Source organism: Salvelinus namaycush, chromosome 5 (genome assembly GCF_016432855.1).
Source record: "Salvelinus namaycush isolate Seneca chromosome 5, SaNama_1.0, whole genome shotgun sequence".
NCBI lineage: Eukaryota > Metazoa > Chordata > Actinopteri > Salmoniformes > Salmonidae > Salvelinus > Salvelinus namaycush.
The window spans coordinates 43387670-43455438 of NC_052311.1; the positions used below are offsets into that span (position 1 = coordinate 43387670).

General features: G+C 46.5%; 1 protein-coding gene across 1 annotated transcript; it reads right to left on the minus strand.

Moving 5' to 3' along the window:
* Window positions 1-24391: 24391 nt before the first annotated feature.
* On the minus strand, window positions 24392-60264 carry LOC120047548 (forkhead box protein O6-like). The gene is made up of 2 exons (XM_038993079.1): window positions 59764-60264; window positions 24392-26502 (listed from the first exon to the last, which is right to left on the minus strand). Exons 1-2 carry the CDS (start codon window positions 60262-60264, stop codon window positions 24835-24837), a joined length of 2169 nt encoding a protein of 722 aa, XP_038849007.1. The 3' UTR covers window positions 24392-24834.
* Between the last annotated feature and the right edge of the window lie 7505 nt (window positions 60265-67769).

The window sequence follows — 67769 nt, forward strand, 5'->3', positions numbered from 1 at the left end:
AGACAAGGAATTCTCCGGTTGGAACATTATTGAAGATTTATGTTAAAAACATCCTAAAGATTGATTCTATACTTCGTTTGACATGTTTCTACGACCTGTAATATAACTTTTTGGACTTTTCGTCCGTACTTTCCGCTGGACTCGCACGCGCGTCGTGAGTTTGGGTTTGTTTACCAAACGCGCTAACAAAAGGAGGTATTTGGACATAAATGATTAACTTTATGGAACAAATCAAACATTTATTGTGGAACTGGGATTCCAGGGAGTGCATTCTGACGAAGATCATCAAAGGTAAGTGAATATTTATAATGCTATTTCTGACTTATGTTGACTCCAACATGGCGGATATCTTCTTGGGTTGCGTTAGTCTCTGAGCGCCGTACTCAGATTATTGCATAGTTTGCTTTTTCCGTAAAGTTTTTTTGAAATCTGACACAGCGGTTGCATTAAGGAGAAGCATATCTTTAAATCTGTGAATAACACTTGTATCTTTTATCAATGTTTATTATGAGTATTTCTGTGATTTGATGTGGCTCTGTACAAATTCACGGGATGTTTTGGAGGCAAAGCCAAATGTAAACTGAGGTTTTTGGATATAAATATGAACTTGATCGAACAAAACATACATGTATTGTGTAACATGTTGTCCCGGGAGTGTCATCTGATGAAGAATATCAAAGGTTAGTGATTCATTTTATCAATATTTCAGCTTTTTGTGACTCCTCTCTTTGGTTGGAAAATCGCTGTATGCTTTCTGTGACTAGTTGCTGACCTAACATAATGATATGTTCTGCTTTCGCCGAAAAGTTTTTTTGAAATCGGACACTGTGGTTGGATTAACGAGAATTTTATCGTTAAAATGGTGTCTAATACTTGTATGTTTGAGAAAATTGAATTATGAGATTTCTGTTGATTGAATTTGGCGCCCTGCAATTTCATTGGCTGTTGGCAAGGGGTTCCGCTAGCGGAATGAGGTTAATAGGCACTATAGTCTTTCTCTTGAGATGGGAAGTTGAACATGTGCACTTTATGACAATGTTAAAATTAGGTGAAATCAGAAGTTTTTTTGACCAAGTTAGACTTCTCAAAAGGCATGGAATTGGTGGAACGACCCAAAGTATTCCTTGTGCATTATGGTAATGGGATTCCTTGTTTATGGTCTGTTGCAGAGAGAGAGTGAGGGAGGGAGAGAGAGAGAGAGAGAGAGAAAGAGAGAGAAAGAAAGAAAGAAAGAAAGAAAGAAAGAAAGAAAGAAAGAAAGAAAGAAAGAAAGAAAGAGAGAGAAAGGAGAAAGGGAGAGAAATGGAGAGACTGTGTGTGTGTGTGTGTGTGTGTGTGTGTGTGTGTGTGTGAGAGAGAGAGAGAGAGAGAGCTGGCTGATGGGCAAAGGCATGCTCAGCCTGCAGGTTAAATCTGCCCGTGAGCCATGCATCAAACTTTCACATCCCTGCCTTCAATTATTCACTGGGCTATGCTGTCAGGAGTTAGCACGACACAGTGGCAGACGACAACCAGGAGGGAGGGAGGGTGAGAGGGGGGAGTGTGTGTGCGACAGAGAGAGAAAAAGACAGAGAGACAGGGGAGAGGGAGGAGAAGGAGGTGAGGGGGGTAGGGGAGCAATAACAGATAACGGCTACTCAGACTGTACATTCACAGTACATGCAGGTCAGTGGCGGTCGGTGCCGTTATAGATTAGGGAGGACGATATTTTTTATGAGCATGGCGTTAATGAGCATGACTTATTTCTATTACACCATATTGGATGACTATCATTCATTTTCCATTCACTCAATGTAACATCATTTGTAAATCGGGAGGTGCCGGAACAAAAAGTGAGTGCGAGAGGAGGGTGACCTGGGGAGCTCTGAGGTACCGGAAGGCATGAGGGAAAAAAGTCACTGTTAAAATAAAGCATTGCATATTACTGTGTTTGCCTGGTGGCACAGAGCAGTAGAGCAGAGGCACTTACAGAAGTTGCACACATGGAGAACATTTTTAGTAGCCTTAGGGTCTGGGGAAAATGTGTCCTTTTATTTACGCATTTCATGCAACTCTACGTCAGGAGAATTAACAAAAAAACTACTTGAATGAACTTTGATCTCTTTTATTAAAATGTATGTGTAGAATCAATATATTAGCTGCATTAACTAAGTAAGTGAAAGGTAAACAAACAAAAAGGAGGACAGATTTAAAAAATAAAATGTTTCACAATTGTTATTTTTATGAAATTCACTGAGTAGGATGGTCCTCCCCTTCCTCGGAGGAGGAGCCTCCACTGATGTAGCTCTACACAATGCATACAGGCATACAAAAATACTATTTTCTATGACTAGTAAGGGGGAGAGACAGAGAGAGTGCGAGAGAGAAGGACATGTGAGTGTAACACCAGCCACTTAGACTTGTACGTTCACACTACATGCACATATACACAAATGCTTGGGCGCACAAATAACTCCTTTTCTCCTCTGACTCCCTTATCTTTCTCTCGTTCTCTGCATAGCCTCACTAGTCATCTCAAGAAAAGTACAAAAGAGTTGAGTGGAGAAGTACACTCCTGGATTTTTGTCCATGTGACATTTGCGAGACAGTGTATTGCGGAGACAGTTGATACAGCTACTACGATTCAAAATGTCTCTATACAAAAATACAATGGACTAACAGTAATAGGCTCTAGCTTTTTTGGGGGGGTCACTCTTTTATAAACTATTCATTTATCCTCTTGAAAAGGACAAAGAATCAATGGATGACCTTTCAAAGTACAGGAAATAAAAACACCAACCGTCTGGGCCTCAATTTGAGCCGTGCAAAACTCTCAATTCTACTGTACACACACAAGTACACCCTCACACACACTTGTGATTTCCCACTTGAGTGCGAGCCAATGGAGAAAACAAGGAAACAAGTGACAGCCAAGCCAAATTGCTGATGGTAAAGACATCTAGAAAGACATGAAGGAGAGAGGGAGGGTGAGAGAGGGTGAAGGGTGATGGAGATGGAGACAGAGAGAGAGAGAAATATTCCCCAGAGACATAGTGATGGTAATATGCCTCTGAAGACACATGCCCCTAGCTATGCCACGAGGCTGCTTTGCTAGCACTGACTGGATTATGTTCTGGGACACCGCCAATAGCATCGACGAGCTAACCACCTTTTATGCACGCTTCGACAAAAACAACACAGAGCCGTGCACGAGGACCCTCGTTGACCAAGGGGACTGGGGGATCTCGCTCTCCGAGGCCGACGCGAGGAAGGTTTATAATCAGGTCAACACTCGTAAGGCCGCGGAGCCTGGCAGTATTCCAGGGCGCATTCTCAGAGCATGCACATAAAAGCTGGCTGGCATATTCACAGTCATTTTCAACCTTTCAGTATGTAATCCCCACATTTCTCAAGCTGACCACCATCATTCCTGTTCCCAAGAACTCCAAGGCTACCTGCCACAATGACTACCGCCTTGTAGCACTCACATCTCAAACCATGAAGTCTGCTTATGGCACACATCAACTCCATCATCCCAGACACCCTAGACCCACTCCAATTTGCATAGCACCCCAACAGATCCATAGAAGACGCCATCTCAATTGCACTCCAAACTGCCCTCAACCACCTAAGAGGAATAGCTATGTGAGAATGCTGATGAGGGTAGGCAACATGACCTCCTCCACGCTGACCCTCGACATGGGGCCCCCTCCTGTACTCCCTGTTCACCAACGACTGCATGACTAAAACACCTTCATCGTCTTTTCTGACGACATGACGGTAGGCCTAATCACCAGCAATGATGAGCCTACAGGGAGGAAGTCAGTGACCTGGCAGTTGTGCCGGGACAACAACCTCTCCCTCAACGTCAGTAAGACCAAGGAGCTGATTGTGGACTACAGGAAATGGGGGGGGGGGGGGGGGGGGGGGGTGAACGAGCCCCCATCCACATCGACGGGGCTGCAGTGAAGCGGGTCGAAAGCGTCTTGTTCCTCGTGTCCAAATCACTAAAGACTTAAAACGGTCCACGCATACGCAAACAGTTGTGAAGGCGGCGCGTCAGAACAGATTTGGCATGGGCACTCAAATACTCAAAAGGTTCTACAGCTGCACCATTGAGAGCATTTTGACTTGCTGCATCACTGCTTGGTATGGCAACTGCACCACCCCTGATCACATGATGCTACAGAGGGTGGTGCGTCACTGGGGCCAAGCTCCCTAACACCCAGTACCTCTCTCTATATCAGGTGGTGTGAAAGGAACCACCACCCAAGCCATAGACTGTTCTTTCTGCTTCCACACGGCAAGCGGTACTGGAGCATCAAGTCTGACACCAACAGACTCATGAACAGCTTCCATCCTCAAGCCAAAAGACTGATAAATAGCTGACAAAATGGCCACATGGACTATCTGCATTGACCCTTTAATTGTATTTTTATTTTTGCACCGTCTCTATGCACACTCACACAATCACTCCATGCACATTCTACACACTCACTCACACACACTCAAACTGACACTCCAACACACACACACACACACACACACACACACACACACACACACACACACACACACACACACACACACACACACATACACACACATACAATCATCATACACGCTACTGCTACTCTGTTTATCGTGTGCCTAGTCACCTTACCCCTATACATATCTAACCCCACCACTCCAGTATCCCTGCACATTGTAAATATGGTATTGGCACTGACCCTGGAACTGATCCTGTATATAGCTTACTTACTTTCTCTGGTTCTCATTTCTATTTCAGCTGTACTTTTGTTTTACTTGACATTTTAAGTAATGTTTTATAGTACTACTGCATTGTTGGGAAAGAGCAAGCAACTTGAAACCCTTACTTTGTACTCTCTCTCTCTCTCCCTTGCTCTCTCTCTCTCTCTCCAGCTACACCCCCCCCCCCCACCCCCCCCCGGCCCTCAAACATCTCTGCCTGACCCTCTCTGATACCCATAACCCCCAACTGGAGGTCCATAGTGCACTGGAGCATACATGTGCATGCCAACGCTGTGTCTGCCGTCTGATCGAGTCAATGAAGCAGGCAGAGTAAGGGAGGGAGCAAGAGAGGGATGTAATAGTGTAAGAAGGAGAGTGAGGGAGAGGGAGAGATAGAGAGAGCACTGCATGGGCCACCACAGAATTCATCTATAATTCATGGCACCTCAATTAGTGTCAGTGTTCGCAAGGGGCTGAGGGGAAGGCTGGCTGGTTTGGACTGGCTGTCTCCTCCTGGGCTGGGCTCTCCCCACACAACCCCCCTTGGTCCTCACAGGCTCACACTGGTTCCCTCCTGGTCCCACAAGAACCAGGGACCCCAGCCTGGATGGATGGACCACCCTGGGCCCTGCCTCCAAAAGCCACCCACCTCAACCACCGACAACCTTAACCCTGTTACCAGATCAGTTGGTGCTGTGTAGCCAACTCCAATGGTAGTTGTCATGCTTGGCATGACAATGAACCAGGAGGAACAAGGAGATGGCGAGACAGCATAAACAGATCTGGGATCAGGCTTCCTCGTGGTAGATGTTGTCATTAACCACTTATCTAGGGTAAGATTACCTCTAGCCTTAACCAATATGTGGTCGGTGGATGAACAAATATCTTACCCTGTATCAGTCAGTGGTTAGGGGCCATCTTCTACTTACTCCATACTTTCCACCCCTGCCTTGACTACAGATATAGGAATCAGATTTCCTCTAATCTTAACCATTAGGTGGTCTGTGGATGTAGACATATCTGACCCTGTATCAGTAGTTAGGGTGCTGGTACACTACTGTACATCTCCAGGAGGTGCGCTGTCTCCAGTCCCAGCTGGACAGATGGTGGTTAGGCACCTAAGGAGAGAGCCTCCCAGCTGGGAAACACAGTTACTCCGGTATAGGCCTGCCTCTCCCTGGAGGCTCGTTTGGGAAGGAGAAGAGAGACTCCTCTGTACTGTATGAGAGAGAGAGAGAGAGAGAGAGAGAGAGAGAGAGAGAGAGAGAGAGAGAGAGAGAGAGACTTTTGACTTTTTGTCTTTCTTTACTGAAACATTCTCATTTCATTTCAAACTCGCCACCCTCCCCCCCCTAAAATAAAAAAAACAAAATATAGCCTGTACTGCATACATGTACCATACTCACCTTACCATCTACCACATGATACAAATCACCATACACAAAAAACATACCCTCTCCTACAACCGTATATCCAAAACATCTTCCCCAGCTGTACATACAGCCCCCCCAACACACCATATCTCCTCAAACATCTCCACACATTTGATCATTTTATAGAACTCAAACTCAACCCTAAGGCGCGCAGAGACCATCCCATTAAACAGTAGTAAAGGGTCTGTTATCCCCCCACCTTTGACCCTGTTTCTCCTTGTTAGCCAAATAGCTAACTTCGCCTGAGCAAACAGAAAATTCAACAAAACACATTTTTCTTTCTCCTTACTCGAATACCTGTATCCCATTATAAACATCCCAACAGCAAAAACCACCCCCAACCTCTCACACAGACATTCCAACAGAGACATTAATGGCATTAACCTGGTGCACACAGAAAACACATGAATCACAGTTTCTTTCATTTGACAGAAAGGACACCCCTGCCCAATTCCCGGATCAACCCGCGCCAACCAGCTGTTAGTGGCCAGGGCTCCATGAAGAACCCTCCACTGGAGGTCCCCTGACCTCTTTGGTACTGGGGGTTTATAGAGCGCCCTCCATCTAAAACCCACCATACTCTCCACCCCACATACCCCCTGCCACTGATGTGCCTTCACTCCTGTTAGGCTCCGAATGTTCCTAACCTTAACGCAGAGGTTGTAGAGGGCTTTACCTCCCACCCCCTCAAACTCCCCCAGGCTCGGAGTGTTAAAATCTAACAAGTCCTCCAGACCCCCTTGCCAGTCTCCAGTCTCTGCCGTCACCTGCAGTGGCGGAAACATTGGTGGCCCCTCTCCCTTCGGCCTCTCAAACACCCCCCTTACCTGCTCAGACAGTGCCTCCTGGACCTCCTCCAGGAATCTCTCCAGCAGCCTAAGAGACGTTATTCCTGTTTGTTGAGCCAAGACCTCCGGGGTTTTCCACCCCTCCTCTTCCAGCATTCTCAGGTCACCTAGCCTTTGTACACCCCCTGCCATCAGTTGCCTCTGCAGGGTGGCAGACTGAACCGATCTCAAAGGGATGGCTGGGTTGTGGAAAATAGGCTCCTCCCACACCCACTGCCCAGGCTCCACACCCCCTTCTCGTGTGGGTCTTAATAGCTGCCAGGTCCTCAGCACCGCAGAGTAAAACTCTGAGAGACCTGCTGTACTCATCCTCTCCAGCTTCATGAGGAACAGCTGCCGGTCCAACCCTAATCCACCAGCTCTCCTCAGCAGCGCGCATGCTGGTTCCCTCCAGCCGACATCAGTATGGTACAGCAGTCTCTGCACCGCCTTTAGCCGGAAAGCAGCCATCCTGCTCTCCAGTTCCACCAGGCCCTGTCCTCCTTCGTGGACGGTCATGTACAACACTGCTGCCTTCAGCCAGTGATGTCCCGACCAAAAGAAGTCCACCAGCTTGCGTTGCAGGTCTGCAAGCAGACCGGCGGGGGGGTTGAGGACAGCCAGTTTATGCCACAAGGAAGATGCCACCAGGGTGTTAATTATCAGCACCCTCCCTCTATATGACACTTGAGATAGGAGCCACCTCCACCTGGCCAGTCTTGACACCACTGCCTGTGACAGCCCCTCCCAGTTCTTCCTGACCCACCTCTCCGAGCCCAGGTACACCCCCAACACTTTAAGCCCTTCACAACCCCACTGCAAACCCCCTGGAAGCAGAGGAGGAGCCCTATCCCCCCATGCCCCACATAACAGAGCTTTGCTCTTTCCCCAGTTTACCTTAGCTGATGAAGCTCCCTCGTACACCTTCAGACTGGTCTCTAGTTCCTGCATATCTTGCCCATCCCTGACCATCACAGAAACATCATCTGCATATGCTGAGACTGCTATTCCTGTCACCACATCCATGCCTGTCCAGCACACTCCCTGCAATCTCCTGCGTAGCAGTCCTAAAAAAGGCTCAATGGCTAGTGTGTATAGCTGCCCAGATAGAGGGCATCCTTGTCTAATGCCCCGTCTCACCCAGACTGGCCTACTGAGCCCCCCTCCCACCTTAACCATACATGACGCCCCAGCATACAACAGCTTCACACAGGTCACAAAACTCTTCCCAAACCCAAACACAGACATCACATTAAACAGATACTCATGATCCACTCTATCAAAGGCCTTCTCTTGATCTAAAGAGACCAGTCCAAAGTTCACATTAGAACCTCTCGACAAGTCCAACATGTCCCTAATCAAGAACAAGTTGTCCGTGATTGAGCGTCCCGGTACACAATATGTCTGGTCCTTGTGTATTATAGAGTCCAGATGGGACTTCAGTCTGTTAGAGAGGACCTTGGCAAAAATCTTGTAGTCCGCACAGAGTAATGCCACAGGCCTCCAGTTCTTAAGTTCACACAAGTCCCCTTTTTTGGGCAGGAGAGTCAGTGCCGCCCGACGGCAGCTCATCGGCAACTCTCCTACCCCGATGCACTCACGCAAGACGCAAAAGAAGTCCTGTCCAATTATTCCCCAGAATTTTTTGTAAAACTCCACTGGAAGTCCATCGACCCCCGGTGCACGACCGGGGGACATCTGGGTTACGGCCTCTGCCAGTTCATGTGACAACAGAGGAATGTCCATTTCATCCCTCTGTGCCCGAGAGAGCTTAGGGAGTCCTGCGAACAAGACCTGAGCACACATAGGATCACACATTTCTGCCCTATACAATTCAGTATAAAACTCCACAGTCCGCTCCCGCATCTCCCCCACCACAGAGGTCACCCGCCCATCAGAGAGCCGTAAACAATGCATACCCTTGGCTTCACTGCTCTGTCTTTCCAAACCAAAGAAGAAGGAGCTGGGAGCATCCATCTCCTTGAGCATGGAGAACCTAGCTCTTACAAGTGCTCCCTTTGCTTTAACCTGGAAAAAACTGCCCAGGTCCCTACGTAATTCGGCTAAATTAGCCTGGAGGCCTACATTGCCTTGCCCCACCATCTCTACCTCCATCTCACTAATACACCGCTCTAGTTCCCCCAATACTCTCCTAGCCTCTGAGGATGAGAGAGCTGTGTACTGTTGACAGAAAAGCCGAATTTGCACTTTCCCCACATCCCACCATTGACTCAGAGACTCATACTCCTCTCTTCGCTGCCCCCACCTTTCCCAAAAAGTCTGGAAACCTGAGCAAAAAGTGGCATCTTGTAAGAGCTTTACATTGAACTTCCAATAAGATGCCTGCCGGGGCCCTGGTGAAATAGACAGCCGAGCCATGGTTATGTGGTGATCCGAAAACCCCACTGGGAGAATGGTAGCGCCCAGCAGCCTATTGCTCTGATTCCTGGACATGTAAAAACGATCAAGTCGGGCTGCACTCACCCTAGCCCCAAAGACCTTCACCCATGTATACTGTCTTGTGTTTGGATGTTTAGTTCTCCAAACATCCACTAGGTCGAACTGGTTAATGATGTCCCCTAACACTCCCACTGACACTGAATGAGGCTCTTCCCCATTTCTGTCTTTTGTAAAATCCATTGTACAGTTCCAGTCACCTCCGATCACCAGCGTCTCCTCAGGCGCTACTTGTGAGAGTTCCTGTCTAAGACTCCCAAATAGAACCCCTCTTTCTCTCCCTGTGTTAGGCGCATACACATTTATAAAAACAAAGCCCATGCTGTTAATTTCTGCTTTAACAACAAGCAACCTGCCCTTACACACCTCCTTTGAGGAGCAAATTTTTACAGACATACCCGGTGCAAAAAGGACTGCCACCCCTGCACTAAGATTTGTCCCATGGCTCAACACACTTGCCCCTTTCCACCAGAGCCCCCAATCAACTTCATTCACCACATCACTATGCGTCTCTTGCAGAAACAACACATGTACTTTTTTTTGTTTTACATATTCACCCAACACACTCCTCTTTCCCGCATCTCTGGCGCCATTTATATTAAGCGAGCCTACCCGAAGAGTCTCCATAAGAAGTGGGAGAAAAGCCAGCAGAGAAATAGACCAATAGAAAAGCTCAAAAAGCCCCAGTGTCAGAAAGAAATTAAACATTTAAACAGTGTCTGAAGGTAAACCTTTACGCACTGTTGTGACCCACTTCCTCAACCTAAACCGTTTCCTGGGTGAGAGGACACCATGCCCCTCATTTCTCATTGCATGTTTTACTGATCTTACAAACTTTCTAGGATCAGGAAAAAAAGCCTCAAGATTAACTTTTTTCCCCTTAGTTTCATTCAGGAACCTTGTCAGTTCTCTCAACGTGTACTTAGACCCCTCTGGTTGACTGGCTGTCAGCTCCGGGCCAATTGAAGAGGAGTCTGAAAAAAATAACTCCTCATCCTCTTCCTCAGACTCACTTTCCTCCTCTTCTCTATCTCCCACCCTGACCACCTGCTCTTTCTCTCTGGTTAGGGCCTCACCCACAGCAACAGGCAACATTTCCATTGTGCCTTTGCCCACACCCTTTTTCCTTTTCCGCTTGACACCCTCCTCCTCCACCCCTAATCTCTTACACTTCCCCACTATACTCTCCTCATCCACTAGAATAACCTGACTAGACCCAGTATCATCTACACCACCCTCCATAGCATGACTAGGGCCAGCCTCAGCTACCCCACCATCCATAGCCTGACTAGACTCAGCCTCTTCTATACCACCATCCATATCCTGCCTAGACCCAGCACCCTTTACACCACCCTCCATAGCATAACTAGGCCCAGCCTCAGCTACCCCACCATCTCTAGCCTGACTAGACTCGGCCTCTGCTTCCCCACCATCTCTAGCCTGACTAGACCCAGCCTCCACTACCCCACCATCTCTAGCCTGACTAAACTCAGCTACAGCTACCCCACCATCTCTAGCCTGACTAGGCCCAACCTCATCTACACCACCATCTCTAGCCTGACTAGGCCCAGCCTCTGCTGTCTGCATCTCCTTACCCCCTGCACTTTGACCTCGATTTCCCCCACTGGCGCCTGTACCCTCACCTTGTCTACGGCCTTTGTGTGGGCACGCAAAACTCTTGTGCCCCAAATCCCCACATTCAAAACACCGTAGACTATCTGTGCTGGCAAAACCTGCATAGAGCCCCTCCCCATGTCTCACTTTAAAGTGCACATTTAGCTGTTGCTCATTGTTGTTCAGAAACATAAACACTTGCCTCCGGAACGAAACAACGTGCTTAACGGCATCTGCCTGAAAACCTGCTGATAGTACACGGAAACCGCTAGCAAACTTACCAAAACGACTCAGCTCTTTCCTAATTTGATCATCCGTAATAAACGGAGGCAAATTGGCCACTACAACTCTTGTTGAAGGGGTAGAGAGAGGTGAAATTGACACCAACACATCCCTTACAAATATTCCGCTAGCAATTAGCCTACCAACCAAATTAGCCCTTTTCATGAACACAACCACAGCTTTGTTCATTCTAGAAGCAGAATGTATAAACTCAGCTCCTACCTGTTCACCGACCGCGAGCAGAACCTCCTCCACCTTAACTCCGTTCTCAGGAACACACCTGAATCCATGCTGTATCGACAGCGTCTCCTCCGCGCTAGGCTGAGAAGCCATCGCGCACACCGCACCTTCCAAACCCCAGGAAAGTTACTCTGTCCTCTTCCACCCTAACTTTGAAAAAAAACTTTGGATACCGCTAAAACAAATATTGCATTAACCCTCCACCATAGAAAATAACATGTAAAGAAAAGAATCAAGAAAGTTAGTTAGGATAGAGCTTTCCACACCAAACACTCAAACTCCAAAAACACCCAGCATGCACTGCGAGAGAGAGAGAGAGAGAGAGAGAGAGAGAGAAAGGGAGGGAAGGAGAGAGAGAATGAGGGATGGAGGGAGAAGGGGGGGTGTATGGAGAAGAGACGAGCTGTGGGCTACAGCACTAATGAGTGAGAAATTGATTAAGAGTGAAACAGTGGAGAGAGAGAGAGACAGTCGCTCAATCTTTACCGGTAGTCCCAACAAGGAGATGCATTATATTCACACCCCTTGACTTTTTCCACATTTTGTTGTGTTACAACCTGAATTCAAAATGGATTCAATTGAGATTTGTCTCTGGCCGACACACAATACCCCCTAATGTCAAAGTGGAACTATGTTATTCTTTTTTTTTTTTTTTTTTTTTTTTTTTTTTTTTTTACATACAGTTGAAGTCGGAAGTTTACATACACTTATGTTGGAGTCATTAAAACTAGTTTTTCAACCACTCCACACATTTCTTGTTCACAAAACTATAGATTTGGCAAGTCGGTTAGGACATCTACTTTGTGCATGACACAAGTAATTTTTCCAACAATTGTTTACAGACAGATTATTTCACTTATAATTCACGGTATCACAATTCCAGTGGGTCAGAAGTTTACATACACTAAGTTGACTGTGCCATTAAACAGCTTGGAAAATTCCAGCTTCTGATAGGCTAATTGACATAATTTGAGTCAATTGGAGGTGTACCTGTGAAAATATTTCAAGGCCTACCTTCAAACTCAGTGCCTCTTTGCATGACATCATGGGAAAATCAAAAGAAATCAGCCAAGACCTCAGAAAAAAAATTTAAGACCTCCACAAGTCTGGTTCATCCTTGGGAGCAATTTCCAAATGTCTGAAGGTACCAAGTTCATCTGTACAAACAATAGTATGCAAGTATAAACACCATGGGACCACGCAGCCGTCATACCGCTCAGGAAGGAGACGCGTTCTGTCTCCTAGAGATGAACGTACTTTGGTGCGAAAAGTGCAAATCAATCCCAGAACAACAGCAAAGGACCCTGTGAAGATGCTGGAGGAAACAGGTACAAAAGTATCTATATCCACAGTAAAACGAGTCCTATATAGACATAACCTGAAAGGCCGCTCAGCAAGGAAGAAGCCACTGCTCCAAAACCGGTACGGTTTGCAACTGCACATGGGAACAAAGATTGTACTTTTTGGATTGTACATTTTTTACAAATGTCCTCTGGTCTGATGAAACAAAAATAGAACTGTTTGGCCATAATGACCATCATTATGTTTGGAGGAAAAAGGGGGAGGCTTGCAAGCCGAAGAACACCATCCCAACCGTGAAGCACGGGGGTGGCAGCATCATGTTGTGGGGGTGCTTTGCTGCAGGAGGGACTGGTGCACTTCACAAAATAGATGGCGTCACGAGGGTCGAAAACTATGTGGATATATTGAAGCAACATCTCAAGACATCAGTCAGGAAGTTAAAGCTTGGTCGTAAATGGGTCTTCCAAATGGACAATGACCCCATGCATGCTTCCAAAGTTGTGGCAAAAAGGCTTAAGGACAACAAAATCAAGGTATTGGAGTGGCCATCACAAAGCCCTGACCTCAATGTGACCCCTTGGAATGTGATGAACGAAATAAAAGCTTGTCACGCCCTGACCAAAAGAGAGCCTTTCTATTCTCTATTTTGGTTAGGAACACCCCCCTAGTCACACCTCGACCTATCTAGGTGTTTTTGTTTTCTATGTTGGCCTGGTATGGTTCCCAATCAGAGGCAGCTGTTTATCGTTGTCTCTGATTGGGGATCATATTTAGGCAGCCTTTTCCCACTGGATTTTTGTGGGATCTTGTTTTTGTGTAGTGCCTGTGAGCACTGCATTTGCTTCATGTTTCGTTACTCTTTATTGTTTTTTTGTGAGTTTTATCTAATAAACATGTGGAACTCTACGCATGCTGCGCCTTGGTCCATTTATTCCAACGATCGTGACAAAGCTGAAAAAAATAAGTCTCTACTATTATTCTGACATTTCACATTCTTAAAATAAAGTGGTGATCCTAACTGACCTAAGACATGGAATTTTTACTGGGATTAAATGTCAGGAATTGTGAAACTGTATTAACCCCCTAGAGTCAATTGACTCACCGCTGCGTCAATCTAAGCAACATCAAAATCCGTCAGTTTAAGCTAGAGATATCTATTTTTGTATGGGCTGGGTCTCAATCCACCGCATCAACCTATGTCGCCCATCCACATCTGCGGTGGAAAGTGGCAGAGCTACAGTGCTGTTTGACAGAATTGGAGACATCCCGAAAATCTGTCTTCTCGCGAAAACATCTGTGGCAGATGACCACTCTGTAGAAGGGAGAGACTCTCACAAACACGATGGTGTATTCCATTTTGCTCTACGACCCCCACAGGTGTGGGACTCATCGAAATGTAACCAATACAAATTAATGGAAGATTGGAGGTAGTTCTGTGCCAACAAAAATAAGGTGTTAAATATGTGTTAAAAAAATATATATATACACAACCGATCAAAAGTTTGGACACACCTACCCATTCAATGGTTTTTCTTTATTTTACTATTTTCTACGTTGTAGAATAATAGTGAAGACATCAAAACTATGAAATAACACTTATGGAATCATGTAGTAGCCAAAAAACTGTTAAACAAATCAAAATATATTTTATATTTGAGATTCTTCAAATAGCCACCCTTTGCCTTGGTGACAGCTTTGCACACTCTTGGCATTCTCTCAACCAGCTTCATGAGGTAGTCACCTGAAATGCATTTCAATTAACAGGTGTGCCTTCTTAAAAGTACATTTGTGGAATTTCTTTCATTCTTAATGCGTTTGAGCCAATCAGTTGCGTTGTGACGAGGTAGAGGGGTATACAGCAGATAGCCCTATTTGGTAAAATACAAAGTCCATATTATGGCAAGAACAGCTCAAATAAGCCAAGAGAAACGACAGTTCATCATTACTTTAAGACATGAAGGTCAGTCAATACAGAACATTTCAAGAACTTTGAAAGTTTCCTCAAGTGCAGTCGGTAAAACCAAGTGCTATGATGAAACTGGATCTCATGAGGACCGCAAATTAACTCTGCTGCAGAGGACAAGTTCATTAGAGTTACCAGCCTCAGAAATTGAAGCTCAAATAAATGTTTCACAGAGTTCAAGTAACAGACACATCTCAACATCAACAGTTCAGAGGAGACTGTGTGAATAAGGCCTTCATGGTCAAATTGCTGAAACCACTACTAAAAGACATCAATAAGAAGAAAATACTTGCTTGGACCAAGAAACACGAGCAATGGACATTAGACCGGTGGAAATTTGTCCTTTGGTCTGGAGTCCAGATTTCAGATTTTTGGTTCCAACCACCGTGTCTTTGTGAGATGCGGTGTGGGCGAACGGATGATCTCCGCATGTGAATTTCCCACCGTAAAGCATGGAGGAGGAGAAGTGATGGTGTGGGGGTGCTTTGCTGGTGACAGTGTCTGTGATTTATTTAGAATTCAAGGCACACTTAACCAGCATGGCTACCACAGCATACTGCAGCGATACGCCATCCCATCTGGTTTGGGCTTAGTGGGACTATCATTTGTTTTTCAACAGGACAATGACCCAACACACCTCCAGGCTGTGTAAGGGCTATTTTACCAAGCAGGAGAGTGATGGAGTGCTGCATCAGATGACCAGGCCTCCACAATCCCCCGACCTCAACCAAATTGAGATGGTTTGGGATGAGTCGGACCGCAGAGTGAAGAAAAAGCAACCAACAAGTGCTCAGCATATGTGGGAACTCCTTCAAGACTGTTGGAAAAGCATTCCAGGTGAAGCTGGTTGAGAGAATGCAAAGAGTGTGCAAATGGTGGCTATTTGAAGAATCTCAAATATAAAATATATTTTGATTTGTTTAACACTTTTTTGGTTACTACATGATTCCAAATCTGTTAATTCATAGTTTAAAGCCTTCACTATTTTTCTACATTTTAAAAATGATTTTGGGGATACCTAAAGGGGTACAATGATCAACAACCAATTTGACAGAGCTTGAAGAATTTTGAAAATAATAATGGGCAAATGTTGCACAATTCAGGTGTGGAAAGGTTTTAATGACTTACCCAGAAAGACTCACAGCTGTAATCACTGCCAAAGGGAAAGGGAAAGGGGGATACCTAGTCAGTTGTACAACTGAATGCATTCAACTGAAATGTGTCTTCCACATTTAACCCAACCCCTCTGAATCTTAGAGCGGCTGCCATAATCGACATCCACGTCTTCGGCGCCCGGGGAACAGTGGGTTAACTGCCTTGCTCAGTGGCAGAACAACAGATTTTTAGCTTGTCAGCTCGGGGATTCGATCCAGCAACCTTTCAGTTACTGGCTCAACGCTCTAACCACTAGAGGTGCTTCTACAAAGTATTAACTCAGGAGTGTGAATAGTTATGTAAATGTTAACTTATGTAAATGATTACATTTTCAATACATGTGCAAACCGTTTTAAAAACATATTTTCACTTTTTCATTATAGGGTATTGTATGTAGATGAGTGAGAATTTATTTTTATTTAATCCGTGTTGAATTCAGGCTGTAACACAACAAAATGTTGAATAAGTCAAGGTGTGTGATTACTTGTCACTGAGAATGGATGGGATAGGGAGAGAGCTGCGACAGGCTAACCAATAACCATTCAGTACAGTATGTGGCGTTAGAGGTCAGGCCCAGAGGGAACCCGTGATTGGTTCTCCAGAGAGCGGGCCACGCTACAACATCTGGCAGTGAGTCCATCTCCCCTCCCCTAGACACTCATCTCGTCTCCCCTCAGACACTCATCTCGTCTCCCCTCAGACACTCATCTTCTCCACACACACACACACACACACACACACACACACACACACACACACACACACACACACACACACACACACACACACACACACACACACACACACACACACACACACACACACACACACACACACACACACACACACACACACACACACACACACACACACACACGGCGAGACGACCTTGAGAGTGGCTGCCGGATTTTCTCTTTTCTCTCACTGAGCAATTACCACTAAAGGGAGAGAGCGAGAGTGCTCTGGGGAGGTTCTTGGTGAGAGAGAGAGGGAGGGAGGGAGAGAGAGGTAGAGAGAGTGAGAGTTCTAAGTCAGAGAGAGAGATAGCGTGGGTAGGGTGGTTGGCTCTAAACCTACGGGGTCAAGGCCTCACACAGACAGCAGTACTCCTTACGCACTGGAATATCTTTAGCAGAGTGCTCGGGAGCTGGCCTGGGGCTAGGATTACTAACTCACGGCTGGGGCTTGGGGAGAGAGAGAGAGGTCAGAGGGGTAAGTGGGAGGGAGGGACTGTGTGCGCGCGGGTGCTGATATAAGCAAAGTGTAAATGGCGTTGGCTGGGAAAGGAGAGGGAGAAGGGAATCTGATCTGAGGACAGGGGTGGCACATGCACACACTTAGAAAAATGGTTCTCAAATGGTACTTTGTGGAGATTTAGGGTTCTACATGGGACCTTTTTTCATCTGATGAACCCTTTCTGGTTCTATGTCGCACCTTTTTTTTAATAAGGGCTCTATTTTAACAAAACTAACGCAATGGTCATTCTTAGCGCTAGTGGTACCATGATAGGTTGAGGTGTGTGTCAGAAATATTTGTTAGCTGTTTTCACATTTATTTGATGAATTAACAAGTTGTGGGTGTCGAGGCTTGGCGCATCACTGGCCAATCACAATGTGCTCCATGGCTAAATATGTAGTTTCTTCAAGTTGTGTATTTATGGTCTTTTATGTATTGCATTGTCATCAACTCCAATTCTAATGTTGGTCCGTTATAGCCTAGTTCCTTAAATAGCCTGCCCAATATTTGCCAAATATTTTGAACATGTTTGCAGTCCAAATTGTTCTAATTGCGTTGCTTTAATATGGAAAATGCCCGTGCGCCAGTTTTGACATGACAAAATTGCAAACTAACATGCATTTGACTCCTTAGAGCCAGACGAAATTAGAGCCCTAAGAGTGCAGAGATTGAATGCCTAAAAGCCTGGCTGTGAGAGGTATACGAACAGATCCAAGAACGGTCTGATAATTGACCAAGATTAAATGACCTGGCTATGAAAGGTATAAAAACAGATCTGAGTACAGTCTGATACAGGAACAGATTAAAAGGTATATGGCAAGAGATCTAAGAACAGTTGATACAGGCACGTATTAAATACCCTGGCAGTGAGAGACACGATAAACAGATCTGAGGCCAGTGTTAGAAGGAGGTGGAGAGAAGAAGAGACGGGCTGTGGGCTGCAGCACTAACGAGTTCGGAATTCATTAAGAGTGAAACAGTGGCGTGAGAGAGAGAGAGAGAGAGGGAGAGAGGGAGGGAGTGAGAGAGAGAGAGATAGAGTACTGTTTGCCTGTGGGAGGGAGCCTCCTGAAGGATCAAAACTATTATTGCCATTATCATTGTCTCATTTTCTCTCTCCCTCTCTCTCTCTCTCTTTCTTGCATGTACGCACACACGCATGCACACACAACACACACACTCTCCTGGCGGTAAGAGGGAAGACAGGCCGCTAGCCGGTGGATCTGTAGGAGATTCTAATGAGATGTCTATCGCCTCAGTCCAGACTCTCTCTCCTCTCAGCGAAGACGAACCGACGCCACAGCCGCCTGCGAGGGGGAATTGCAAGAGCCTGCGTGAGACGAGATATAGCAGTGCGTGTGTGTGTGTGTGCGCGCGTCGGTGAGTTTGAGTGTGTCCGATGCTGCCTCATTGCCTCTCAATATTGTGATGGATGGCCTCACCAACACAACTCCCTCCTCTACCCACCACCGACACACACCGACACACACACACACACACACACTGCTCCCCACCCTACACACACACCACTGTAACTGCCTGTTAAGGTATCCCTAAAAGGCTGACGTAAAAATCTGCCCTCCAAATTCCACCACCCTTTCTCCCTCTCCCTCTCCCTCCACCCCCACCAAAAACCCTATACCCTCCCCTCCACCCTTCATTTCCGCCCCTGCCAGCCTGGCCCTCAGTCGGGCACTACCACCAAAGAAACCTCACCAGTGGCAAAGTCATGACGACAGCTTTAGCTGCATCGGTTCCCGTGCTCACCCCTCTCTGCTCTGACCTGATTCAGTATGAACCCTGCTTCATGTCAACGCTCATTCATACAGAGAACCAAGGCCACACGAAGCACCGTTGTCTTCCGCAGTTATCGTCCAAGCCCTGGTCAAAAGTAGCACACCATTTGGGACCCATCCCAAGAATATTTCCACACGCACTGCTATCTTTCATTTGAGTTCAACAATGGCACACTTCTATTTTGTTATTTTTAACAATCAGTTGCTTACTGTTATAGTGGTCCATGACTCCACATTGTCTGTGGGAGCAGACTTGGTATCGTTTGTCGACTGGTTGTTGACGGCTCGTCCCCAGCTGGTCCTTGATAAGCTGCAGCTTCTCTCTCCAGAGGGAGGGATGTTGACTTCTCTCTCTCTCTCTCTTCCTCTCTCCTGGGTTTTAATCAGTCACTTTCTTGCAAAGCGTCTTCTCTGGTAATCTGGACGCTGCTGTGTACACAAACTCTGTGGTGATTAAGGTAGCGGGAGAGGCTGAGAGAAAGAGAGATGCTGAGAAAGAGAGAGATGCTGAGAAAGAGAGAGATGCTGAGAGAGAGAGAGAGAGAGAGAGAGAGAGAGAGAGAGAGAGAGAGAGAGAGAGAGAGAGAGAGAGAGAAAGAGAGAGAGAGAGAGAGCGAGCTTGTTAGCAGCTAGGTTGAAGTGCTGCTCTAGTTACTCGGAGTGAGAGGCGCTGCTTTTTTCACTTTCACTCTGTCTCTCACTCTCTCTTTCGTGTCTATCTCTCTGAGGTCCTTTGGTACCAGGTGATGCTTACTGAGGGTCATGGTAGACTGAACACTGGATAACGCAACACACACAGAGGGCTCTCCACTGCAGGCCTATTAACTACACTATGGCTGCCCTCGATTCAGAGCCTCTCTGTCTAACACACAGTCTCTCTCTTTTCCTCTCACTTCCTCAATTCAGTTCATTCAATTCAATTATCTCTCTGTTAGTCGATCTCTCACACACAAGAGTCAACACACACACACACACACACACACACACACACACACACACACACACACACACACACACACACACACACACACACACACACACACACACACACACACACACACACACACACACACAAATGATACATGAACTACCAACCACCGCCACCGCCACAGCCTGCAGTTGACCCCTCTCTCTGAGCTCCGCAGTCCCCAAATCCAATCCTCCCCTACAGCAACCACATAACCCAGAGCCATCTCTGATCCAGTACCCATGTGCCTGCTCTTGCCCACGGGAGGCTAGTTGAAGCGTCGCTATCTCCTAGCGATCAACCCTAGCATTCCAAAGCCGCCGCCATAAGCAACACTCGCTAATTACTGTCTCAGTATCAGCCCGTAATTCTAGACGCCAGTCGGCCCTGTTCCCCATAAGCTAATGCTACGCCAGTGCTGCGCTAGCTGAATCAGGCTACCGCGCTTAACGCTTCGCCCCCCGTGTGGGATTAGGCCATGTGTGATAGAGAAGGGGGGTGGGTGAGGGGGGATGCAGATTTGAGAAGGGGGCTCAGGGGTATTCATTTGACATTAATTGTGTCATCACCTCTGTACCCCCCCCCCCCCCCAGCCCCCACCCCCTCTAAATGTCTGACTTGGGATCTGCAGTAGTATTAGTAGGCTACAGGGAATATCTGACTTCATCTATATTAACCCTTTAAACCGGGTGAACTAAGGACAGCAGGACAGCATGGACCTAAGTCGATAGGGCAATTTATGACAGACCAGGACCGTGATTCCATCTGAACAGCTGCACAATGTATCCCAATGACAGTTATATTAGCATCTACAATGAGAATGAAATAAAGCTATATTCTATTCTAAGTAGAAACACATGTGGTCAGCATTAAATCAAATGTATCTGTCTTCGGTATTATATTCCAGTATTATATTAACCTATAGGTGCTGGTAAGCAGTGCCCTCCCCTGACAGCCTTTCGCCCTGTGAATTTCTTTCGATGCTAAACCATCACCAGGCTCAGTGAAGCAGACGTGCGTTGAGCTGTTTGAGTGGGAGAATAATGGCACCGGAATGTTTAGCCTCTCTCTCTCTCCGATAATGAGGCAACAGAAGACTGGTCCATCCCTGAGGCACAGCACCTGGGTCTGCTTTCTCTTCTCTTCTCTCCTCCTTCTCTCCTGTCTTTCTTTCGGTCTCTCTTCACTTTCTCTCTCCGTCTCTCTCGCTCTACAGTCTCTCTCTAGCTCTCTCTCTCTCTCTCTCTCCCTCTCTCTCTAGAGGCGGGGATGGCAGAATGGAGGGATGGGGATATCAGCCAGACTTGTAGAGCAATGCCTTCTTCCATTCCCGTTTCTGCTTAATCACACTGACTTGTGTTAACGTACGATCCAGAGGAATGGAACTACGCAGACATCATGTGGAGTATATGTATAATGGCTTGTTTGAATTATTCAGTACAGCGATAACTGTTATGTATTGAGAATTGGGTCTTTTTCAATTGTATATCTCTCCCTGGTTCTCTCCTCTCTGGCTTTTCCCTCCGTATGGTCCACCACCTCCCTCTTTTTCTCGCTCTCCCTCCCTCCCGAGAGGAGTCAATTAAAAGCGCACATTTCAGTGAGAGGTGTGTGTGTGTGTGTGTGTGTGTGTGTGTGTAGGAGGCTCCCATGGGGCCTGGCAGTATTGCGCTGCAGCACTCTCCTCCTGTGACAACGCCTCCGACGGGACTGGGACAGCTGTGACCAACCTACAGCTTCAGCGGGGATGACAAGCCTTATTAGGCACTCACCCCCTCATCACACACCCCCCCCGCCCCCATATCTCTCTCACACACACAGGCACACACATTTTTGCTTTCGCACATACAGAAGGTGACACACTAACATGCAAGTACACACATTCACACCGAAGGGCACACATGCACAAACACACACAGACGCACACGCACCATTTCCCTTATGCACGTACAAACTGACACCCATCAACATAGGCATAGACTCTTTCGAACAAAAAAAACCTAGTCGTTCACAAACACACACTTTGGAAGCAACGTGAGTCTGTGTGTGCCGTATGTACAAAAAGAGAACCTTGTTGGACAGATTATCCTTGGATAATATCAAATGAAAGAACAAATTCATATGCATCACAACACACGCATTCGCTCACACAGGTATACGAAAGAACAAGGACTCGAGGACACACCAGCACAAGACAGTGGAAATGTCATCCCACAATTGTGACAAATCCTCGCACGGAGCCACACAAGCGTAGCACGAGCATGAAACAGATACTTTCTTTTCATTTCATTTATTTAACAGTCACCAGATAAGATACATTCTCTTAAAAAAAGAAATAGACAACAAAATTAATATTTTCTTTTTGAGTTTAAAAACTATTATACAATATCCTCAATATATAGATTTTTGTACAAAATAAAATCCTTCCGACTGTAAAGGAAGTGTGACGCGGAAAAACAAAGACCAAAAAAAATCCCAAGGAAATTGGAGTTGGCTCACAAACTACCACACTCAGGGGTGACAAAGACCCACCTCTTTCATAAATAAATATGTGTATGATAACATTTGACATTATATATAGCTCTATTTTCCAATATCGGGGCATCACTAAACCTTTTTAGCGCAGGCTATGACAGAGCCCTACCAAGGGGTCCTTTCGCCAAGACCTTCCACACATACTTCACAGACTGAGATTGAACAAGAGACGACATCCTAGAATAAGGATGTTGATCTCGAAGGATAGGGCCTGCTAGTCTGTGCCATACTTGACCTTTGGCTGTAATGATATGCCCCTTGTACGGTGTACATGTTAGGAAATCCCCGGTACGGTGTACATTTTAGGACATTCCTGTTAGAAGCATTCAGTACAGTCCACAGCAGTGTGTCTACTGAGGGAGACAGGAGAGCTGGTTCATGTTCTTTAGGCATCAAACGAACAAAAACTAACTGAATCAGAGTTGGACAACCTGGACTTTGTCCAATAAGAAACACACATTTTTGGTTTCCGTTGCAAAGCGCTTTAAGGCGGGTTCGCAATGGTGTGCGGCGTGTGACCTAATGAACATGACCCATGGCTCTCTCCTGTCCCGAGGCTTTGTATGGTGGCTAGAGCTACAGTAAAGAGACTCCCCACATATACACAGACACCGTGGTCCAATTCATGGGGGCTGGTGTAGCCTAGCGTATAGGGTGTGGATCCCGATGTCCGCCTTCACACATCACCATGCCATATACACCCTGTCCCTGTATGTCCCTTCAGAACGTCAACATTACAACGACAACAAGAGAGAACGACGACAAAGGAAACGCGCTGAGCGTGGACATGTGTGGAAGGAAGGTCGGAAGGAACAACAACTCTGTCTGACAGAGATGAATGCCAATCTGATTGGCTGATCGTTTTCGTCGGTCTTTCCTACCCCTCTCCGCCTATATGTACAGTACCTTATATCAGAGAACCAGTCTCAGCTCAAACTCCCAAAAGGCCCAAAACACAGCCAAGACGACCTCATAACATGTGCAAGGGAACACGAGATACAGATGATGACAAAGATTGCTGATGACTTACGACACAAAACACACTACCCGTTTAGGACACACGCGCCCAGAAGGGACGGGGAAAGGGACGTGATCATGTGATTATCTTGCTGTCGACCTACTATCAACCTGCGTTTACTTATTTTGTGTGGTTTTTTTTGTGTGTGTGTGTGTGTCCCCCATCGGTGTCCTTTGCAAACAGACAAACACGGACGGTGTTGTCTCCCTCCGGGCCAGGATGACTAGGTGTTCATCACGGTGATCAGAACAGCACATTTACGTTAGCGACAACTGCAGGGGTGAGAGAGAGAACGAGGGAGGGATGGGAGGGGAGGCGTTTAGATCCCCGATAGTGATGCATGGCTGCAGCATCACTTTGGAGATTAAAAGCAAGGCGCTGAATTTCAATCAAGCACAGTTTAATGGGTCGGTCTGAGGGATGATCACTTTGTCTCTGTTGGTGGTGGTGGGGGGTGGGGTGGGGGGGGGGGGGGGGGGGCAGAGACAGAGAAAGCAAAGGTAAAGAGAAAAGCTGGCGCCACAAAGTAAAAAATAAACCCTGGTTGAGGCAAGGTGATACGCCATTTTCCATTTTGCCTTCTGAATATTCCAAAGATTAATTCAATGAACATAATGCGACCAACTAATATAACATACACTTTCACTTGCACAGTAAGGTAAAGCACCAGATTATAGTTTTCAATTAGGTCAGTGAGGAGGTAAAGTGGGCTTGATTGAGTGGGCTTGATAAAGTGGGCTTGATTGAGTATCGGAAAGTATTTTGAATAGTATTTGAACCCAGGTCTGTATGTGAGTGAGCTGTGGAGTCTGACCCACTTGTTTTAAAGTGCTTGGTGAGTTCAGGTCTCATGATAGTAGATGAGAAAGGGACAGGGTTGGGCAACAACACAGTTGAGATTGTCATCACAGTATACAGCTGATGTGAGAAAAACCAATGTGACATCAGCTACAATCTCCAGAGAGAGTCCGGGCAGGGAGGGATAGGACCGGGGCATTTTATAACACAACATAGGACCGGGGGATTTTATAACACAACATAGGACCGGGGCATTTTATAACACAACATAGAAAGGTATGGGGGAGTGAGTGACTGAGTGTTTGTCCCATCTCCTCTGTTTTCAGTCCAGGAATGACACAGTTAAGCACAGTGCTCCCCAACATGTTAGTGGGGAGGGGGTGGAGCCTATCTATCTGAGGGGCAGTGAGGGCTGGCCTGCAGCACTCTCTGTAGTGGAGTCTTTTCCGAGGCCTGCCCTGAAGCACTCTGGGAAATGTCTCAGCCGGGCACCCAGCTCTGGTTGTTGTGGGCTTGCTGAGGGCCTGCCAGTCCACTCATGCCCATCCCCATCCCCATCCCCATGCCCACCCCCATGCCCAACCCCTGCGCCAGGGAGCTGTCAAAGTTGAAATCCATTTCCTCTCCGGAGTCCATGATATCGTGGAGGAGGATGGACTCCACGTCGCAGTCCAAGCTCCCGTGGAAGATATCCAGGTCCAGATCAGCTGGTAGTCTCTCGTGGGGGTGAGGCTGGTGGTAGGAGCTACCATGGTAGCTGCCTCCTGTGCAGCCTCCCACCATGCCCCGTTGGTGGTGGTACAGTCCACTGCCCATTCCCTGGTGTTGGGGGCTGGGGTAAGTGTTGTGGCAGGGGTGCAAGGGGTGGGGGGCGGTGGCCAGGTGGCAGGAGTCCTGGGGCATCCCCAGCATGCCGGCCGGGTTGGGTGGCAGGGTGGTGGAAGCGGGGAGGTGGGCGTGGGACGGGGGGCTGTAAAGATAGGGGGCTTTGTGGCTGTAAGGCTGGAGGTGGCCACTGCTGATGCGTGGTGCCAGGGCTGGGGATCGAGTCGGTGTGTGCGTTGTGTGGCTGCTGTGGTTCTGACTGAGGTTGTGGCCAAGAGAGCTGTGGTTGTGGTTGGTCACAGGGTTGAGGTTATGACTCTGAGTTCCGTTGTGGCTGTTGTGGCTGTGAGCTACATGTCCGTTGTGTCCGGGGTGGTGGCTGTGACGGGTGGAGCTCACTCCGTTCGTGGAGGGCCCCATCATTGGGTGGGCATCTCTCTCCTGGCCCAGTATTATGTCCTTGGCACAGTACTGCTGTGGCCCTCCAGGGCCCCCTGTCAGCAGGCTCTGCAGGGCGTTGGTCCCTGAGTAGGCCCGCAAGGTGCCGCAGAAGCTAGCCGGCTTATTCTCCTGGATGGTCTGCATGGGCGAGTGGTGGCGCAGCATGCCCATCCCAGCCTGGCTGTAGACCGCGCCGCAGTACGACCCCTGACCTTTAACCCCAGGGTTGTAATGATAGACCGGGGGGAGTTTGTGGCCCGCTGCCAGGTGAGGATGACGATGGTGGTAGCCTTCCTCCAGGAGCCTCTCCTCCAGGCTGATCGCCCCGGTGAGATTAGCCAGCTGGGGCAGCTGCTCCACGGGTGGACAGTGGCCTCCCGCGGCCCCCATGGCAGGGGAGCGGGCACTGGAGGAGGGGGAGGGGTAGAGGTGGGGCGAGGCCGAGCAGGACAGCCCGCCTTCCTCTGACTCCTCCAGCTCGCCCTCGGCCAGGATGGGCGACAATCGCCCGCTCAGGGTCGAAGTGGACGAATTAGCCCGGGAGTGGAGCTCCGTCCAGGCGTCAAACTCTCCTTCCACACCCCCAGCTCCCCCTACGTTGCCTGGGAGAACCTTCCCCGGTGGGCTACCCTGCTCAGGGGAAGCCTGGAGCCCCACTTGAGACCCAGAACCAATCCCTGGCCTGCCCACCCTCTTGCGGCTGACCCGGCCCTTGCTCTTCAGGTACTTGGTGCTGTTGTCCATGGAGACGGTTCGCCGGCGAGGGGCCTTGCCCATCTTGCCCCCCTCAGGGTTGAGCATCCACCAGGAGGACTTGCCCGTGCCTTCGTTCTGCACCCGGATGAAGCGCGTGTGGAGGGACAGGTTGTGTCGAATGGAGTTCTGCAGACATAGATAGATAGATAGAGAGAGGGGTGGGCGAGAGAGAGAGAGAGAGAGAGAGATTTAGAGTGCACGTTACATTGTTCATCATATTATGCACATTAGCATTTTCACTGTTTAACACACTGGATCCCACCGCTGCCACCAAATGTCACACTTTAGCTCTGGGTGAGGATAGTGCGTGACTTTCAGGCAATGAGTACTGGTCGCCTTTGTGCGTGTCCCAGTGCATCAGAACTCCTCATCTGTAGACATTAGCTGAGTCAAGTATGCATAATACCCTTTTTCATATGAAACAACTGTCTATTGGAGAGGAAACTAGAGTTTCAGCGACTTTGACGACGTGCAACCTGCCAATCTGATCTCAAGCCTGCTGCTCCGTATTGATGACTGTTTAAAGGTTTATCTCACACACATCGATGCCACTGGGGAGGGTGTGGATTCCCCTTCCAAGAAGAGCTTCGCTGATCAATACGTACCAGACAGTTTGTGTTTATGCTTATAGAGCTGCTATCAACTCACCATCATGGGTCTACAAAATACTTACTGGTGGTGCCTTTTCTGCCTACTAAACTGTAGACACCAGGGCCCAGTTTTTCTGAAGTTATCTATCCAAATTTCAACTATCGGATGTGATTGAACGTGTAGAAACAGAATGAATAGAATGGGTGTCTTTGTACAATCTATCAGGTGAGAGTGCCAAAGATTGTCTGAACTGAAGACACTACGTCCACTTTATCTCTGTGAAGTGGAGGGTAATCCCCCCTCCTTCTCCTTCCCTCTGTCTCTTTCCTCTCCACTTCTTCTCCTCAGCCTGGTAGATGTACGCTAATCCCTGGTTTAATGTGCCTGGCTGGGGCTGGTGTTTGATGTGGCTGCCAGTCTGGCCCGCGCACCAGCCCCCTCTCCCATGGCCTGAATGTGGAGATGGATCGGATAGATTGAACTAGGAGCTACCAGGGATAACGGATGGAGCTCACCAACCACCTCCTGCCCACACAGACTCTCTCCATCACCGAATTCTCTCTCTGTCTCTCTATAACCCTCTCTCTTTCGCTCCATCACCCTCTCACCCTCTCTCTCCTTTTATCTCTGTCTCTCTTTTATCACCATTCTCTCTCTTTGTAGCCTTCTCTACTCTAAGCTTTCTGCAACTTGTTGCTTCTCTCCTTTCTTTTCATCCTCTTTCCTCCCTCTCTCCTTCCTCCCGCTCTCCATGTCTCTTGTGTTTGTTAATATGCTGGAATCATTATTTACCGCTGAGAGAATAGATTTTTTTTAATTTTTTGTCAATTTCTTTCCCACATTTTTTTTTGGAACACTTCAAATTCAATGATGAACTCTCAATAGATGACTCTGTTCATTCACTTTCTCATTCCAAAAACAATTTGTAGGTGTATTAGACTTTTTCTTCAAGGCCAAGTGAAGGCCAAGTGAACAGTAAGACATATTGATTGATTGACAATAGTTGTTCTGTTCTGCTTTGGCTGTAGGCGTTATTCTGAAACTTGAACGGCAAAATGAAACCAAAGCACCTAGTGTGGCTAAGCCTTACATTGGTACTATAGTACTACATTCCATTGTTTCAGATTGAGGTACATGTGGTGTAATTTAAGCGTTCATACTTTCAACGGCACCATTGTGTCGTACATCATTTGTATTCACGGCGAAGCGGCACAGGCTGAGTACACACAAATCAAATTGTGGCGCACCAACTGAAAACCGGCGACTGACTGAATCCAGGTGATCTGTGAATGCCTCCCTTCGGTTGTCTCGCCGTGACACCTCGAGCATCGGGTAACCATGGCAACTGTTGGTAAACGTGCAGGAGAGGGAGTATATGATATTGTGGTGGGTAGAGCAGGGAGGCAGAGTAAGGGTAGTGGGGGGATGGGGGGAGATGTTGGTTGTTTGATGCTGCAGCTCTCTCGCTAACTCTAAACAGCCTTTCTTTCATCTGGGCCATGCCAGTCCGTCGGGGATGCCCGGTCGGCGGTAGGGGCGGGCAACTACGTGCCTGCGCCGACTACTACCCTTTTCACACTATCGTGCCAACTGAAACTGTACTGTGTTGGCTCACATATTTTCTTTTCACATTGATCTTTTCGACACAGTTCAAGCAACTATGGTGGATACGCAGCCAGCTCAAACAGCTTGGTTCAGCAAGGTTTGGTCCGGTTATACCTGTCTCTCCCATACCAGAACATTACCTTATCAGATCATAACAAATGTTGCCCATCGGGTTAGATGACAGAATGATTGAAGCCCGAATGAAAATGAACCTCCTTCAATGGGACCAGACCGGTTGAAGCCGCTACTGCATAGGACCTCTGATCTGTTCCAAACGTAGCATGTATGATCAAAAAAGTCCCCCGCTATAGACTTGGGAGAGGGATTTGAACATCATCCCCAAGCCCTCTTTATCTGATGAATCCTGAATCCACCTGCTTAAGAGAGATTTAAGAGATTGCCTGCGTCCCAAATTGCTCCCTATGCTCTATATAATGCACTACTTTTGACCAGGGGCCATAGGGCTCTGGTCAAAAGTGGAGCACTATATAGGGAATATGGCGCCATTTGGGACACAGCCATTGCGTGGGTAAGTCGACCATGATGGCGTAGTCAGCTAGCTGTTTGCTTTCTGTTTGCTGGCCTTTCTGTTTTGTTTTCAAACCCGGGGTTTCTCAGTAGTAGTCATCCTGTTTGGGCGTGGGTTTAGGGACTAAGAATAGCCCTGCCAGGTTACAGATGTCCCTCCCTGTGTAGGTGTAGCCTAGCCCTGGCTTCTCGCCCAATCTTGGACTGAGTCAGGAGAAATATGGCCCGGCCCATACCCCTCTCACTCACGCCCCCAAAACAGGCAGTCGCAGGCAGCCGGTGCTAATCCCGCTCCATTCCGAGTAATCCCAGACAATTCCGGGCTAATCCTGGAGTTGATTCGGGGGCACTCCCAGCTGGGCGTCTCACACAGTCCATTGCCAGGTCATCGTGTGCACAGCGAGCAGTCTGGATACGGTATGATCCAATGGGAGGAGGAAGATGAGGGGGCAGACTAAGGAGATTCCTTTGTTAAGCAACCTGTCCATGTAAGACAATGAGACAAAAGGCCATGATCTACAAGGCCATGTAATACAACCACCCTTTCAATTTCCTATCTGACAGAGCTAAGCGGAATGCCTCACTCTGAGTTTGTACTTGAGGGTGGCTTTTTCCATATTTCTCCCCGCAGGTTTACAACAGAATAGAATTTAAAACGTTATTGTCTATTAAATATTCATAAAATGTTTCTGGCTTTCAGGAACGGACAAACGAAGGGTAGCACACAAAAACATACAATGACACGGAACACACATTCCAACCCTTGGTCCGGCAGCTATCTCCTATTGAAAATCGGGCCAATTTATACAATACATATTGTGGAAGGCAGAAATAATGAGGTGAAATAGAGAGCTAACACACAAAATGTATTGCCTGATCCCACCCGACTTAAGTAAACAGTAAAAAATTGTCAAATCAAACTTCCATGCATATGTAACTATCACAGAGTGGGTATTTAAACAACAACACCAGCGTGCAGTAGCCTTGCACTGTTATTTGTGAAAAGGGCATCTGTCCGATTATAGAACAACTGTAGCCAGTGGAAGACTGTGTAGCACATATAAATATGATGACTAGAATGGTAAAGCCACTCAGACCACACCAAGGTCACAGAACACTCATGGGTACATTCAATATGGCAGCCGGTTCACCCATCACATACGTAACATTGACTTGAATGGGAATGTCCTTTCTACTAATTCTATTTCTGTGGTGTGGCACCCCGGTGGCCCCAGAGAGACAAATCGGCTTGAGCTCAACTCTCATTAGAGCCCACGATCCTGATACCTGACTGACATCTTCTTGATTCGCTCCCCACCAAGCCACTCCACCACAGCACTCGTTGCCCACAGATTAAGCTTAAAACCCATTAGCACCCTCAAATCTGACACGTTCACACTCTTTCCAACACAGGTGGCCTCAGAGCAGCAGAAAGGGATTTTTTTCCTTTTCCGAGACCGGGTACTACAAGACTTCCTGTTTTGGATCGACCGAGCTCTGTTCATGTTCCGAGAATGAACAAAAACAAAATGGGCCCTGGTCATGGTCAATAATTCCCCTCTCTTTCAAACCCTTTAATTTGCCCCTCAGCGTTCTGGCCATTCACATTGATTCCTGCTCAGTCCTCCCTCCACAGTTTGATTTTGGATCTGGAGTAGGCAGTTCAACTTGGAGAATCGATTCAACTTAATAGCCTTCAATGGTAAGGTTTGGCTTTAGGCACATCAAGGTCTGACTGTCTGTAGGAAGATATTCTATTGGACTAGCTTTGTGAAGGCGACACGGCTCCCTTTCCAATGCCCTTGCCCGAGGGTACCCCCGGCATTGAGTGAGTAGGGTGACAGTGCCCAGTTGCCCAGCCTGGCACAAAGCCAATGTGTCCCCTCTGCCGCCACTCCCAGGGTAGCAATCTGCCGTTGAGAATGTGGTGAGCGGGGTGGCGGGGGGGGGGGGGGCAATAGACCGTCTAGGTTGGCTTGACTGGCTGGCTGGCAAGGCGGGCAGCTGGGATAGAGGGGGTAAGGGGGGTAGTGGGGTGGGAGTGTGGAGCCCAGTGTGTGAGAACCCTCCGAGCCACACAATGGGCTGCCCTCAAAATGGGGCCCCTCTACCCCCCACATACTCACAAGAGGGGATAGACGAAACAGGTCAAACTGTTTAGGGCCCATCTTGTGGAGAGGGTGTGCTCATTCAAACAGAACCAAGTGATGAGCCCAAAAACAAGAGGGCTCACGTGGGAACGCCAAAAGAAACCACTCACCCGGTTCAAATAACTTAAAGGGTTGGATGACTGGCATGTTCGTTCTGCAAAGACGAGAATCTGTCTGGAAGCTACTTACCGCCATTCGCCATGTACTCAATCGGTGTTTGTCAATCCCATTTCCTACAGAAAGAAGCCATTATGCTCCTCTGCTGTCTATGGGTATCTCTTCATGGCACGCCATTCATTAGATAAGCACAAATCAAGGGGAACCAGGAGAGGCTCTGGCTGTGTTTATTGTGATGCCTGTTTGTGCATCTACAGAGGAGGGGGAGGTGGAGGCTCAAACACAAGCAGTTTTGTTCAGGCAAAGGAATGAGTTTTGTCAGCTAAGCCTGTCTCCAGGCTATTGATGGAAATTAGCACCGGCTAAATATTCGCTTCCCGTGATTGATGTCACGGCTCGGCTTGTCCCCCTTTGAAGGGAAATAAAGAATGTAGAGGCGCATAGATTAATGGGAATAGGGGGGTTGGTGCATTCAGTATTCTCTGTCTGCAGGGGTGGGGTGGAGTGGAGGGATGGGAGGGCTTCAAGGGGACTGAAGGGCCTAATGGTACCTAAAATATGGCTCTATACGGAACAAAGCGGATACGGCACGCTATCCCAAGTGGCACCGGTACAGACAGGGAACACAGATCTTGTTGCCTGCGAAGGAAGCCCAAAGTCAGACGATAATTAAAATCCCTTTAGAGGAGGAGAGCCTACTTTAAGGAGAGACAGATGGACGAGCCTGTTTTCTGGACTGCGAGCAAATTGAAAAGATGAACAAAAAAATAGACCTCTTATTAGGAGGTGAGCTGGTAGCCTTACGGTTAAGAGCGTTGGGCCAGTAACCGAAAGGTTGCTGGTTCGAATCCCCGGGCAGACTAGGTGAAACCTCTGGTGGTGTGCCCTTGAGCAAGGCACTTAACCCTAACTGCTCCTCCTGTAAGTCACTCTGTAGAAGATTATCTGCTGAATGACAACAACAAAAAGTAATCAAGCAATGCCATCATCATTGCCATGGTCCAATATACTGTATGTCCATAGTCACGGAACTATCAAGTAGGTCTAGTTGTGTAGTCACGGCAAGCCCTGTCAGAAACCTAGGCTAGGAACCAGGTTGAGCTACAGTACAGACCATTGGCTACTGTCTGTACCGAAGACATAGTCTAGAGAACCTTAGCCATTAGAGCCTTACTTAGGGAAGTTCCCCCTCTTACGACAATACGAATCACTTTCAGAATTTCTATATCATCCCATACACCACTCAGTGCCATTCCAAAGGGAAAAGAGGGAAAGTCAACTGAGAGTTTGAGCTGCCATGGTGCCCACAGTCAGGGAGAGGGTGTAATGGAATTGGTAGGGGATTCTTGCTTGGCTGTGTTCTAATTGCAGCCAGTTCCTGGCAAATCGCTGCCTGTATACTTCTACAAGCACCAAGGGGGATGATTAGCGGTTAGGGTGTGGAACTGTGGATCAAGAGCTGCACGAGCTTTGGCGGCTAAAAATAGCCGCTAACAGATTAGCAGACCATCTGAGACCAGGATAGGGGATCGGAAAATCCACCAAGGAATGCCAGGACGGTCTTGGCGGTTTTCCAGTTGGCCGGCGTGAGGGGGACATGACATCTATGACACCCCCGCGACGAAAGCCCCCGCCTGAGCTCGTAATCACATCTGACGCCCACGCCAAACGTGGGTAAGACCTGTGCCAGGGAGGGCACAAGGCGGGCACGTGCAAGAGGGTATGGTTTTCCACAGGGGCTATGGGAGGTAGGCTTCGCTTTCCCCTGTGAGGGTTCACAAAACAGGTGTACGGGTTGGTCCACCTGTGGGGCATGCCACCTGTTCACAGCTCACACTTCGACCAAAGTCTGGGGATCCATCAGACTCACATTTTCCACTGGGCCTGCCATCATGCTATCATAAAGTCATGCACGTTTCTGGAGAGAGGCTTTTACAGCTTTTTTAATTTGATTTTTTTTTGCAAGGAAGAGTGTGTGCATGTGCGTGTGTGTGCACGTGCTTGTCTATTTATGTGTGTGCTTGAGTCAGGTCTTCTAACGGCCCACAGGCGGGCGGAGTGTGGATTTGATTATATAGAAACCACCCTCTGCCACATACAAAGAAACAGACGATGCAACAATGGACTCCATGTCGCCGCGGTTATCTCCTCCTCTCACTCTCCACCATAATCTCCCTCATAATAATAACAATCTCATTTCCCGCATTCTAAAGGTCAGTACACACCTCTGATCAGACTTTAATAAACAGCATTCTCAGGGTTTCATATCGGCAGAGCGGGAAAAATTCATTGAACAGTCCCTTTAATTGCTTGCAATTTCATAGCGCAGAGACTAATGATATCATCGCAATCAGATGGAGGCGTCCAAAGATCCAGAAAGACACACGCGCATACATGCACGAATGCATCTTAAGCAGGCAGGCATAGTAGGGTAGCCATCATTACTTGTGAGGTACAGATGATCTGAAGACCAAAACTCAGGCATGTCTATACGTATATCACATGATTCAGTCACGCAATAACACACAGCTTCTCCCTCACACGTTCATCTTCTCACATAAACTGGCAAACAAAATATTCACATATGCCTCACACACACTCTCTCTCACTCACTCACACACACACACACACACACACACACACACACACACACACACACACACACACAAAGAGCCTGGCACAGTGGGCACGCTCATTACCACAATGCCAAGCTACTAGTTGCTAAGGAGACCTGTGGGAGAGGGAGGCTCCTTGTTTCCATAGCAGCCAGCCTGCTCCCTGCCAACTATCCCCCGAGGGAAAGGCAGCTAGGGAGAGAGGTGGGGGGGGAGTAGAGAGAGTAGGGAGATGTAGAGGGCACCCGTCTAATAGCGGAGAGGTGTTGGGGAACTTCATTAAACGCCCTGTGTACCACACCAACCACCGCTCCTCAACAATATACACCACATGCTATACACTTACACTCAGGTCTACTTATTCAGAGATGCAGAGAGCTACACCCACCTATGGTGTATGCCTACATATGACATTGAAAAAGCTAAGTGTAGATGCGGAATCATAGGTCAAAAGGCAGCTATAGAAGGAAGGAGAGAAAATAGAGAAAGAGAACAAAGGAGGGTCTTGCATTTTGGTGAATGGAGAACGTTGGGGATCTTAACTTTGGAGGCGTCTGTTAACCATGGAGCCATCTTGAGACATTCCTTTATGTAAACGCATTGTTACGACCGTCTCTTTGAGCCTATACGGCCGTCCAGTGTTCTAAATGACCTTTCGTAGGATAGGCGTCGGGTGATTGGTGGAGCCTTCTGTGTGACATCACTCCGAGCCCATACCGAAACACAAAACAATGACGGCCAATTTCTCTCCCCTCGAATCTAAAACCAGTAGAAACCACCAACTTCACTGACCGTTATATCTAATATTCCCGCACCCCAATAACATTGCCGCCGAGGAGGGCTTGTTAGCTAGTCACCTCAGCCGTTTTCTTCTAAAACAGCTCAGCTATCAATGCTAACAGCTAACATTAGCTAGACTGCGTCTAGACTCGGGAGTTCAAGGGCACATAGACAGGTCACATAGGCTTCAGGAGACAGCTGGATAGATATGATTCCACCATGGCGCAACAACAACTGGCTACTAGTTCGTTTTCACCTAAATATGTTCAACTCATAGTTAGTTTATCCACTGACCACTGCATTCAGCAGGATAGCTAAATTACTGAAATGTAGCTAGCTAGCTCACCAACTAATCGTGGATTTCCTATTCTTTGATAGATTTGGGTCAACTTGCTCATATCAAGCAACAGACAGTTTGTTTAACGGTAAAAATAACATTTAGTGGACTTGTTTTATGAATGACCGGACAGTGAAACTAAAATAGATGGCAGCTAGCTGGTGAGACTTCAATTAATTAAGCTGAAGCTGGGTTTCCCCAAGTCATTCAGTGCTTACTGCTCATCCCGGCGAGCAAGCTAAACAGACAGCTCTGCTGCGCATCTGTGTGACATCACACACCCAAGAAGGCTCAACCAATCACCCAACGTAACGCATGAATATTAAGGACTTTGCCTCCGGCTATCCTACGAAAATAAATTTGGCATCCAGTGAGCCCATTCCATCCACTTCCTGGAAATACAGTCTATGAGAATGAACAAACAATAAATGATTTCAACTTCACATACTGTACAGCAATGCTGTATATCCAACCATACAGTACAACGGCTCAATGGGGACCTACTACACAACATACTCGAGCAAACATACCATAGCAGCATTTCTGCACAAAACAAAAGCCCATACTGAAGAGTAAGAGAGTGCTCATTCAGGACTTACTCATCCCTCAGAGGGGCCTCCGAGATTGCTGAAACGGAGTACAGATTGTGATATAGCCAAGCGATAATGCTGAATTCATAGGTACCTTGCCTTTTACACTAAAGTGCATTCACATACAGTAAGAGTGCTTTATATAGTGGACAATGTATGAACCATGTTGCTTCCATGGAAATGAAATGGATTCTATTTCTATGGTTGCTTGACCCTCAAGATTGGAAGTGCCAACCTACTGTATGAATGAGGGGCTTTATCGCCTAGTTTGATTCTCAACGGGAGGGGGGGCGGGTGGTGGTGAAGGACACAGAACACCCTGTCTGCTGGGGTAACTTCTCTCACTGTCTAGACTAATGAGAGAACGAGCGATACCACTCTACTGTGAGTCAGGAGGAAGAGAGGAATGGGGGATTTCACCCGGCCCCCTCTGTCTTCCCCATCCATTTCCCGAAACAAAAAGAGCCCAATTAGGTCAGTTTGAGTTGGTTTGAGTCTGGTGGTGTGTGTCTGTACGTTTGTCTGTGCGTGTATGGGAGGGAAACAAGGGTGGGGGGTTAGTGTGTGGCATGTGGTAGAGAAAGTGTCGGGGGAGGGGGGTCGTTCTCTCTATCGCTCACTCGTGTGGGAGAGACAAGGGGAGAGCAGCCGGCCACAGAGAGAGAGAGTGAAACACACAACTCTACAGCCTAAGCGGGGCAAAACTTGCTCTCAGCTCGACGGGAGACGCTGAAATATTAATCAGTATGCTCCGGTCACAGACTCCTCTCCTCTGAATGCAATCGCTTCAAACCCCTTCCCTCCCTAATGAGTGGCTACGAGTGGGTTCATGAATGGCTAATGGACACAGATGGGGGGCTGATGGCGGGATAGATAGCAATGGTGGGGGTAAGTGAGGTATTGGGGAGGGGGATGTAGAGACATGCCGTGCCCTTTTAAGAGGCTCCTGAAAACTTCATTAAGGCTATCCCCACTATTCCTCTTCTCGTTCCCTTTTCCTTCCTTCCTCCCTCTCCATCTCTCATTCTCTGTCTCTCCCTCTGTTACCTTCCTCTCATTCCTTCCTCTCTCTGTCTCTCCATCTCCCTTGCGCTCTCCTGTTGGTGCGTGCTGACTGATAACCCTCTTACCTTCTCACCCACACAACCCCTCAGAGCTATACTGTACACTGAAGTTTCTGTTCTAGGGCTATTTAAGGGCACTACACCAAACGACACACTTATGCTTTAATGAGCGCACACAGCGTTCAGGTCAAAATGTGCATACTGTACATGCAGGCAACGTATAAATAACCTACCAACATTAAAACTGCAATAGTCTGAACGTTGTCTCCAAAACCCGTACATAGAAATGCCTCATATAGAATGTAAACATAGAAATGTCTCATATAGAATGTGGTCAGCTGTCGGGCTGTAGAGAAAACCACAGGCCAGACAGTAGTAGCCCGAGAGTATCTGACAGGGATGCAGTTTTACTTCAAGAGAGATAATCTCTCAGTAGAAAACCAATGCACTATTCCGGCCTTGTTGATTGGATGCGTAAAAACAAATGGGTGATAGATTTGGGATAAACCCCCACATTGAAGAAACCGTTATGCTGAGAAGTTTATGCACAATCCCCGATTCATTGAAAAAGAGACAAAATAAAGGGGAAAAGTCAAGCAAAAGGGAAAACATTTCAATTCAGTTCATTTTCGGGACGACTTATTGACTGTGAACCGTGCAGTAACGTTTTGAAAGTAGGACCACTTCAACCACCCTAACTCCCCCTGGCATTCCCCTCAACTCAAAGTGTACGAGACACAATCAGCAGCACCTGAAGGTATCACGTTCTTTTTTTTTGTGAAGTCAGGAGTGGATTAGTGAGCAGAAGCACGAGAAATGTGGGTTACTTCGTCTTCCCAGGACCCTCCCCGTTACCATAGTTGGCTGGATTAGGAGCGGCTGGAGCGGCCAGCGTGCTGACGCACATGCACACACGCCCCCGCGTAATCCACTCGCTAATTGGAGGAGTGGGCTCCTATTAGGCATATGACCTAATTCTTGACCTAACCTCTCCCTCTCAGCTGCAGTCATGGCTGAGCGGGCCACCAGATTACAGTTCGCGCGGGGAAATGAGACCTGGTTCATAGGGGACGTATAGGCCTATGTAAGATTGCATGGGGCTGTATGAGACTGTACGGATGAATGGGGTCATGCTGCATGGGGACGTATGGTCTATCTATGGGTCTGGGTAGGGACGTATGGGATTGTACGAGGCAGGCCGGATTAGGGCAGCAAAACGAGACCTGGCTCACAGGGGGTGTACAGGGCTGTATGGGCTCATGCTGCACTGAGACATATGTATGGAGCTGTGTAGGGTTGTAAGGGGATGTAGTAGGATGTATGGGGTCGTACTGCACGAGGGCATATGGGGCTGTGTAGGGGAGTGTGGCGGGGTGGCTATAAGGAAAGGCATACAGGATATATATATATTGTATATATTGTATTGCCTCTATAGAGGGATGAAAGCACTCATATGTCTATCAGTACTGTTGAATGTGCTTCTATATATTTGGGTTTGCTGTATGTGGTTGTGCATGTGTGTGTGATGGTTCAAATATGCTCTCACGTGTTTATCAGCATCTTTGCGTGACATTGAATGTATGGGGCTTTCCATCTAGTGTGTGTGTGTGTGTGTGTGTGTGTGTGTGTGTGTGTGTGTGCGCGCGCGTGTGTGTGTTGACTCTTCTCCTAGAAGGGGGCTGCAGAGTTTCCGCCTGAGTGGTACTGTCAGTGGGTATCACTCAGCCCGGCTGTGTGGCAAGACGCGTGGATCATTAGCAGAGATGGAGAGAGAGAGAAGGAGCAGAACGGAGGAGAGAATGAAGGGAGAGAGAGACTGAGTCGGGCAGCACGTCTTAATATCCGTCTTGAGAGCATTATACACGGCACTGCACTCTCCTCTCAGTCACGCAATCACCCCGCCGTAAAAGCAGAGACTCAGCCCCTCTTTTCTCCTCTGTCACTCTCTCTCCCTCCACCCCCCCCCCTCGTCCTGTCTCTTATTCACTCTCTCCAAATCTCTTCCCACATCATTCACTCCGTTCATTCACCTTATCTTCATTATCTCTTTTTTTGTCTCTCTCTTGCTCCAAATCTATCGCTCCCACTTCTCTAGATTGCTGGCATGTCATTTTCTTCTTCACTTGTTCCATGTTCTCCAACTCTGGAGCCTCCACATTCATTTCCTCTCTTTCCCTCTCTCCATCAGTGTCACTTGCCTGCACTTTCGTCCATGGCGCTATGTAGCTACTGGCCTATGTCTTCAGATGTAGACACAGACTGACACAAAGACACACACACACACACACACACACACACACACACACACACACACACACACACACACACGTCTCTGCTACAGACTTTCACTCCTCATCCGTTTTCCCAATCTTTCTCTGATCTCCTTCACTGGGCATAGCAGAGATGCCCTATGCTAAATATTGAAAACAACATGGATGACATTTACTAGGATAATGGTAAACATTTGCCTGTATCCTTCTACAGAGCTGGGTCGTGTTCATTAGGTACCAAATGGAAGAAAGTAGACTGAAACAGGGAAGGACTACATGGAGTTATCCAACAAGAAACACTCATTTACATTTTCTGTTGCAAAATGTTTGAAAGCATTTTCTGCAGCGTGTCATAATGGACACTACCCAGGACTCATACAAGCACGGCACCATTTGTCCCTCATGCAATGGTGGCTTGCTTGCTTGCTTAGCGGGTTAGGCGGTTGAATAATTTCTTTGCGTACATCTGTTGCTGGTGGCGTTAGCATTTTAACACACAAACAGATGATGGGATGCTGCATTTGTCCCTATGAAAAATGTGTGAGACCAGCACAGAGCTGCCTAGCGTAGCTCAGCGTTAGCCTCGCTAACACGGGAGCATAGCGAGACTAAGCGATGCAAACTGGCCCGATGCCAACAGTGCTCTGAAACAGACTGAAGCCTCAGATGACATGCAGACAGAAATGAGACGTGTGTACGGCCCACTCACTGCTCGGGGACCACGTGACCGCACAGGTGCAAATGGGACTGGGTGGATGGAGGACAGAGAGTTTCGGCAGTAGGCTACAAGACTGTTGGAACAGTGTATTTGAGGGATGACTGAGGAAAAGATGGAATGATAGAGTGGCTAGCGACGGAGTGTGAAAAGGTGGGTCGATGAAAATCTGAAGCAGACTAGACGCCTCATGTACAAAAGACAGGCAATCACATCGAGATTGCACACACTCACCTCCAAACATACACACACACACACACACACACACACACACACACCTCTGTCAACCCTGCATGCTCTCAACCATGTTTCAGCTGTCAATCCCCCCCTCACTCCCCCTCTTGCCTGAGAGTGCAGGCATCTGATCACCCCCCCCCCTTCCCTATTCTCTTGTCAGCATGTCACCCAGGCCTTCTAGGTCCCACCTTCCCGCCTACGAGTTCATCTGACCAGCTACCATCCTAGCCTGCTCTCCCGATCAACGCGCACGCACGCACGCACACACACACACACACACACACACACACACACACACACACACACACACACACACACACACACACACACACACACACACACACACACACACACACACACACACACACACACACACACACACACACACACACACACACACACGAGTAACACAACCCAACAACCCTCTCCCTTATGACAGAAATACCTTAATCACACACACATACACAGTACATAACGCAACAACCAAACAATCTCTCCCTTATGACAAACATACATTCATAACATTCAGACACACACACACACACACACACACACACACACACAACTTCAGCTACACACACACCTTGACCTCAGCAATGTGGTGGTGCGCGCATGCACGCACGCACCCTCGCACACACACACACCAACCCCCCTCTCTTCTACACCACTGATTTATTTGCCTCCCCTGTTGGTCCGTCTGCATGGATCACTTGTAAGTATTTGAGAAAATAATTTTGCTAAGCTGATTGCTACAGGGGGGGGGGGGGGGGGGGGGGGGCAAATTAACGTTGCACAATTGCATAAAACCTTCTTGGGTCATGCTCTCCCTTATGTAATAGTGTGTGTCTGAGTTCCCGAAATACCACTCCCCCACCCGACACACACACACAGCCCCCACCTCACCCCATTTACCCATTCTGTTCTAATTGAGGGATCTTTTTTCGGAAGCTGTTATTGCTCTCATTTAATTATTTATTTTGTCGGGAAGCACTGAGCAATCTGGTGGGAGAAGAGAGGCTGTGTGTGTGGGTGTGTTTTGACAGTAACTGTAACATACAGTGTGTGTGTGTGAGTGAGTCTAGACCAGAGTAGAACTTGAGTGAAATGAGGTATATGTGAAGGGAAGGAGGGTCTGTGTGTGCCTGTGGTTTTGTTTATTTGCACGAAAGTAGGCTATATACTGTGTGTGAATTTTACAGTGTATATGTGATTTTGCGGGTGTATGTGTCTATGCATGTGTGCGTGTTTGTTTAACTACCCTTGTGGGGACCAGAAGTCCTCATAAGGATGGTGGAACAAACTCCCTCACGACGCCAGGTCAGCGGAGTCAATCACCACCTTCCGGAGACACCTGAAACCCCACCTCTTTAAGGAATACCTAGGATAGGATAAAGTAATCCTTCTAACCCCCCCCCCCCCCCCCCCCTTAAAAGATTTAGATGCACTATTGTAAAGTGGCTGTTCCACTGGATATCATAAGGTGAATGCACCAATTTGTAAGTCGCTCTGGATAAGAGCGTCTGCTAAATGACTTAAATGTAAATGTAATAAGGATAGTAAAGCAAGGAAAATTCTGACAAGCGGGGACATTGTGTCGGTTAGGTTTAGGATTAGGGTTAGAATTTGGGTTAGGGGTTACGGTTAGGGTTATGTTAGGTTAAGGTTTAAGGTTAGATTTAGGGTTAGGGAAAATAGGATTTTGGATGGGAAGCAATTCTTTGGTCCCCACAAGGATAGCAATACAAAACTGTGTGTGTGTGTGTGTGTGTGTGTGTGTGTGTGTGTGTGTGTGTGTGTGTGTGTGTGTGTGTGTGTGTGTGTGTGTGTGTGTGTGTGTGTGTGTGTGTGTGTGTGTGACTGTATGACTGTATGAGTTTCTGAGTGCAGTGGGAGTGCACTAATGGACGCACACTTGAGCTGAAGTGCGCAGAGTAGCTGAAGTGCAGCCAAGTCTGGCTTCCAGTCCTGCTTGGGAGCTCTAATCCACTCTTCCTCATCTCCTTCTCCTTCTCTGTCTCTCCGTCTGCTCTCTCTCTCACACACACACACGTCTGCTCTCTCTCTCTCTCTCTCTCTCTCTCTCCTGAATCCTCTCCCAAACGACAAAAGATAATGGATCCATATGCCAACCCTGACCTATCCCCTCTTTCCTGTCCTCTGCAAGGCGATGGAGAGAACAGGGGAAAGGAGGACAACACGGAACAACAAGCGGTGGCCTTCACCTTGCTCTCATCACTGCCTCAGGACACAGCTAAGGAGAGGTTAGGTTCGCAACACGACTGAGCGTCTTACCTCTACGCACGGGGTGCATCTCAATAGACTCAAGTAGCATTGTCTGACATATTGGGATTATCTCAATAGTCTGAAGTAGCATCATCTCCTAGCCTTCTCTCCTTTGTATGTACTGATTAAAAAACAAAGGATAGGAGGGATCAAACAGTTTAAACCTGCTTTAATGTGTCCACCCGAATGAAGGGGATGAGAGAAGGAGACTTAAACTATTGAGATGCACCCCATTGTCAAACAACTTTATGGTAGGTGTAGCTGTCAAGTCCTGCCAAGACCACAGTCTGGATTAATCCTTGAAGCTCTCTGGTACACTCTTACTAAAAAGTTAGAACCATAAAAGGATATTTAGCTGTCCCTGTAGGAGAATCCTTTTTGGGTCCATGTAGAATCCTTTTTACCAAAGGTTCTTCTTTAGTAGAACCACAAAGGTTCTCTTCCAGGGACAGCTAAAGAGCCATTTATGGTTATTTTCTGGGTACATCAGACTGGATACAGAGCTGACCCTACCGCCAACTGTAACCCTAGCCTGGCTGTCCATCAATGATGGATACACCTGTGGTCACAGGCAACTATAGCAACTATAGGCCCCAAACTCCCTGTGGAAATGTCAGCCAGAGACCAGAGACAAATCTAAGACCGACATTAAGAGAGAAGAAAAGAGAGGCGTTTATCACGCTAGTTTTAGTAATAAAAGAATGACTGAAGGAGAGAAAGAAGGAGAGACGAAACAGGACATCAAAAGAGGATGAAAGGAGAGGGAATAAATGAGCGAGGGATGGGGAAATGAGTGGTAAAAGGGGTACTTTTGCGAGGAGGAATGAAAGTGACTGAAAGTGTGAAATAGAGCAAGAGAGGAGAGGAGTGAAGGGATTGAGTGACAGGAACTGGGTGTGTGAGAGAAGAAAAGCCCAATATACGAGAGAAAGGGAGTCAAAAGGAGAGAGCGGGAGAAAAAAGCTAGAGAGAGAAACACAGGGAGATGGAGACAGAGAGAGAGAGAAAAAAGCCCAAGACACAAAGAGAGAACAAAAGAGAGAAGGAGAGACTGCACGGCCAAGCACGACTCCAACACCATCATTAAGATAGCCGATGACACAGCCCGATCACCGACAACGACGAGACCGCCTATAGGGAGGAGGTCAGAGACCTGGCCGTGTGGTGCAAGGACAACAACCTCTCCCTCAACGTGATCAAGACAAAGGAGATGATTGTGGACAGCAGGAAAAGGAGGACCGAGCACGCCGTCATTGTCATCGACGGGGCTGTAGTGGAGCAGGTTGAGAGCTTCAAGTTCCATGGTGTCCACATCACCAACAAACTAACATAGTCCAAGCACACCAAGACAGTCATGAAGAGGGTACGGCAAAACCTATTCCCCCTCAGAAGACTGAAAATATTTGGCATGGGTCCTCAGATCCTCAAAAGGTTCTACAGCTGCACCATCGAGAGCATCCTGACTGGTTGCATCACTTCCTGGTATGGCAACTGCTCGGCCTCCAACCACAAGGCACTGCAGAGGGTAGTGCGAACGGCCCAGTACATCACTGGGGCCAAGCTTCCTACCATCCATGACCTCTATACCAGGTGGTGTCAGAGGAAGGCCCTAAAAATTGTCAAAGAGTCCAGCCACCCTAGTCATAGCCTGTTCTCTCTGCTACCGCACGGAAAGCAGTACTGGAGTGCCAAGTCTTAGTCCAAGAGGCTTCTAAACAGCTTCTACCCCCAAGCCATAAGACTCCTGGACATCTAATCAAATGGCTACCCAGACTATTTTCATTTCCCCCCCCCAGCCCCTCTTTTACGCCGCTGCTACTCTCTGTTATTATCTATGCATTGTCACATTAATAACTCTACCTACATGTACATATTACTTCAATTACTTTGACTAACCGGTGCCCAAGCACATTGACTCTGTACCGGTACCCCCTGTATATAGTCCCACTATTGTTATTTTATTGCTGCTCTTTAATTACGTGTTCCTTATATTTCTTATTCTTATTCATATTTTTTAAACTGCATTGTTGGTTAGGGGCTTGAAAGTAAGCATTTCAGTGTAAAGTCTACAGCTGTTGTATTCGGCGCATGTGACTAATACAATTTGATTTGATTTGAGCGAGCGAGACAGACACAGAGAGAGACGCATGCAAAGAGACTGAAACTGAGGGAGACAGACGTGCTGGGTTCATTCCGGTCTATCTGCTGGCTCTTCAGCCCTCCTCACACGGTCAGAATTCTAAACACTGGGCCCCGCGTCCTGACCTACAATCCTCCCCACTGACACACAAACCCTGCTGGCCACCGCTAACCTCCCTCACCACCCCTGCTGCTACAGTCCCTACTAGGGTTGGAAAATTCCCCAAAATGTCTCGTTTTTTTCTCTCAAAAGAATTCCAGGTTGGAGAATTCCATCAAGAGTTAATTCTCTGCCGATTCCAGAAATCCTTCAAAGAGGAAAAATCAGTGAACTTTGGAAACATTTTTTGATTTTTTTTTGCAACTATACCCCTACCCCCAGTGAACAGCCCCCCAATGTAGTACCATAGGCTGAAGTTGGGGTTAGATACTGATCCAAGATCCTATTTGTGCACTTCTCCCCAGGTGCATAAAACTGTTTCTGAGGGCAACTTGTACCTGGAGTGACCCAGCTGACCACCAACAGCCAAATCCATCAACTGCATGGGCGGAAGTGGGCTACATACAGGTGTACATGAATAGCCAGTAACCATTAGCATAACAAGCAGACTGTAACGGGTCTCAGCCTTGGTCTCCTCCTCACTCTCATATCCACCTGACAACGATACGTCAAGGTTCTGTCAACGGTAACTACATTTCCCTTTGTGATACAGCCCTCTTCATCCCCCTTTAGAGCGGTTACCTGTCGAGCCACGTGGCTGCGGGAACCTTAGATAAGCTGATAGACGGCTCACACACACACTGATAGAAGGCCCAGACACACGCACACATACAGACACACTCGCACGCACGCACGCACGCACGCACGCACGCACGCACGCACGCACGCACGCACGCACGCACGCACGCACGCACGCACGCACGCACGCACGCACGCACGCACGCACGCACGCACGCACGCACGCACGCACGCACGCACGCACGCACGCACGCACGCACGCACGCACGCACGCACGCACGCACGCACGCACGCACGCACGCACGCACACACACACACACACACACACACACACACACACTGATAGATGGCACAGATATACACACACACACACACACACACACACACACACACAGACAGACAGACACACACACACACACACACACACACACACACACACACTGACAGACAGCCTGACAGGCAGGTTGAGAGGGGTGGGACAGACGGGGACACGCCACCTCAAACTGGCCAAAGATGGGAGTGTCACCCACCCAGCCTCTACTCTCTCCCTCTCTCCCCTCCTTGCTCTTCCACTTTCCTCACTCTCTCTCCCTCCCTCTTTCCCCATTCTCTCCCTCATCAATCGCTGCATACAGGGAATGCAAAAAGTTTGAGTATTGAAACATGACCACCGAGAGTTTCTGCGCTTTTTTTTGTGGCTCTGAAAGAAATATGGCTTACAGTGTACAGTCTGTAGACTGGAGAGAGAATCATACGTTTTTTTCTTACTTTATTTTATTTTTTAAATAAAATATAAACATTGAAAAAATGTATAAAGTAACACCATCGTCATGTCAGCAAATGGTTGATCATTCAAATGCAAATATGACGTGTTCACGGCCATTATTCTGTGTTCTCGATGGGGATTCCGCGCCACACAGTCATAAAGAAGGACAAAAGACTGAACGGAAAAGCACCAGTGAGTACATCAGTGAGTACATCAGTGAGTACATCAGTGAGTACATCAGTGAGTACAGAAAACCTCATTTCATCACACGGTAACAATGAATATCAAGATAGTTTTATCATAACAACAATAAAGACTGGAAAAAGCCTAAATGGAACTCGAGGGGTCGAGTTGCCTTACATAAGACAGTGTCGGCATTCTAAACATCAACACACTGTAGGCCTTTATCACTAAATCAATCATGACAATGCACGACATTCCACAAACGTTGCTAGAGAAATACAGAAATGCTCAGCTGATCTGTAAGTAAGTGTAAATAGTAGGTTTGTGACATTCCGTGCACAGTAAGGGGAGGTGTACAGTGCAATCCAGAAGGCAACATTGCTGTGGCCGTAAGAAAGCAGGAGAAGAACAGGAGAGAGCTGGGGTGAATACTGGAGGCAGAAATCATATCAAATACTTTAGCTGGGCTTGATTGAGCTTGCCTTGACACAATGGCACCAATGGAATAGTAGCAAAATGGCAAAACCCCAAACATCGCCCATCTGGCACTCCAGACAGACTAGCTCAAACGCTATACGTATTTGAACGATTTCAAAGTATTTAAACCCAGGTTTACTGAAGGCAGAGTGAATATGAGGGCTGTGCTAGGAGTCTGCACACAGTGGGTCTGCTGCCTTGCCTGAGTGGAGCAGGCTGCCTGCAATTAAGGTGAAATCAGGGAGAAATCTGCACTGCCTTGATAATGAGCCTCGTCTGAATTATTAATGAGAAGCCGTTCCCCCGGGAACCAAACTCCCACTGAGCTCATCAGCCGCGCAGACGCATGTGAGCACTCTCTCGCTCTCACACACACACACACACACACACACACACACACACACACACACACACACACACACACACACACACACACACACACACACACACACACACACACACACACACACACACACACACACACTGTATATGAGTGAACACACACACACACACACACACACACACACACACACACACACACACACACACGAGTGAGCACAGACACATGCATGTAAGCACACACACAGAGGTATACAGTATGTGCACACATAATACCACAGGAGGTTGGTGGCACCTTAATTGGGGAGGACGGGCTCGTGGTAATGGCTGGAGCGGAACGAGTGGAAAGATATCAAACACATGGTTTCTATGTGTTTGCTGTAGTTCCAGCAATTATTAAGAGCCATCCTCCCTTCACCAGCCACCCACTGCATAAAACACATTGACATTCACCCAAACAGACACGCATGTACAGAGCCACACATGTATCCACAGACTCAAGCTCACCGACTCAATCATAGACAGACCAAGTTACTCCCAAGCACCGACAACCTTTCATTGAACACAATAGCAATATGTTATCAGCTGCTGCATGAACCTTTGTGATTTATCCATGTAATGACACGGGCTCTACAAATAAAATGGATTGTTTTTCATGTTCAAGAAAGAACGGGAACGGATATGTACCTATCCAAATGAATAGCTCCCAAACCAACCCACGCGCAAGTAAAAGGGCTCGTACGTATGCATTTCACGGTAAAGTCTACACCAGTTGTATTCTGCGCACGTGACAAATACAATTTGAATTGAATTCAGCAGAAGAGAGCTTGATGTGGAGCTTGAAATCGACTTGAAGGACATCGTTGCTAATATTTGAGTCACTCCCACTGAGACTCATCTCCTACAGACAAACAAGACAACTCACAATGTACATACATTTTCTGAACCACTGGAACTATAACCACAAATAAACTGCAAAAAAGTCAATTAGACAGGACTCTGTATATCAGTGCAACAAGTTGTCTTACCACCTTCATATTCACGTACACACACACACACACACACACACACACACACACACACACACACACACACACACACACACACACACACACACACACACACACACACACATCTACATTCACCAAATCCTCCAAAACAAAGCCTTTTGGTGAGTGAACACAAGCCAAGTGGAAGGATAAATATTTGGTTTTGGATGAAAATAGAGCCTTAACCACGGGGACTGACCACATCCACATCCAGCTTTTATTGGGCACAATACAATACCACCGAAAGGACTAGCGCTCTCAGTGTCTCCTTTTTATTTGTTGTTTTCGTTGGAATATAGGCCTAGTTGCGGATGCCTGCCTATAACTCATTGTGCACCCAGTCAGTTAGCTGGATGGTTGGATCATGATGTATAGAGAGAGCAACACAAAAGCAGGCCTCCCCCTCTTCCCTCTTTACTTCCCCATCCGCTCCCCCTCCTTCTCCCTTTGGCACCCCCCCCCATCCAAACCTGGCAGGGTAGAGAGAGAAATGTAGAAAGAGATGTGCTTCTCAGAGGATCCAACATTGGCCCAATACTGAGAACAGAACCCCCCCCCCCCCCCCCCCCCCCCATCCTCCCTTCCTTCCCTTGACTGTGGACTTTCCAAACTCGTAAAGTGTCTCGGCACACCAAGTCCCAAGCTGTAAAAGGCATCGCCAAAAGCATTTGACTCTTACCAAACAATGACACACCTCCCCAAAGAGCCAATCCGCCCCAAGTCCAGCAAGTTTCAAAACAAAAAAAACTACCACATCTACAATACTTTTCCCTCTCATCATACCCCCACCCCACGCCACGGGCCTCAGCACCAAGAACACAGTGTTCTTCCATGGGTGGTGCTCCAAGGCACAGGGATAGCGTGTGTGTTTGCGCGCATGTACGCATGCATGGTAGGAGCCAGCCCAGTCAGAGGGTGATGATGCGATGCTGCAGGAATGACGATCCACTTTGCCATATTTTGTATTTATTTTCAAATGAGCAGAGTCCACGTCCTAAAGACCTAGCCTCAATCACAACACTGCCTTTACAAACCTCTGCCTGAGAAAACTAGAGAAAAGAGGGTTTAGTGTGGTAAGTCTCAACATGGAAACCCTCCAAGTGAGTAACTAGGGCTGCGTCCCAAATGGCATCCTATGCCCTACATAGTGTACTACTTTTGATCAGAGCTCTATGGGACCTGGTCAAAAGTAGTGCACTAGAAAGGGAATAGAGTGCCATTTCCAACATATTTCGAATGATACAGCTGGAGAGCGGATGGCTGTAAGGAAACGCATGCTGCTTATGGCACTCTGGGTAACTGGCAGAGGCAGGAGACTCCTAACGAGTAAGATATTTAACCTGAATTGGACCGTGCTAGGATAAACTTGAGGGGAGACATAGAGAAGGAACAAGAGAACATATTGAAATTGGTCAATAAAGACAGACAGTGTGGTATTATAAGTGTGGTTATCTGCGAGATAGAGACAGATAGAGACATTGGGAATATAATTGTGTAATTTCAAAGGGAGAACACTATTGGTTTTCACATTAATGCCTGTTTGGCATTTTGTGAATTTGAATGCTTTGGTAATTTGCATGTACATTCCATCACTTCACTTAGAACTGTGTGTGTGTTTGTGACACAGTTTGTCTTCAATATTCAACGTTTGTCCGGGGGGGGATAAACGTCAAATTTCAATGGTTCATTTTAGGCATTAAGGGGCCTCCCACGTGGCGCAGCGGTCTAAGGCACTGCATCGCAGTGCTAGCTACGTCACTACAGATCCTGGTTCGATACTGGGCTCTGTCGCAGCCGCCTGCGACCGGGAGACCCATGATGCGGGGCACAATTGGCCGAGTGTCGTTCGGGTTAGAGGAGGGTTTGGCGCATGTACGCTGACACAGTGGCCAGGTGTATGGTGTTTCCTCCGACACATTGGTGCAGTTGGCTTCCGGGTTAAGCGAGCATTGTGTCAAGAAGCAGTGCGGTTTGGCATGGTAGTGTTTTTGAGGACGCACGGCTCTCGACCCTCGCCTTTCCTGAGTCCGTACGACAGTTGCAGAGATGGGATAAGACCGTAACTACTAAGTAGATATCACAAAATAGGGAGAATTTTTTGGGGGGCAATAATTCGGAATGGTTAAGGTAGGAGTTAAGGTTTGGGATAGAGTTAAAAATGAGTGCCTAGTAGGGTTGCAAAGGGTCGGAAACTTTCCATGGGAAGTTAAGCCCGAGAATTTGGGGAATTTTGCTTAAATTCATCAAAAAAGTTAGCTTATAACAGTTAACCTTTTTTTTGTGGGATACACATAAAGCAATGCTAGGTCTTGTGGCATATTTTGGATAAGCTATCCCCAATTCAATGGAATTGCAACCCTCTGCATGCACAGTGCTTTCTTCCATCACATGTGCAGTGCACTCTTCCATCACATGTACAGCTGATTCTCAAGATCTTGCACACTAATGAGATGCTATTGAGGCCACATTACTACACTGTCTGAGCCAAGGACTACAGTCTTTCTGGTAAGTTTTGATTACAATACTGGGTGGGGTGAATATATTTTATTTGACATACATTATGTTTTGTTAACTAGTAAATAGTAGCCTACAGCAAAGTGTGTTTAAATAATTTCTAACTTGTTAACAATTTCTGCTAGTTAGTTTTTGCTACCATGTGGGTTTTAGCTTGCTCGAGCCTGCTAACTGAGGAGTGTTAATCCACCTGTTTCCATACATGTTTCATTTTAAAACATGTATCTTACAAAGGAGTTGTTTAATCTAACTGCTTAACTATTTATCTGTACATGGAATAGTATACTTTTTTTTACTCATTAAAAAAAAATATTTACAGGAAAATGCCACGGGCACTATCTGATGTGTGGAGACATTTCACTGCAGCTAATGTAGAAGGAAAAGGTGTGTACATTTGCAACAATGATGTGTACGAATGCAACAAAGATGCAGAATCGTCTGGCCAAGTGCATAAAGTTCCCTCAGCGCTCACAACAAGCAACCTCTGACAAAAGTCCCTCTACTTCTATTCGAGGTGAAAATTATGAATCAGACACCTTATTAATAGCAACAGCTCATGGTCCTCCTGGAAACAGAAGTTTTGTTGACTCAATGGAGGAACGTAGTCAGAGAAATGCTGATGACTGTCTTGCTCGAACTGTGTGTGCAACTGGTTCACCTCTGATGCTCACAGGCAATGTGTATTGGAAGAGATTTCTAAATGTTCTTTGTCCAGCATACACTCCTCCAACCAGACATGCTTTATCTACTAATTTGCTGGATGCAGAGTTCAACAGAGTTCAAGTGAAGGTCAAGCAAATCATAGAGAAAACAGACTGTATTGCAATCATCTCTGATGGGTGGTCGAATGTTTGTGGGCAAGGAATAATTAACTACATCATCTCCACCCCTCAACCACTATTCTACAAGAGCACAGACACATGGGTCAACAGACACACCGGTCTCTACATTGCAGATGAGCTGAAGGCAGTCATCAATGACCTTGGACCACAGAATATATTTGCACTGATGACAGACAATGCTGCGAACATGAAGGCTGCTTGGTCCTACCCTCACATCACACCCATTGGCTGTGTTGCTCATGCATTGAATCTGCTCCTCAAGGACATCATGGCACTGAAAACAATGAATACACTCTACAAGAGAGTCAAGGAAATGGTTAGGTATGTGAAGGGTCATCAAGTTATAGCAGCAATCTACCTCACCAAGCAAAATTAGAAGAATAAGAGCACCACATTGAAGCTGCCCAGCAACACCTGTTGGGGTGGTGTTGTCATCATGTTTGACAGTCTCCTGGAGGGGAAGGAGACTCTCCAAGAAATGACCATATCAGTCTGCCGATATGGACAGCCCCATCAAGAGGATCCTCCTGGATGAAGTATTTTGGGAGAGAGTAGTAAGCAGCCTGAAACTCCTGAAACCTATAGCAGTAGCCATTGCACGGATTGAGGGAGGCAATTCCATCCTGTCTGATGTTCAGACTCTGCTTGCAGATGTAAGAGAAGAAATCCGTACTGCCCTGCCCACTTCGCTGTTGCTCCAAGCAGAGGAAACGGCAGTTCTGAAATACATCAAAAAGCGTGACGACTGAATCCCATACACACCGCAGCGTACATGTTGGACACCAAGTATGCTGGCAAGAGCATCCTGTCTGGTACAGAGGTCAACAAGGCCTATGGTGTCATCACTACCGTGTCTCACCACCTTGGCCTGGATGAGGGCAAGGTTCTTGGCAGTCTGGTGAAGTACACTTCCATGCAAGGGCTTTGGGATGGAGATGCAATATGGCAGTCGTGCCAATATCTCATCAGCCACCTGGTGGAAGGGAATTTATGGATCTGAGGCTCTTTCCCCTGTTGCCTCCATCATCCTCCAAATCCCACCAACATCAGCCGCCTCAGAGCGCAACTGGTCCTTGTTTGTGAACACACACACCAAAGCACGCACAGGCTGACCAATACAAGGGTTGAAAAATTGGTGCCCATCAGGGAAAATTTGAGGCTTTTTAAGCCTGACAATGAGCCATCCTCAACAAGGTTGGAAAGTAACAGTGAAGATGAGGCCTCAGAGTCTGATGTTCAAGAGGTGGACATTGAGGAGGTCCGGGGAGAAGACATGGAAGCCTGAGAAGAAGACAACCAAAGCTTTAGTTTCTAGACTATCATTTTACAGATATATGTTGAAAACGTTTTTGGGAGATGCGATGGATCATTGGGGATCATTCAATATTCCCTTTCTTTTGTGTTTCAGTGAAATCATCCCATGTGAAGAATCAACTCATTTAATTAAAGTTAAATTCGTAATTAAAAAATTGTTTTTATTTCTATTGGAAGGATTTCATCATTTGCAATTATGTCTACTTATGATAAGGTAAAAGGTTTATGTTTCTGTCTCTATATGATATGGTAAATATATCCAATGCAAAAAACATCTACATTTAAATGATATTAATATTCATTTGCATATATTTCCGTTAATTCCCATATATTCCCGTTAATTACCATATATTCCCGTTAATTCCCATGGAAAGTTTCCACCTCTGAATATTCCCCAAAATATTCCCCAACCCTAGTGCCTAGTACTGTGATTAAACACGCGACCCTCGGTGCTCGCTAGCAAGTCGCAAGCCTACTTGATGGTAATAGCGCTCACCATTGCCCCTAGTGGATGGTTTTGAAAGCAATTCCCGACATCATGGGGACCTGGACGAATGTCAAATATCGTCTTGGATCTGGAGTGACCTGGCTGGTGTGTGCATGCATGTACATAACAGAGAGTGTGTGCCAAGAGAGAGATACTGTGTAAGGTGTTCATAATCAGACATCATAAATCTATCCAGCTTGTATCATCTGTGCTCTCATTGTGTGCGTCACTCTCTGTGTCTCTCTCAAATTACCCAAATCCCCTGAGCCAAAAGAGAGGATAAAATATGAATCAGCTGAAGTCTAGGATGGTTTCCAGTCTTGCACCCTCAGACTACCCACCCGCAACACGGACGCACACACACAAACACTCACGCGCACACACTCACGCACAAACTCACACACACAATCAAGAGTTATCAGTCTCCTTTCCGTGCTAAGCTTTTACACACAAAGTCATAGACATACCCTCTCACACACAGAGACAGCCATATCCCTCTTATTTCCCTGTGGCCTGTGTGTACTGACAGCACTATGAGTGTCTGTACATCTCTCCACAGACGTTGGCACACACGTCAGTGTCACATTTGTAGAAATCAATAACTAAACAGATATTATCCAATTGACTTTAGCCCCTATAAGAGTGATGACTGCATCGTAACACTGTAATGTGATTGTGTGATCGTCAGCGGACATCAGGGTCGTGTTCATTAGGGCAGGCAACGGAAAATGTTCTACAACGTTTTGCAACAGAAACCTAAAATGAGTCCCTCCCTGTTTGTCATTTTCATTAATTTGATGCCTAATGAATACAACCCTGTCATTCCAAAATGTCAAACAAACAGCCCAAACTCAATCAGATGTCTTCACTCTGCCTCTTCCCCTCCCCCTCTCCCTCTCCTCCTGTCTCTTTCTATTTCCCCCTTTTCTTCTCTCCACTCTCTCTGATTTGGCTGATTTCTGTCAAGCAGCTAGCTAGCGGTTGACCCTATGCCCTCTTGGTCCGCCCGTTACCTAAAGACACATTATAAATAACAGTCTGGTCACTTCAGATTAGAGCGTCTGACTGACGCACCCGCTCCGATCTGCCTCGCAATCCCTTGGCATCTGACTGCCTGCAGCTTACACACACACACACACACACACACACACACACACACACACACACACACACACACACACACACACACACACACACACACACACACACACACACACACACACACACACACACACACACACATATACCCTAAGTAGCACAAAGAACAACACCCATTCAGAGACACCCCCCCCCCCCCCCCCCACACACACACACACACACACTCCCTTGAACCTCCTTGAACTAAATGAAGTTAGTAGCCCCTGCAGGCATTACACAAACAAGCACCGTTAAAACACACCGTAATCGACATTAGGAAGTCAGCGGCAAGGCTGACACCATTCTCTGCAGTGACACGCTGTCACACCAATCAGAGGGGCCAAACACACACGTCTATAGAATGAGACAACCCCTCCCCCTGCAGTATCCCCCACAAAGACACACCACCACCACTCACTGTTGACCCTTTGTTGTGTGTTCTCAGCATCATGTGTGTGTATGTCCTGCGTGTGCTTGCCCTCATACGTGCGCGCGTGTGTGTTCGTTTCTATGCCTGTGTGTGTTTGCGTACGCATGTGTGCGCGGCCAACACCACAAAGCCCACGCACTACAGTAGCCTCCTCGAAGGAGATGATTAGGTTCAGGCCAGGGCCTCAGATTCCAGCCTTCCTAGAAGTCAGAGGAGCAGGTATTTATAGTCAACAGTTGGTTGTTGGCAGTACTGTCTAGGACCAAGAGGGAATCCAGTGTCCATTCCAGACCAAGAGAGAGAGAGGAACGGGAAGCTTAAAAGACTACCTGCTTTTGGACCAGATTAGAACTACTACCTACAGACAGACCTCTCTTAATAGCCGCCTGCCTGTGCCTCTCCGTTTAGCCGACCCCTCCCCCTCTCACCCTCCTCCGCAAACCATACTATTTCATTTCATTTCATCAGCGGCTTACCAATATTTTTGTCTTTTATCTTTTTCGCCTTCTCCCGCAAAAACAAAACAAATAACAAACTTGCTCCACACATCAAATGCTTTCGCCTATTGATTGAAATGGGAATGCAGCGTATGATGCAAGCAATCTTATCCAACTCTCACACACACTCGCACGCACATTACGAATAATTAGGGAGCCTGATATGATTGTGTAAGTATGCGAATGTGTATGGGGAGGGGAGGAAGATAGCGTCTACAAACAACTGACTCATAATTTGGACTGTGCTGCGAGTCTGCGACAGTATTTGCATCAAAGCAGTTGGCCAACAACTGGACGTTAAACCCCTGCACAGTCCATCATTTAAAGTGATTATCGACTATACCATACGTTTTTATTACATACAAACGGCTGCTGTACGGACGATGGGGTTGTGTCGCATTAAACACTGTCTCAGGCCTGAGTATGCGAGTGCTTCCTCTAAGTGTATGTTTTCATTACCTACCACGTCTCTCAATGAAACCAGTCCAGGGCTATTACTGCAATTACGCCTTGCTTTAAAACAACTTTCCTAAACACCTTCATTACCTGGGATGGACCGCGCCTCTCGCCGTTCATAATAAACCTGGGTTCATAATAACCCTGGTTGTCAGACTTCCTCAATCTTCCAGGGAGTCAAACCCCCTAATTTGCCCGTTTCGTAACTGTCGGACTCGCTGACTGGGTGACACTAGTGCTAAAGATAAAGCTTGGCTGTCGCTTAGCGGTTAGAGTCTGTTAGCTATGTCAATATGTTACTATTTCCTCTGCTAAAATGTACTGGAATGCAGCCCTAGGACAAGTGAACTGGAACAAAGTTTCGTTGTTATCTGGTAAATATTGTATATCTAATAAGGTGAAAGAGATATCATACAAACTCATTCATAGAAGCTACCCTGTAAAGTCCTTTATTATACGCAGGTTTAAAATAGCTATTGATAACAAATGCGTATTTTGTTGTTGTGACCCAGAGACTCTTGACCATTTATTTTGGTACTGTTCTTATGTTAGAAGATTGTATTTTAAAAGAAACGACTATTAATGTTAATTTGAAAGATTCTGATATTATGTTTTATTTTGATCCAAATGATATGGACCCTGATTTAACTGTCATTGTTCATTTGTTTATCTTTCATGGAAGATTCTTTGTCCATAAAATGAAGTGGGCAGAGAACAAACCCCTCTTCACATTATTTAAGATAGAATTGAAATATTATTTTGAAATGATCAGTAAATATAAAAACAAAAAAGCAATACGCACCATAAAAGTATTCAACAAATTGAAAATGAATCGTGATATCTAATAACCCTTTCTGTTAGGTGTATGTACTCTTGTTTGTATATTTCCGTTTTTTTTTGTATTTGTTGTGTTCATAATAAAAAAATTAAAATAAAGACTCTGTTAGCATGGTTAGCGTCTGATAGCGGTGCCACTGCCGTCGAGGTACATGGCAGGGATAACACGGGCTAAGCCACCTGCAGACACACCTTACCAGTGCTCACTTAAATGGGCTGGACTTAAGAGTTAAGAGTCAGTCAGGCGCTTGGTGATTAAGGCTAAGCAGACTAAAGGACTGCACTCGACACACTCCTCAACTCGTGACTACCTAAGTGCACCCTACTCCCTATATAGTGCACTACTTTTGACCAGGGCCCTTATGGGATTGGGCGCCGTTTGGGACACACACAAGGTCTCTTTTAGAACCAGCCTACAACAGGTGTTTATGCGAAGACGACCGAACTCCACATAGAGAGACATACAGGTCATGAAGACAAAAGTCGCGTTTAAATGGAAAAGAAACACTTAAAACCCCGGGCCTCCAAGCATTTCTCACATGTACACCAATAAAGTGTTTCATTACTGTGGTTCATTACTATGAGCCTGGTTGTGAAAGACTTAACTGACACTTGCCAAGTATGAAATACCTGGTAGGTGATGAACTGACGTGTGATTTTCACTCTTTTATGGGGTGGTATTAGTGTAGTTCTGAATCCTCTGTCTACGTGTTCTGGTGTTGATTACTGGCTGTGGTCCTTTCAAAGCTGCTTTTCGGGGTCGTGTTCAAGGCTAGCTTTGTTGAACATTGCAATGTCATGAATAGAGCCCACATTATTGCTGAGTCTACATGTCAGAGAGGCATGTTTGTTCTACGTAAGATCTGAACGCTCCACGACGTTGTGCCCTGCTTAACATGCCCCTTGTGATACCCTGACCTAACCATGTCTATTCACAATAAGTAGTGAGCAATCAAACTGGCCCGGATGATTTTCTCATATGTTTTGGAGGATCTCACCGTTAAATTGTGAGGGTAAAACCACCACAACATAGCCTACATGTACAGTGGATGTGTTTTTATGTATATACTGTATACACCTGTTCTATTCATATACTGTCCATAATGGGGCGGCAGGTAGCCTAGTGGTTAGAGCGTTGGACTAGTCATTGAAAGTAAGAATTTGCTCTTAATTAACTGACCTGCCTAGTTAAATAAAGGTATAAAAAAAAATGTATAATATTAATATGTCTATACACGCCATCATATACATATACACTGAGTGTACAAAACGTTAGGAACACCTTCCTAATATTGATTGCACCCTTTTTTTGCCCTCAGAACAGCCTCAATTCGTCAGGGCATGGACTCTACAAGGTGTCGAAAGTGTTCCACAGGGATGCTGGCCCATGTTGACTCCAATGCTTCCCACAGTTGTATGAAGTTGGCTGGATGTTATTTGGGTGGTGGATCATTCTTGATACACACGGGAAACTGTTGAGTGTGAAAAACCCAGCAGCATTGCAGTTCTTGACACACTCGGTGCTACCATAACTACTACCATACCCCGTTCAAATGCACTTAAATATTTTGTCTTGCCCATTCACCCTCTGAATGGCACACATACACAATCCATGTCTCAATTGTCTCAAGGCTTAAAAATCCCTCTTTAACCTGTCTTCTCCCCTTCATCTACAGGTGACATCAATAAGGGATCATAGCGTTCACCTGGTCTGTCTATGTCATGGAAAGAGCAGGTGTTCTTAATGTTTTGTAAACTCAGTGTATATTCCGGACTCTGACATTGCTCGTCCTGATATTTCTTCTTTTGTTGGATTTGTATGTATTTTTTGGGATTGTTAGGTATTACTTCACTGTTGGAGTTGGAAACACAAGCATTTGGCTGCACCTGCAAAATATGTGTGCACGACCAATCAAATTTGATTTGATACGATCACACAGACAGAAAAAGAGACGATGACAGTAGCTTTCAAAACAGCCTCTTAGGAGGGAACCAACAGGAATGACTGACAGCGGAGAGGGGAGGGGATACTACAGTCAATCCCACTGCATGCACGACAACGGTTCAAACTGCTGTGAATTTCAAAGGTTCTAAAAGGGTTCTTCTGATCTACAGGGACGAGGGTTCTACATGGAACATTTTGGAACCTTTTTCATACAAAAATGTTTCTTTGGAACCTTGTGTCTATGAAAGAAAGGATTCCAAAAGTGTTCTTCGTTGGGTGAAAACGTTCTATCTGGAACCATAAAGGGTTCTTCTACCTGGACAAGTCTTGTGGTGTGGGTTTATAAACGCTCCCACCTGTGACCTCATCATGTCTGGCCCTCAAGGTCTCCTCTCTGAGAGGCTCAATATCAACAGCCACACTTGTGTCTCTAACTTTCCTTGTTACTTTGGGATTTTATGTTCTTAACATTAGCTTGTGTTAATGAACAACAGCGATAGGAGTGAGACGGTATAATAATGAGGCTGATACAGTAAAATGGGCAGACATCCAGGAGAGGCTGCTCTAGGCTGCTGGCGAGACAGGTGGTAGTCTGTGTGTGCGAGTGCGTGTCTGGAGATAAGCCCCTTTTGAATAGCCTACCCCCTGAGCACAGACGTCAATTCAACATCTATTCCATGTTGGTTCTATATAATTTAATTGAAATGACGTGGAAACAACATTGATTCAACCAAGTGCCCAGTGGGTATTTACACTATTGACAGCTGACCAGCTACAACTACAAGTGTCTCTCAAGTGACACCTTAATAAAAAGAGAGTGTACAGTAGGTGTGTATTTTTATTGGCTATATGCCTCTGTCTGGGGCCTATTTCTGTCTCACACACATGGAGATAGTGTGAGAGAGAAAAAAAAGGAGAGAGAGAGAGAGAGGAGAGAAACCAAAGGAACCAATATAAAAATGCATGCCATGTGTGCATTTTCATGATCATAGGCTGTGGAATGGGGGTGGTTACTAATTTACTGTATACATGTAGCCAAACCAAAGATGGAATTATGAAGGTATGCAAAGTGCTTTTCCAACCTCTACCCAGCTCCATTCCATGTTGCTGTCAATGGTAGGCTACAGTAATTTACTGATCAGTGCCATTGACGAGAGGGATAATTACATGGCACCATTCATGCGTAACGACCCTAAAGTGTGACATGTGGCAATGTAATATACACTATGTGTGCAATAATGTAGCCTATAGCCCAGGAATAGCCTACCCAATGTTGTCTTAACTGAGACTTCTGGTGTGTTTAATATCGACATAAAGTATTTTATATTAGAAATAATGTAAGATATGCGCTTACCTTCCATCCAGCTGAACTATTACTGTCGCCCTTATCCTTGAAATAGGGAACATAGCGGACCATCCAATCATAGACCTGTGAAAGCGTGAGTCTTTTTTCAGGGGTGCTTTCAATGGCTCGTGTGATAAGGTCCGCGTACGACTGGTTACCCCATGCGTTCCGCCGCGAGGATTTGGCTTTGCGCGATTGTCCAGTCACATCAAGAGCCGCGCTGGCCAAGCATGGATGCGTCGCCCGGATGGGAGCCGGGGCGACTGCTGGATGCTTCAGCTCCGTCGGAGTGCCACCCATTCTCCCCGCTCTGCAAGCTGAAACGGCTAGATTGTCATCTGGTTCCACCTTGATGGTGGTCAGTGGAAGACCCCCATTGACCTCCTGTACTTCGGGGAAATCCTCCGGACAAGGCAGTGGCCAAGTGCACGAGCGAGACCGGCTTTGCGGCTCGAAATCCGAATCGATATCAACCTGATGAGCCAATTCGTCGTCCTCCATCATCAACATTTATCCTCAGTTGTGAAGGAATAACCGGGTTAGAAAGAAATACAATACCTCCACAATTCCCGTATTGTCTCCAATACTAGGCCTACTTCAAGCCGAAATCCGTCTCGTGACGTGGATATTACAGTCTGATTCAATAAAGTAACGATCAAATCTCAGAGAAGCCGGCTGCTGTGGAGATGGATGATTTTGAATGGCTCGTCTGCAGTAGGCTATCACCGACCCGCATGTAACGATAAGAGTAGCAATAATAGTAACAATAATCGTTCTCCCATTTTACCTGAAATAAAACATGTTCAATTGGGGGAATTATGAATTGCCTACATCTCCAGCAGCTAGAATCAATCCAAATGCATGACAATGTCAGTTAATCCGGCTGCAGCAACAGATGATACCTCATATAACGAGAATAGAGATGAAGAGAGCCGTCGAAAGAATCCGACAAAACATAGACAAGAATAATTTTAAATCAACAGGATTGTGCAGACAGCACAGACAAGCGACGATGTGTGATTATCGTAAATTATTAAATATTCCAGTCTTCACGGAATAGGCTGGCAAATGCAAGTCCATTCACAGTCACACACAAACGATTCCGAATTCAATTGCAATGATACTTTTTAAAAAACGGGTCGCATGTGTCTTTTTAAAAAAGCGACACACTTCCAGACATTGCACAGTCCAGCATAAGTCTGTTCTTGTCCACTTGATAAATAATTTTATCACACGTCTAGCTCGCCTCTAGTATTTCTCACATGTAGTCTATCTCCAATCTCCTTTTCTTACTCTCAGATCCCCTCACATGTCCTCATTTAATAAAACTCGTTTCGTAAATGTGAACTGATGACGCGCTGACGCTGTCGTGTGGAATAGATGCTGCCATTGGATGGCGCGCACATTACTCCCAGAACATGCTTTAGAACACCCCGGCCCGAACTCTCTCACATCATATCAACCCCATCATAAAGCGGTATGTTGTTGCAACGTGAAAATGTTGCAACATGAAAAATATGCATAATGTTCTTATTCTCTGGAAAATCGGCTGCTGCGCGTTTTAATGCGACATTTGGTCTCCAGATTCCAATTAGCCTAACTTTCACTCTTAAGAGAATTTGGTGCAGATATACTCTCTTAATGTCCTTATGATCAGTCTTGGAGAATCAGTTGATAATCTCCTTTTGGCGGCACGGTGTCCAAAAAGACCCACTGATGCGCAAAGGTCTCTGGTGGTGCACCAGAACAGCAGGAGTGTAGTTTTCTACCACAATTAGAGAGATTTAGTTCAGATTAACAGAGATTAGGTAACCCCAGATTCTAATCCGATATGAGTGAGGAAAAAATAAAATAGCTACATGCTGTTCAATTATCTCTGCTCTATTCCCTCCATCACCGGAAAAAAATGTAGGCGTAGCACATAATTTTCTAAAATCGCTTTTGCCAAGCTTCGATGCGTTACAGCTTTCTACACTGAAGAAATGACTGTTGAGGATGTCAGACTCCCAGTGGCAGCCCCTGTTTGACCCGTGTGTGTAACTACCAGATTGCTACATTGACCGAGGGGATGCCGCCCACTGTATGGCGCCGCCTCCTAATGTGTCAAAATTGACAGCTGGGCGGGCGCATTGCTCAGGTGCTTAGACGCGATTGGCTACCGCAGTTCAGACCACGTTGTCCGTTGGCTGATTATATGGCAGAAAGGGTTAATTCAGATGAATAATGTAATCAATCTAGTGTCCTTTATTTTGACTGAGAATGTATAATTTTATTGGTGGTAAGTCTGCATCACATATTTGTCATTGACAGGGTGAACAAAGTAAAGTAAAGGGTGAACAAAAGCACAGAGTTATCACAGACGGGTTATTTAGACACCGTGTTATTCACTCCCATTGTCTAACTCAAAACATATGGGTCAGTGGTTTTTGAAAAACAGACACTAGCCCTATAAACTACATAAAACTAGAAAAGCAAAAATAGACATAGGGGGCTGCCTAACCCATAGCGCATTTTTTAACCACACAGGAATGGAAAACATATACCCAAAAGCTTTGCAACATATCTGACCCATACTGTACTTTTCACCAAATAAATAAAACTTGCTTTACAATCCTATTACACAGTTATTACACACATGGGCACATCTAATTTACTGTACATGGGTTGCTCATTAATACAGTGTTCAAAAGAATACCGGAAAGATTCAGGATTAGGGCAGTGACTTTTAAATATTTGTTTTTAAATGTTTTTCATTCATGAGGAATAAAAATGTAATTTTCCATCTTGAAATTGTTTGGGGTGGACCTTTAGACTGCATGTTGGCTTGCTGCCCATTGTCTAGTGAAGTAACCAACCCAGGATCAGGTGAGTAGTTGGGCAATGTCGTGGCCATTACGGAATGTCTGCACGCACCAGTTATGAGATAGGTAGGTCTACACTACCAACCCACAGTCATTGCTCCACACACACACACACACACACACACACACACCTGTGAATTACTTCACATTGCATTATTTGTTCTGCAAAAGGGGTTGTCAATGTTCTCCATGATTGAAGTTTTTGGCAGAAGCTTTTGTTCTGTGGACAATACTAGATGGTGGATCGAATAGCATTGTTTACTTGAGGGACTGACAGCACACACAAAAAACAATGCGCACTCACATATTCCTTGAGTGATATAAGTGGCCACAAAAGATCCCAAACCTCAAAAACATCTATTTAAAGAACAAGCTGAGATTGTCTACCAAGTCCCCACCCATTACACCTACTACAGTAAGTACATTTAAAGTTGCACAATATGACTACAAAATGCAGTAAAGTCACAGTTGTGAAATTGTACATGTCAAATTGTCACGCCCTGACCTTAGAGATCCTTTTTATGTCTCTATTTTGGTTTGGTCAGGGCGTGAGTTGGGGTGGGTTTTGTGTTCTACGTTTTTCTATTTCTGTGTGTTTGGCCGAGTGTGGTTCTCAATCAGAGGCAGCTGTCTATCGTTGTCTCTGATTGAGAACCATACTTAGGTAGCCTTTTCCCACCTGTGTTTTGTGGGTAGTTGTTTTCTGTTTTGTGTTGCTGCACCTGACAGGACTGTTTCGTTTTCGTTCATTCTCTTTGTTATTTTGTTTAGTGTTCTGTTTAAATAAAAATAACAGGAACACTTACCACGCTGCGCTTTGGTCCACACCTAATTCAACAGACGATCGTTACACAAATTTAGCACATGCGTGAGTTGGAAGAATGTGTCATAGTGTGTCATGGTATTACCGATAAATATATTGCTTGAGAAACCCTTCACAGAACAATGCAAACTGGCTCTAACCAGAATAGAAAGATGAGTGGGAGGCCCCGGTGCACAACTGAGCAAGAGGACAAGTACATTAGAGTGTCTAGTTTGAGAAACAGATGCCTCACAAGTCCTCAACTGGCAGCTTCATTAAATAGTACCCACAAAACACCAGTCTCAACGTCAACATTGAAGAGGCGACTCCGGGATGCTGGCATTTCTAGGCAAAGTTCCTCTGTCTAGTGTCTGTGTTCTTTTGCCCATCTTAATCTTTTATTTTTATTGGCCAGTCTGAGATATGGCTTTTTCTTTGCAACTCTGCCTAGAAGGCCAGCATCGCGGAGTCGCCTCTTCAATGTTGAAGTTGAGACTGGTGTTTTGCGGGTACTATTTAATGAAGCTTCCTGTTGAGGACTTGTGAGTCGTCCGTTTCTCAAACTAGACACTCTAATGTACTTATCCTCTTGCTCAGTTGTGCACCGGGGCCTCCCATTCCTCTTTCTATTCTGGTTAGAGCCAGTTTGCATTGTTCTGTGAAGGGAGTAGTACACAGCGTTGTACGAGATCTTCAGTTTCTTGGCAATTTCTCGCATGGAATAGCCTTCATTTCTCATAACAAGAATAGACTGACGAGTTTCGGAAGAAAGTTATTTGTTTCTCATCATTTTGAGCCTGTAATCAAACCCACAAATGCTGATGCTCCAGAGATACTCAACTAGTCTAAAGAAGGCCAGTTGTATTGCTTCTTTAATCAGGACAACCGTTTTCAGCTGTGCTAACATAATTGCAAAAGGGTTTTCTAATGATCAATTAGCCTTTTAAAATGCCAAACTTGGATTAGCTAACACAACGTGCCATTGAAACACAGGAGTGATGGTTGCTGATAATGGGCCTCTGTACTCCTATGTATTCCATAAACAATCAGCCGTTTCCAGCTACAATAGTCATTTACAACATTAACAATGTCTACACTGTAATTCTGATCAATTTCATGTTATTTTCATGGACAATTTCTTTAGCTTTTCTTTCAAAAACAAAGACATTTCTAAGCAACCCCAAACTTTTGAACAGTTGTATACTTCCATAAATATTTTGAACTGGTACTGGTCTACCTTCAGACGGGTCTTGTGGGGGCGTCCAAGAGAAAATCAACCAACGTGTTTGTGAGAGTCTCACCTTTCCATAGAGGGGTCATATTAGTGTTTAGGCCAAACCGTTCGGACGCTACAGATGTTTTTGTGAGAAGACCGATTTTCAGGATGTCTCCTGGTCTGACAAATACCACACTAGCTCTGCCACCTTTCACAGCAGATGATGAAGGCCGACATCAACGGATGTGGTTGATTGAGATGCAGCCCATGAAAAAAAAGATACTGTATCTCTAGCTTAACAGACAGATTTTTATTACTATGCTAGTTAGATTTTAGTGTGGCACTCTTCACATGGCAGGGCGCTCTTCACACTCTTCACAGAAACTGAAAAGTTACAATTTCCAATCTATGGAGTTTCGGCCAGCATTGCATAACATGTCTCACAACAAGAACTCCTCCTGAGACAGAGAACATATAAAAAATGAAAAAATAATCAGAGGTGAAGAGAGACAGTGGACCCAATACAGAGGCTTGGAAGAGGACCACACCTCAGGAGGGCGAAGAGGGGAGGCGAGGAAGAGGTGGAGAGACAGAGGGAGGCCTTGTCACTGTCAGGAGACGTAGCCTAGCGCCGAGAGTGTGTGTACGGCCCGTCCAGGCAGGCAGGCTGCTTTACACTGGTCCCCATACCAGACATTCCGAGGCAGGAGGGCTGGCTTCAGGCGCTCTCTGTGGCTGATCTTAGAAAAGCCCTTCACCACAGCGAACCACTTCAGCCACAAGCGGGGCAGCCGCAGGCTGGGCTGAGAGCTGCTCCACAACAGCACAAGGCAAGCGTTGTGCCTGTAAATTGGCATACCGAAAAAGCACTCAGTGGAATTTCATTCACCTACAAAAAATAAAAAATAAAGGGTTCCCTCCCACTTCCCCACAGCCAAGACCCACCCATCATTCCCCTCCCACCTCCAGTAACCTCACAACTGTACTTAAGTAGGCCATGTACCCGTGTCGCTCTGGTGGTACTGGGATGAGTGGAAGACTGGAAGTTGGAGGAGCCACAAGGAGTCCCTGGGGAAACCAATGTCCGTCCTGGGAAAACGCCTCCCTCCTCTTCAGTCACAGTTCGCCTCCCTCACCAAGCATATGGGCTCCCAATGACACAGGAAGGAGAGGCTCCTTTCCAATTATCAAGAATGTTCCTGAGTAGGCAAGTCTGGATTTCACCCCCTCCGTGGCACCGGCCCAACTTGGGCTGACTTAAATACTTCCTGCCCTGGGCAAAGAGTCAGGCTTATCGTGGCACAGATCTTGGCACGGGCCCTACCTGGTATGAACACAATGTTCAGAGGCACAAAGATGAGTGGATCCAAGAGGCTATAATTACGACGGAATGCAGCGGAATGGAAAGGAGAGGGGAAAAAAGTGGTGCGCAGGTAACAGTTTCTTTCCTCTGTTGTTTCGAGGGCTCTGACAGTGAGAGGTTTAACTAATACGATACTGGCCCGCTTAATCCTATTTACAAGTTAAACAATGTCTGGATGATGAAAATCTCCTTGACGATTCTCCTGTACTAGGCTGTTTCTTTGGGTGGCAGAAGATGGTAAGGTGGCATAGATGTGTGTTCTGGTTGTCAAATACATGAACATGGCATTGGGGAATACACATTGATTTCACACTTATTAGAGCCATGGAGGGTGAGATGAGGAGTGGGAAGGTCAGGGTAATGTCCATGCCCCTCTACAATGGGCATATTAGTACATTATCAGCAAGTACATTATCCTGACAGTCCTCGATTAATACGATTCATATTTCTTAAAAGGGGTAGTCCATAAAAGGGGTAGTCCATAAAAGGGGTAGTCCAACCTTCTGCTGAGCCATAGATCGCTATACACTTTACTACTGACTGCACATGATGAACATTACTATTGACTGTGTGCAACCCAAGAGGTCATGTTACTGCATTTATCTCATTGTTGAATCTGTTTTTTAGGAGGAACTCTGATCTCTATTTTCTAAGAAACTGAGTCACCATCGCTTGGCCTCTGCCTCCGGCAGTGAGTTAAATCACTCACTCGCACAAGAAGAAACCATTGGTTGGCTGGATCCACAATGGCTGAGAGGGACCGATTCCAAGCAGCTGATTAGCCTGGCTGGGTTCCCCAGGCAGCGTGGAGGAGAGGTACCCAGGGTGGGGGGGGGGGGGGGGGGGGCTCATGACCAGAGATCAGGCTACTAAACACAAGTTTAAGTGGAATAAAGGCAGCAGAATGTTGTGTATGATGGGCTGGACATAAACAGCCCTGGGCAAGAGGCATCTGCTTCTTTAATATATAATTAACTTTACAGGCAGCAAGAAACATCAGACTCAGTCCTTGTCCTTAGGGCCATGAGTCTGGTTTTGGTTGTTGGTCAAAACGGTGAGGAGGGCTATGTCTCTATCTTGTACTTCCATTGATAAATCAGCCACTATGGAATTCTGTGCACAAAAAAGGGATGTATTTGTATAATTACAAGCAGACTTAATGGAAATGGGACAGACATGTTGTAAGGCAGGCCGGAAGTGAGGGCAGGTGAGCCCATGTTGAAATAAAATAGTCTTCTCTTTACCAATGAGCAAGGCCTCGCCAACCAAAGCTTTGCAGAGTGGTCACTAGCTGGCACAGCCACAAAGTTATAAAATCAGATTTGAAACCTAACCTTAACCACACTGCTAGTAACCCTAATGCCTGACCTTAAATTCATTTTTACGAGACAATTTAGACTTTGCAGCTGGCCCATCTAGCCGAAATCGCTCAGTTCTGATTTATGACAATAAACATCAAACTGTTCACCAACCCTGACATGCTAATAAGTCAAGGAGAGATAGCCACCTGCTTCCCAGCCCCTCCTTTCAGACACAGTCGCCTCTTAACACACCAGGGTCACTTGACATTGAACTGCCTGCTCAGTCGAAGCAGGGATACTGCGAGATTTCACAATTTAGGTCATTATTCTACTTTCCTACTTTTCCATTATCTGTCTCAATGGCACTGCCCGTGTGCTCACAGACACCCTAGTGGGACAGATACAACTTCGCAATCTCTATACGACAACGGAGAATGAATAAGGAAGTGGATAGAATCTTATTTCTTATGTT

Excerpts from the sequence above, each read along its gene's own strand:
- LOC120047548 (XM_038993079.1), bottom strand. The coding sequence starts at position 60,264 with ATGTTGATGATGGAGGACGACGAATTGGCTCATCAGGTTGATATCGAT. Across the intron at positions 26,503-59,763 it reads ATAGTTCAGCTGGATGGAAG|AACTCCATTCGACACAACCT; the intron begins GTAAGCGCATAT and ends CTATGTCTGCAG.